Raw genomic sequence first — 52,146 nt, 5'->3', positions numbered from 1 at the left:
TCTAACATACTCTGAGGACGCGCGCTCTGAGTCTCCGCCGGCCAGTCTAATTTTAAGCGAGCCACGGCATTAGTAACAACCTCCATCAAATCATCGAACGCGGGGGACGAATGAGAAGGCTCCTCAGCGTCCACCACGTCGACAGACATAATATCGACTTCCTCGGACGACGATAAATGCAAATCTGGGCTCCCGCCCTGGGCGGAAGAAACCGCAGCGCGTGCTTCCGAATCCAGTGACGGGGCACTAGATCCCGCGGGTGAAGGCTGAGAAAGGGGGAGACCCGTCTCAAGCTCGTCCGCGAGATCTAGTTGTGATCCCCACGATCGCAGCTTCCGCTCTGCCTCGGCAGCAGCGGGGCCAGAACCGTGGGGAACACGCGGCTCACCACCCTCCTCGAAGAGTGCGAGCCGCGAGCGCAACGTACGGAGCGGCATCCTATCACAATGTGCACAACCACCCCTCTCAAGAGATGATCGTGCGTGTTGTGCCCCGAGGCACATAACACAGAGATGATGCGAGTCCTCGCTCGTAATGAAACGAGGACACGGGGAAGCACACTCCTTAAAACTTTGTTTGGACTTAGACATGATAATGACACACACTCGCTTGCTGAGGCACAAAGAGCTGAAGTTGGCTTGCTGGGTGCTCTTTTTATAGCTTCCTGGTTCCCACGTCACCCGCCTATGACGTGTCACTTGACCATTGGACTGATTTGACATACGTGCTTCAGACGCAATCACGCAGAGGGCGTTCCCATAGCGTAGCTTCGGCGACGCAGCTCGAGTTCCCTTGAAGGGGAACTGACGTTTTTTTAGCATTTTTTTTTTTCACTTTAAGGGAAAATTTAAGGTGAAAAATATTTAAATAAATACAATATTTATAAATTTTACATTTTAAACATTTTCAACTCAGATTTTTCACTTAAAGTGAGAAAATTAGGTTGACAAAACCAATTTACCAAGTTACCAATTTAACAAATTTTTTTAAGTTGATGCAACCTTGACTTTTTACAGTGATGTCTCCATTTATAAAAATAATTTTATAAACATCAAAAACATATAAATGTTTTTTGTAAACATTTGACTGTGCGTGTGTCTCATTTGTTCCGGTTTTGTGATACCTTACCCTCCTAGTTATGTGTCTAGTTATGTGTCTGTGCGGAGTTCGGTTTTTATTTGGCAAAAGTTTGACATTGGTAACACCCTCCTTACGGTTTCCAATTGCCATGTGCCCATCAGTCAACATTACATGTCAACTATATAAATGACTCTGCTGGGAGCCCACTGTCATACCCGGACACTTTCTACATAAGGACACATTCAACAAAATATGCCTTCAAGCACAAGAATTAAAATGCCTCAAACTAAAAAGCCAGGTAAACCTTTCCTTATTAATTACTTGCTGAAGTACTAACACAACCAACTAATCTCTGCAAGATTTTAATCCTTATTCATTCATGTTTTGTGTTGAGAAAATATTGCAAAGATTTGACATTAGAATAATATATTAAAGCACTCACAGCAACTACTTTTTTTGCTACATTATTCTTGTACATTAAATTATCTTATGTAAATGTAACTAATGGCAGCAGGTTGTGTGAGGGATTGGTTCAAGTTTGGATTGATTATTGCTTTAGTAAAACATATCAGTACACTGTAAAAAAAAATGCTACATAAGGTTTAAGCAACTTGTCAAGTCAATTCAACCTACACTGTAAAAAAATCCTTATTGCACTTAAATTTTTAAGTTTAATTAACTTGAATTTATAATTAATTAATTTAAACTTTTTTAACTAGTGAGGATGTGCTATAAATTATAAAAATAAAGTTGAAATAACTTAATTTTGATCATAGTAACTCCTTACTAGTCAAGAACATTGTAATGAATCGTAAATTCAAGTTGATTAAACTTAAAAAAAGAAAAGTTTTGGCTTGTGAAAAGTTGAAATTCTTTAAACTTAAAATTGTAAGTTACATAAAAATGTGTTGATTTGACAAAAATGCTGCATATTTTTTTACAGCGTATGTGTTTCAAACTGCAGAAAACAACACTAAGCTCAGCTGATGCTTGTCCAGATAATATTTGAAGATTTTGTGCTGTTGTTAGCCTAATCATTGAATTGTTTGTAGAAAAAGGAGTCAGAACAACACTCTACACAACGCTGTGTTACTGGGTCAGTGGGTAACATTCACACACATAAAAAACAAAGTTCATGCCAACAGGTCTGCAGTTTGATCCAAACACACCAAAGAGAGACTCACAATGCTAATGCATGTAGATCAAATGTATAATTATAAGCTAAGTTTCAGCAGTTATATCATTATTTAATAATCTTATTGATCAAATTTAATCTTGTGATTCGTGTACTTTACGCATGCAGGAAAGAAAAACAAAGCTGAAAATAGCACCACCGGTAAGTAGAGTAAACATCCATTTCACAAACTAATGATCAATGTTATTTTTTCAAGTCTACACAATTATTACTGTTTACATTTCAGACAATCTTCCAGTTTATGATCCAAACATCCCAGAGCCGACGACCAGAGCCGAGATGATCAAATGTGAGATGCACACACAAACACCTTACACAACACATGAGCTGTTTCTCATTCACACAGCTGACACAATCTTTTCATCTTAGACTGGATCAGTCTTTCATTGGACAATAAAACTGCAAATAAAGTACTGTGGCTGGCAGAGGGCGGGACTAAAGTGGCCCGCCTGAAGACTGAGGTGTGTCCTTGCCTGGAAAGGCCGGAAAGATTTGAACACTACCCACAGGTGAAACCCAAACATTAAATAACTTATTTTTTAAAAAGTGGTCATAGACTCAGACTTTTTCCATGTTTAGCACTATAACTGTGTCCCCAGTGATTCTTTAAACCTAGAAAACATGAAAAAGATCAACCCAGTAACTTTATTTTGGTTAGCATTTTTTTGCAAGCATGTGAAAATCAGGTTGTTCAGATTTCACCTGTTTTGTGAGGTATGTAGCAATTCAAATTATAATAAAACCGCCCCTTAATCTGAACTATCCAACCACGGCACTGCTTTTTAGTGCAGAGAGATGAGAGAGAAAAATGTAAAGCATAATTGAGTTTCTATTGCAACAAACCATTACGATCAGTGTTTGCATTTCATCAGCACATTTGCATTTAAAGGACACACCCAAAATGGCACATTTTTTGCTCGGACCTACAAAATGGGAATTTCAACTTGCTATAATAAATTATCTGTGGGGTATTTTAAGTTAAAACTTTACATATGCACTCTGGGGACACCAAAGACTTATTTTACATCTTAAAAAAAATCTCATGATATGACCCCTTTAACGAATACAGCTGCAGTGACTCTATGTGTTTTTACAGGTGCTGTGTAAGCAGTCGATCTTTGCATCTCGCTGTTATTGGGAGGTGCTGTGTACAGGTTGGGTGGTTATAGGTGTGACGTATGAAGATTCTGCCAGGCGGGGGGCTCCTTGTGGTCTAGGGGATAATGAGGCATCGTGGGCACTGGGTTGGGACGGTTCCTGTTACGATGCCTGGCACAACGGAATTAGCACGAGGATTTCAGACGTGCCTCATTACAGCACTATAGGGGTGTACGTGGATCAGCCGGCTGGCCTGATCTGCTTTTATGCAGTGGAAACTGAAGAAAATTCAGAGAGAAAGGAATTGAAACAAATTTACAGGTACGAGAATCCCATAAATAAGTCAGTTGTGCCAGGTTTCTGGATGGGAAGAGAGTCGTCCTGTTTAATCCTCAAGAAAGAGGAATAAGATGGGCGGAGACTAAATTAAACAAGGGTCAGAGTGAAAGTTATGGATTCAGTTGTAATTTTGCTAAAGGGGAGACCGGGAACACATTATTTAATCTAACATTAACCCTAAAGCTAGACTATATCCTATCATTTACTTTGAGTCAAATGAGCACTTTGAGTCTAAATGGATTCTGGGTAAACATTTAGATGTTGATCTCTGTGTGTGTGTGTTTATTAAAGCATGTTAATGTCTTTGTGTTTGTTAGTATCGCTCTTTTACCTCTGGACAATATATTCAATCCAGTGTCATGGCTGGATGTTTATATACAGACACCAGAGATCTCAGATTTATGACTGTTGTTGAGTTTTTCCTCCATATGATGTCTGAAAGACGATGAATTTCATTTTCCTTTATTCGTTTTATTTACACCAAGCATCAGTGAAGTCTCTTTAGATCATCTCTCTACTGTCAGATAACATTGAAGTCAATTCCAACACTGTGTACGTGCTTATCAACATTCGAAATACAGCTGACAACATGTCACTGTTTGTCCGATCATCAGTGCTTTAAAATGGATTCAAGAAGTTCCTGAGAAATTGTTATTGATGAACAAAATGATTTTATATATTCATGTTATTTTAACAGCTGCAAAAAGACTGCTAAGAGGCTTTATAGTTAACATAAGCCAACTGTACTGCTGCTAAAATATATGTGTAGGGATGTTTGCAATCATCTTCTGTAATCAGAGGCATAATGTAATGGTCAGGGCTACTTTGTTATCATTTTTATTTTATGCATACTATACTGTATTGTACTGGTGTTGCTTCTGTCTTGCACTGTTTGCACTTTATGTGGCTAACTTAAAAATGTACTGTTCTGTGAAGCTCTGTAGTCCTGGAGAAATGCTGTTTTGTTTCACTGTATATTGCATCAGCTATAGATGGTTGAAATGACCAGAGGTGGAAAGTAACGAATTACATTTACTCACGTTACTGAGTAGTTTATTTATGTACTTTTACTTTTTTGAGTAGTTTTTAAAATCTGTACTTTTACTTTTACTTAAGTAGCCTATGTTTTATTTAAAGTATTGTTGAAATGTAGGGGTTCGGAATGTAGTGATTATTTATAGGTGCGGAAAGCAGCAGGCAGTCGGTCAGAACTGAATGAGATGCTTAGTTGTGAAAAGAAGCACTACAGGACATAGTAAAGGATTTCTTGCTTTACTGAAGACTTTGTTGAATTACATATGAGTGTGTGTGGTTTTCTGTAACAAATTGAACATAAAGGAAATAAATATATATTAATATGTACACAAAATGTTTCTTATTAACAACTTAAATAATTAGCAGTATTTAGTACAAATTTCACTAGTGGGGCCAAGAAGGGGCCAGTGTTTCACCAGAGGGGCACATTAAAAAAATGGCAAGAAATGATATTGAAAGATTATAGGGGTGGTTACAGGAATTAGTTCAAGACAGGACTAGGCCTCAGTTTAATTAGGAAACATAACTAGACAAACATGCCTTACTAAAGGCATTTTGAAGCAAAACTAAGGGCACTGATGTATTCTAAGATATGGCATTGCAAGTTGTTTTCAGTTTGGACAGCTCTTACATTTATTTTAGTCTAGGACTAATCTAATCCCTTTCCGGGAAACCACCCCTTAAACTTTATTTTACTTTACAATCATATAAATAAGAGTGAGTGCAGGTGCTATCAGTTCCCTTGTTCAGTCAGGGCACTATGATTAGGGAGTCTGCCATTACGCCAAACTTTAGTTACCTAAAAATTCCATGCAACTCAAAAAATAGTGAGCATCGATGGTCCTATGTTCCCTTACCGGAAATCAGGTGACATTTAATTATATTCCTCCAATTTTATGCATGTATATTTAAGAGCATAATTACACCGCTTTTTACAAGGTACTATTTAAAAAGTCAGCGAGATGTTGGTTTTGCCGGTTGTTGATGAGTAACAGCTGTGAATGATCAGAATGACAGGAGAACAAGTGAACAGTGTCCCAATGTCAAGTGAGCAAGAGTCCTTACCAGTGCCCAAACCTGCAAACACATTCACAACATCGGGAGCTTGAACGAACTGAGACACTCGCCGAGCAGCACCCGCAGGCGGCTACAGTGGTTGGGTGCGCTGCTCTAATTTGCCCGTGTAGAACGTTGCGTCGCATTAGTTCCGCTTTTGGCGCTCGCGTGTAAAATCAAAATAAATGTATACTTTTTTATTTGGTCAGCACGGGGTGGCCAGGGACATGTCTACAGAGGCACGGGCCACCCTTGGCCTCCGTGTAGTTCCGCCACTGAGGTCACATAACCATAGTTAAATAACACTGGGTGACGATTCCCTGATATACCAACAGAGGGCGCCACCAACACGTGAATGCTGCACCACTGTGCTTGAACACGCAAAATTAACGCGTGATATATAATTATCTGACTGCTACAGATTAATAATCAACTAAAATAACACAAACATCAAATAATAAACCAGAGTGGGTTTCATAAACATCTCTTAATGTAGTATAACACAGGAATACGTTGATTTACTGAATATAAGCCACATAACTGTCAATCATTATGAGCTCTCATGAAACGTCTGAATTATAGCAAAAACAGTAATATCTTGTCAATATGAACTTACTTTGCATGTACGCACACAGCAACCCAATTCACACTTAAAGTTAAATTAAATGAAGCTTAGATTAATTAGTTTGCACGCGATAAGTTTCACGTCCAGCACCTGCTCTTTCTCTTAGAACAGTTTCTTCCTCATTGCTGTGTGACGCTCTGATGACGTCGTGCATCCTGATTGGTTTAAGGCATCTCGGATTATTAAGGACTTTTAAGCCTTTTGAACAATTGTACTGACAATAAAGCTCCTTGAACCGTGTGATTAATCTTTTGACAACCCTGTAAAAAAGTAAAAAAAAATAATTATGACATTTCGATGCATCACATGCCAATCCCTCTTCTTAATAATCATGACAGCTGCAAATAATCTGTTAAAACAATTAAAATTAAAACATTTATAAAAGCACAGCCTGAAAAATCCCGCAACAGTCAGCTTCCAAAACATAAAGATGCTTAACTTTGAACTATTTTAATAATTGAACTGTTCTTGCATGCAAACATAAGTGTTTGTAATGAGGTCATGAAGTTTGTGAGCGGGTCCTGGATCAGCACCTCATCGTGTATTACTATGACACATTGAATGTATGGTTTAAATATCTGAGTACTGACAGCAGGTGATGTTTTTGTCCTTGGCTCTCTTACTGTTTCTTATGCTGTCCACACGGCACCTGATTTCAGAGACATGTGTTTTTTATTACATACTGTCCGCAAGCATGTTAGACATGTGTTGACCTGCTTACGAGTGGGGTCATTCATCTCATGTATCTATACATTGGCATCTATACATGCACGAAGTGTTGATGAAGTGTTGTAATGAATTACATTTTTGGGTTGTCAATCATGTCACAACATTACAACTGGGTTAAGTCAAAGAATGATCAATCTGACATTCTGAAAATATTCACGAGTCACGAAAATTACTTAAAATGTAATTTAAACCTTATTTGCACTTGTCTTTAACACACAAAAAATACAAACATTGCATGCAAAAAATAAATTTTTACTAATTAAACTGCTTAATCTATAAAATTTCACATCTTCAGTCAAAGATCAGGACTATTGTGTCTATTCAATTCACTTCAAGTTCGATTTTCTTTTACAATGTGCATTAGAGTTAATTGTTTAAACACAAATAAAGAAAATATTTATAGCATATTTTTTATATTTTAAATAATTCACAAGAAAAGATTCTGTGCCTTTCAATCTTCCATTTCAATCTGTCATGACACACACACATCAGTATGTAGGTTAGAGAAGGTCATTTTGGCTTTGCGACATTATATCGCTTGGCACTTTGACTTTCACACACACAGCAGACACATCGCTGAAGGATTTATGTGCTGTCAGATGCTTGTTTGTTTCATCAAAGACACTGCCAATGACAGCAATATGAAACACACGCAATCAAACACACACACACACACACACACAGATTCACACACAGTCACATCGGTGCACATTGGTAACTAAATAAACTGTATGAGCACATAGATATATTTTAAAATTCAGATCATACTTCTCTATAAATGATCACATACGACAGTTTTAGTTTTTAGAGACAGATTAGAGACACTTTCAGAGAATATTTGTTTTGTTGTCCATCAAATGAAAGTAAGTCAATCCTTCATGCCATCATTTCCTGATGTTTGTGATCCACTAAGAAAGTCAACATTATGGTCTACCATCCCTTTAATCAAATATATATATTTTCTGTCAATCTAAAGATACATAAACAAATAAAAGTGGAGAAAGTGTTCGATATCAAACTGCGATGAGATGCTGTGATGATTTAGTGAAATAAACACAGGCTTACACGTCATGCCACCCCATACAAAAACATACCAAAGAACTCTTGGCTGCTATAAGCATCATAAAACTGCTTCCCTTCAGTCCAAAATAAGTGAGGCAACCCCAGGTGTCTCTTCACAAACATCTTAACTATCTTGTCGGTACACAGACCCAACGTTGCTCAATACACCAGACTATCAGAGCAATATCATAGTGACAAAGTAATAGCCATGTGTTTATTCTAAATTAAATAAACATCCACCAAACGGTGATATTGAGTTGTTGGCCTAGTTCATGTTACAGCGAAGACATGTGCATAGATTCTGAGTAATGCTTTCTTAACTCTGTAGCATGTATTTTAGACCCGTTAATCTGGGGATCATGTGTCTTACAGAGTAAAAGTGCTCGTGGATGTTTCTGCAGATTCAGTGTACACAGTTGTGCCACCTGCTAGGCAACCGTATACTTCACATCAGACAAACGCTCACCTTTCTGTTTCAATGTCACTGTTAAAATTCATCACACGAACGATTACATAAGATCTATCAGACAAAGGGTTCGTTATAAAGCAAAGGATGGTTCGTACAATTGTGCTTACATTTTCAACTTTGATTTCTTATCTTGACTAGTGATGAGTTGCTCTAATTTATAAAAGAAAGTTGAATTAGTTTAAGTTATTTTAACTTTATTTTATCAGTCACAGGAACTCACCACTCTTTGATTATACTCAAAAATTTTAGTGCACACAAGCCCAATAACAGGTTTGGTCTTTATAATAAATTTGCAATTCAAAACTGTACACAAAAGTGAGTAAAACTTGACAAATCTGAGCAAAACCGTTTCCTTATTTGGTAAAACGAGATAAAATTGAGTAAATTTTTATAATGTAAAAAAGCAGAAAGTTTTGTGTTAGTGTTATGCTGAAACAATGTAAGTCTGCAATGCAAAATGTAAAAGTTGAATCAACTTAAAAAATACTTCAATTGGTAACGCCCAAAACTGAAATTTTTCAGCATAATTTTTTTTTCACTTTAAGGGAAAATTTAAGGTGAAAAATATTTAAATAAATGCAATATTTATAAATATTTATATATTAAGCATTTTCAACTCTAATTTTTCACTTTAAGTGAGAAAATTAGGTTGACAAAACCAATTTACCAAGTTACCAATTTAACTTAATTTTTAAGTTGATGCAACCTTGACTTTTTACAGTGATGTCTCCATTTATAAAAATAAGGTAAACATTTGACTGTGCGTGTGTCTCATTTGTTCCGGTTTTGTGATACCTTACCCTCCTAGTTATGTGTCTGTGCGGTATAGAGTTCGGTCTTTATTTGGCAAAAGTTTGACATTGGTAACACCCTCCTTACGGTTTCCAATGGCCATGTGCCCATCAGTCAACATTACATGTCAACTATATAAATGACTCTGCTGGGAGCCCACTGTCATACCCGGACACTTTCTACATAAGGACACATTCAACAAAATATGCCTTCAAGCACAAGAATTAAAATGCCTCAAACTAAAAAGCCAGGTAAACCTTTACTTATTAATTACTTGCTGAAGTACTAACATAACCAACTAATCTCTGCAAGATTTTAATCCTTATTTATTCATGTTTTGTGATGAGAAAATATTGCAAAGATTTGACATTAGAATAATATATTAAAGCACTCACAGCAACTAAGTTTAGTCTGAAAACTTTTTTTGGTACATTATTCTTGTACATTAAATTAACTAATGTATGGCAGCAGGTTTGTGCGAGGGATTGGTTCAAGTTTGGATTGATTATTGCTTTAGTAAAACATATCAGTACACTGTAAAAAAAAGCTACATAAGGTTTAAGCAACTTGTCAAGTCAATTCAACCTACACTGTAAAAAAATCCTTATTGCACTTACATTTTTAAGTTTAATTAACTTGAATTTATAATTAATTAATTTAAATTTTTTTGACTAGTGAGGATGTGCTATAAATTCTAAAAATAAACTTGAAATAACTTAATTTTGATCATTTATAGTAACTCCTTACTAGTCAAGAACGTTGTAATGAATCGTAAATTCAAGTTGATTAAACTTAAAAATGTAAGTGCAACAAGGAAAGTTTTGGCTTGTGAAAAGTTGAAATTGTTTAACTTAAAATTGTAAGTTACACAAAAATGTGTTGATTTGACAAAAATGCTGCATATTTTTTACAGCGTATGTGTTTCAAACTGCAGAAAACAACACTAAGCTAAACTGATGCTTGTCCAGATAATATTTGAAGTTGTTGTGCTGTTGTTAGCCTAATCATTGAATTGTTTGTAGAAAAAGGAGTCAGAACAACACTCTACACAACGCTGTGTTACTGGGTCAGTGGGTAACATTCACACACATAAAAAACACAGTTCATAACAAAAGGTCTGCAGTTTGATCCAAACACACCAGAGAGAGACTCACAATGCTAATGCATGTAGATCAAATTTATCCCTATAAGCTAAGTTTCAGCAGTTATATCATTATTTAATAGTCTTATTGATCAAATTTAATCTTGTGATTCGTGTACTTTACGCATGCAGGAAAGAAAAACAAAGCTGAAAACAGTGCCCAAGGTAAGTATAGTAAACATCCATTTCACAAACTAATGATCAATATTATTTTTTCAAGTCTACACAATATTACTGTTTCGTTTCAGACAATCTTCCAGTTTATGATCCAAACATACCAGAGCCGACGACCAGAGCCGAGTTGATCAAATGTGAGACGATCACACAAACAACTTACACACACGATCTGTTTCTCATTCACACAACTGACACAATCTTTTCATCTTAGACTGGATCAGTCTTTCATTGGACGATAAAACTGCCAATAAAGTACTGTGGCTGACAGAGGGCGGGACTAAAGTGGCCCGCCTGAAGACCGAGGTGTGTCCTTGCCTGGACAGGCCGGAAAGATTTGAACACTACCCACAGGTGAAACTCAAACCCAAACATTAAATAACTTTTTTTCTTAGTGTGAAAATCAGACTTTTTCCATGTTTAAGTGCTATCATTGGGTCCCCAGTGATTTTATCAACCTAGAAAACATGAAAAAGATCAACCCTGTAACTTTGTTTTGGTTAGCAATTTTTTGCCAGTATGTGAAAAATCATGCCATTCAGATTATACCTGTTTTGTGAGGTATGTAGCAAGGCCAATTATAATAATACCGCCCCTTAGGCCATGTTTACATTAGAGCATTTGCGTTTTAAAACGGCATTTTAAAATGAAAACGATCCTCGTTTATACTGGCATTTTAAAAAGAATCTTCATCCACACTATACACCACCATAAACGCATGAAACATGACCAATCACGTAACTGGGCATGCGCATAAAAGTGTAAAATAACTTATTACTCTAATAATAGCTTACCTTTGCACGTTTATGCAGCCTAGGGATGTGCGATATTGTCAAAAAGTCATACATGGGTCCTTTGCTGGCAACTATAACAGACACTATTTTTGAACCTATAAAAATGTGTTTGGGAAAGTCTTATACTGTTCTATTTCCCCCCTACAACGTATTAATATGATTAATAGGTTAATTTTGATTTTATAACAAAACAGAAAGGTCTTTATGATTTAAAAAGAAAGCATTCAAGTGAACAGTACTAAACAGTAGCGAACTTGAAGCAAAAATAAATTTCAGCAAATGCAAACTTCAATCAAGCATAGTAAGAAGTGAAGTATTGCTTTAGCCTACAGAAATGCTTATTGCATTAATTTTTATAATTGTGCGAGGTCCGTGCACGTCCTCCGCTAGCAACACACAAATAGCTAAAAGCCAAGCGCCTAAACGAGCATTATATATTAATGACGTTGAGTTTATTGTTTTTATTAATTTATATTCACAAAACGTATCAACAAAACATCGATTAAAATTAAGAGACAAATTATCTGAAACGAAATTCATTTTAAAGTAGCAAACAAAACTTACATTAAACTGGAAAATAATGTCTGACCCATTACAATTCTCCCTTCATATTGGCCTTTACAACGCCTATATGGCGTTTAAAATTACAGTCTATCTTTCGTAAGCTAACTAAATTTAAACAAAACATAAACACATTAAACCCAACAATACTCAAACATTAGTATAAAACAGACATTATCTATAAGGATACATGTTAAAACAATCCGATATAGCGTTTATAATAGCTGGTTGGTAGATGTTTACTATTTTTGGCAAAACCTCCGTTGCAAACCAACATTTACATGAATAAAATAATTTTTACTTTGAAAATGATGCGCTGTCACGTTAACGTCAGCTGTTCGTTTACATAAGACTCCGTCTACGTTCATTTACACTCAGAGCAACGTCTGAGTTCTCAAACTAAAACAGGGTCAGCAGCGTTTGCGAACGAATCCGTTTATGAGGGTCGAAAACGGTGATGTAGTGTAGATGAAAGGCGTAAACGTAGCAAAAGTAACGCGTTTTAAAGCATAAACGCATTAATGTAAACATAGCCTTAATCCCTTAAACCACGCCACAGCCATTTAGTGCAGAGACAAAGAGAGAAAAAAATTGAAAGCATAATTGAGTTTCTATTGCAACAAACCATCATCATTACGATCAGTGTTTGCATTTCAAGGAAAAACCCCAAAATGGCACATTTTTTACTTGCTATAATAAATTATCTGTGTGTTATTTTAAGCTAAAACTTTACATACGTACTCTGGGGACACCAAAGACTTATTTTACATCTTAAAAAAAAAATCTCATGATATGACCCCTTTAACGAATACAGCTGCAGTGACTCTATGTGTTTTTACAGGTGCTGTGTAAGCAGTCGATCTTTGCATCTCGCTGTTATTGGGAGGTGCTGTGTACAGGTTGGGTGGTTATAGGTGTGACGTATGAAGATGCTGGCAGGCGGGGGGGTCCTTGTGGTCTAGGGGAGAACGAGGAATCTTGGGCACTGGGTTGGGACGGTTCCTGTTACGATGCCTGGCACAACGGAATTAGCACGAGGATTTCAGACGTGCCTCATTACAGCACTATAGGGGTGTACGTGGATCAGCCGGCTGGCCTGATCTGCTTTTATGCGGTGGAAACTGAAGAAAATTCAGAGAGAAAGGAATTGAAACAAATTTACAGGTACGAGAATCCCATAAATAAGTCAGTTGTGCCAGGTTTCTGGATGGGAAGAGAGTCGTCCTGTTTAATCCTCAAGAAAGAGGAATAAGATGGGCGGAGACTAAATCAAACAAGGGTCAGAGTGAAAGTTATGGATTCAGTTGTAATTAATAAACATCAGTTTTGCTATAGGGGAGACCGGGAACACATTATTTAATCTAATATTAACCCTAAAGCTAGACTATATCCTATCATTAACTTTGAGTCGAATGAGCACTTTGAGTCTAAATGGATTCTGGGTAAACATTTAGATGTTGAGCTCTGTGTGTGTGTGTGTGTGTGTTTATTAAAGCATGTTAATGTCTTTGTGTTTGTTAGTATCGCTCTTTGACCTCTGGACAATATATTCAATCCAGTGTCACGGCTGGATGTTTATTTACAGACACCAGAGATCTCAGATTCATGACTGTTGTTGAGTTTTTCCTGCATATGATGTCTGAAAGACATTCGTTTTATTTACACAAACTATCAGTGAAGTCTCTTTAAATCATCTCTCTACTGTCAGATAACATTGAAGTCAATTCCAGCACTGTGTACGTTTGTGTAGTTTGTTAAATATTTGATGAAAATGTCGATATATCATAATGCACAGGATTATGGACTTTTCACATGTAAAATTGTTACGGCTATTCCAGACATTGCTGTTTTGTTTGATGTTTTACACTTTTCATATTGGGTTAGTCATTATTTTTGTCTTTTCAAGTTGAAAGATTTCACTCTGTACATTTGTAAACCCATCATATAAACATTCTTCACATTAAATAAACAAAAACAAATAATATTTATGTTCTTCTTTATTCTAACATATAGCATTTTTGCATTTTGCTTATTATAAAGAGCATTGATGACACAAAGATAGAAAGAGTGTCTTACCTGCATTTGTAAACAAATGTTTCTTTTGTAATCCAGTGAAGCAAAAATCCTTAAAAACATAAAAAAGGGACATAATGGCATCTGTAGTTTTATCTGATTCTCAAAAAAATCCTAACTATGTGAGCTTGGTTGAATACCATGTGTCTTTAAAATTCTAGATGTTACTGTGGATTAAACCTTAAAATGTTCACACATTTTGGGAATAAAGAAAAAAAACCTAGGCAGAACCGAGTATTGGGGACAGCATTTGTCTTCAAAGTAACATATCAAAACGTATTGTATTGCTATTACACCTGCACCATGAATTCCCGCGTTTCGGCACAAGATGGCGCCCGCGTCACTTCCGGCGCTCTCTGTGTCCCAGTCCACTCGCTTTGGTTCATTTCTCGAATCATACTCACAATTTGCAAAACTAAGTAAGTTGATTTCTCAAAACAATTCGTACAAATAGCAAAACAGCATGGATAACCTGCAAAAGTCTTGCTCAAAATCCTTAGTTCATCTCTCAAAAGTAAATATCTGTGTCAATAAAAGTGCCATCAGACTGACAAGTCTTTGTGTCATTGTGTACGGATAAGACAGTCAAATTGTTTAGTCATGTTGTCAACATAACAGGTTACTTTGGAGGGATGTTATGATGTAAACTATGGGTAAAGTTTTGATGACAGTTATTGTAAATTGTAGGTTACACCTTAGTGTAAGTTATGTGGGAGTTTGATTGCAAGAGACTGGACAAGATTCACATTTACGCTTTTACTGTTTGTACTGTAATTTGTTGACGGACCATGTCATTGCCATACAAAAAGGAAAAGACAGCACTGCAAAGAAAAAAAGAAAACTGAACATGCAGTGCTGTAGGAATTACAGTGCAGTCTTCCTATACCTCCTGACGTTCCTGTCTGCTGGGCCACAAATTCTCATCCTCATCACAATGAATATCTTCTCTTGTGATGCAGCATGGAAACAATCTTTTTGAGTGTCTTATCTAGCATCTGATGTGATGTCACATGCTGCATCCATGCCAGCCAGAAGGTTCATCAGTGTAAGGTGACCAGATTTTTAAAATGAAAACCGGGGACATTTCCTAGTTAAATGGTCAAAATATCATTAAAATCTCATTTGTTGTTATCTATGAATTAAAAAACGGGGACAAAATGTCTTTTGAAAGTTTTCTTCTTTTTATTGTTGTGGGTTCACTGCAAAAATGACTTCTTACTTAATTGTATTTTTGTCTTATTTTCAGTACTAAAAAATCTTAAATCAAGATGCATTTTCTTGATTAGCAAAATCCCCTAAGAAAAATCTAGCTTTAAGACAAAAAAATAAATTTAAGTGAATTTGTGCTTAAAACATGCAAAAAATAAAAATAAAAAATTTCTTGAATTAAGTAGTGGTAGAATTATTATTTTTGCTTGTTTTAAGCACATCAAGAAAATCAGGGCCGGCCCTGGGCATAGGCGGAATAGGCAAATGCTAAGGGCGCCGCCGACCCCTTGGGGCGTCCGTGCGCCCAAATTATTTTTTTTTAAATATATGTATATAAACATTTTACTATAAATATTTAATTCTGCACAAGAAAACAGCAGTTATTAATGAATTATTAGTAGCATAGTATCTCGGAAGATCGTGCTTGTTAAATAGCTCTATACTGCACTGAAGCGGCAGTTTAAAATATAAACCCAGAATTCAGCGAACGTCAAGACAAAGAAAACGGAAACAACAATCAGACCGAGATGCAGAATTTACATAATGTTACACAGACCATGTTTGAATTTCAATGTTTCTGGACAGAAATACCAACTTGTTCACTTTGTTTGGTATTAATAAGTGCTGGCCGCGGTGCTGAAGACACGCTCGGACGGAGTACTGGTGGCACATGCACAGATATTTACGTGCAAGCCATTGGAAACTATTATTCGTTATTATATTATTATTATTCGTTATTTTACTTTATTACTTTCACTTAAGAAGAGTTCTGCACTTTTTATTTCAACATTTCTCTTTATATAAATTCTATTTTGTACTTAAATCTATAATTTCATTAGCCTACTAACCCAACGAACTCATCTGCGCTTTCCGATAGGTTGCACGTAAGGGGAAAAGTATAGCTTTCTTCCACTTGAGAAGAGTTGTGCATTTTTAAACTTTAAAAAAAATATATCTCTTTACCAAAAACATTTTTTTCTTCTATTTAAAATGTATAGTTTCGTTATTTTACTAACCCAACTAATGACTCGTCCGCTTTCCAATAGATTATGCAATATCTGTGCATAAGTGCCACCAGTACTCCGTCAGAGCGGGTCTTGGTCTTCAGCACCGCGGGGAGCAGCCAGCACTCCAATGCGCAGCTTATTAATACCAAACAAAGTGAACAAGTTGGTATTTCTGTCCAGAAACATTGAAATTTAAACATGGTCCGTGTAACGTTATGTAAATCCCGCGTCTCGGTCTGATTGTTGTTTCCGCTTTGTTGTTCTTGACGTTCGCTAAATTCTGGGTTTGTATTTTAAACTGCCGCTTCAGTGCAGTATCGCCACAGTATGCGTGCGTGCGTGTGTGTTTGTTTCCAAAATATTTTCAAAATAAAGAAAAAAGACAAAGCTGTGCAGTTGTGTTTCTGTATAAGTTTATGAGCAAAATGATTGGAACACAATTGTGATTCTGTGATTCTAAAGGGCACCAGGTGAAATCTGAAAAAAATTTGGAGTAGAATTTACTTGAAAAAAGTTAGGAAAGTTTTTTCACTTAGAAAATGTGAGTAATTTCAATAGCATTCCCAAGTAAAAACTAAACACAAGGAACTGTAGCTTTCATTAGAAAATCTCAAGTAAAGTTTACTTGGAATTTTCCAGTAAATTGTATTGACTGTTTGTTTATATATTTTACTTAAGTAATGCTTATAAATAAAAATTTTTACACAATGATCCTAGTTATTTTATTTAAAATTTTGAGTAACCTTTACTTTAAATATATTTTAACATTACTTGATGTTGTTTATTTAAATGGTGTTCAATAAAATAACACTGACATACATTTTACTTGAATACTTTTATTTCTATAAGATTCCTTAAAGATGGGAACATGAAATAAAACAAATAGTAAAACTCCATCAGTTTTATGGTTCACTATAGTGAATTTACTCCAGTAAACCACACAGTCCATTAAAATGCATAAACATTTAAACATAAACATTACAACAATGTCAGTTGCAGATATCAAAAACAAATGTGCAAATAGTCAAACTAGTAGCTGCCTTTCATTAGCTTATTTTAATTTCAATTAGATTAAGTGAAAAAAGACATCAAATAAAATAATTATTCTTCAGCAGAATAGTATTACTTAAAATGCATAAGAATGGCTATGTTAAATAGTACTGTAGTTGAAGTTGTTTTGTGAACAACATTTCTTGCATAAAACAAAACAATCAAAAAAAAAAAAAAAAAACAGTACAATAAGTGCAAGTAGTGCCCAACTAGCAGATTACATTAGAAGCTTTCTATGCAGAGTTAACCTTTGGAGAAAATTTAAAAAGCATCTAACCCCGGATTTCCACCGACTGCGGAACGGCTGCGGATCCGTTGCGGAACGGCGGCGGAGTCAATCGGTTTCCATTCAAGTCAATGTGTGTATTTCCACTGACTGCGCTCCGAATCCGTCACAGCTCCGGCCATCCGCAGCCCTCCGGCACAAATACGCAGAGCTTCTATTTTTGACGGATGCCGGACAGCTCCGCAGGGCGGAGCCATGACTTTATCGCGTGATCATACCTGAATTCACGAGAACTCGTGTTTTTTTATTAAATCTTTGCAATACAAACATTACAAACACACACAAATAAAGTCATAAATACAGAAACAACAAATAATAGACAGGAACAGAGCCAGGGGAGTTTCAAATAAATACATTAAAGATAAAGCATATATAAATGTTTTAGCAGCCTTCTTATTTTTTGAATTTTGGATGTATTTGATGTACTGCTCTGTCTATGCGAGATCTCGTGTTGTGATCTGGGCTGGTTTGTAAAAACGTCATAATTCAACGGCATAATGGGCAGAGACAGAACTAGGTATCGCGCGATCATCACGTGAATTTGCGAGACCTCGTCACTTCAGCACGCAGCCGCTCTGCAACAAAAACGGAACTGGTGGGTATTGGCGGACGGCAGAGTGCGGAGACGTAACGCAGCGGAGCTGATCTGCAGCTGCTCCGCAGTCGGTGGAAATCCGGGGTAACCCAAGAAAAATTTTCTGAAACACTTCAAATGTGTTTCTCAGCTTTGGGGGACAGCTTAAGTTTAGGGAGTAAATGCAGCCTGTGAGTGAAAGACATGCATTTGTGAGATTCTTACATCCCAGCAGCACCTCAGTTCCCTCAATGACAATGATGACATCAGACATACCGGCATCTTCTTCCACAGATCTGCTCAGTACGATGATTTTAAAGACATGACTGAATAAGGTATCCTTAATCATGTCTCTGCTGATATCCTGTGAAATACACAAATCATTGCAAAGTGGTTAAAATACTGTACAGTATTCAGCAGTAATTGTATGATGTTAAGTTATACTTTTACATTGAACACAACAATGAGACTCATACGCAATTATTACAGTAGAAAGAAACATGATGCTAATAAAGATAACTACATACATTTATAGTCAGGAGGGTGTAAACCTCTGGAAATTATAATTGGTGTAAATTGTTATGTCTTTTGGGAAACATTACACAATGGTTTCTAAAGACAATAGTAGTCAAAATTTGAAGTGGATCAAAAACATTCACCAAATTTGTCCTAAAACAAGAACGGGTATTGGATATTGGTTTTAAGAAAACTTTTAGAAAAGGTTTTGATCCACTTCAAATGTTGACTAGTGTACATTAAAGAAATATAAACAACATAACAATTTACACTGGTAATCCTGTCCAAAAGATAACATACACCTGACATTTAAATGTATGGTGCTGCGTTCTTGACCATCACTGAGTGTTCTTTAAGTAACAATGGTGTATAAGCTTTAAAATTTTCCTCAGTATGAAAAAATGGATCTTAGCATCATTGTCAGTGCTTGACAGGGTTCAAATATGCAGAAAAATTAAGCAAAAGGAAAAATTATGGAAGATTTCCTTGTAGACGGTTTAATGGCTCAGGAATAAAAAGAACACGTAACACAGATAGAGTATATCAGTCAAACCACTACTGTCTACATCCAAAATAAAAGAAAAATAGAAATGGATGTAGCTGTGTATGTAGCCAGCTAACTGCTAGCTGCTTCACTTATTGTATATCCATATCTGGACCCCGCCTCCCAGTAAGACATTAGATGATCCAAGACTTGTGCAATGATGACACCAGGCCATGCAAGGACTTCAAACAAAGTCAGCACTAGACTATTAATTGATTATTTCTTTTTCTTTGATTTGTTTCAATTTCTTGATCATTCAACATTGTGTTTTTGTAAAGCTGCCTTGTAACATTGTACACTGTAAAAAGTACTATACAAATACATTTGAATTTAAATTAACTGTACTACCTGGTGGTCTTCAATGAGCTCCTTAGTTGATTCTCCCAGGAAAGATAGGAGGCAGCGAATCACAACTTCTCACCTATCTTCAAGGCTATCTTCTTGCTGTTAAAAACAGAAGGAAAATGCAGTGAACATTAAATGTGTATACATCTACATATAACATATTTACAGAGTCAGGAAGCAGCATATCATCACACAAGTAATTCCCAATTGTAAAAAAACATTTACATTTTACCTAGCTGAGTGAATCCAGCAAATGCTTAATTCTTATGCCAGCAACCCCACCCTTCATCTCAAACAAAGCCAGGAGTTTTGGGGTATAGAAGTCCAGCTTTTACAAGAATGTACGCTCCAAGGAAATTGTGGTGATTCTTCTGAAATCATTTTTTATCTAAAACAAAGAAAATAAAATGTAACACAATCAAGTGATGATTAGAGTTGGATGCACTTAAGTGTATTAATAGCTGTACAGTAGTCTTCGGTTTGACTGAAAGCTTTTTTACATAACCACCTCATGCTTTGGCACCTACAGTAAACAAACGATGCACTTGTGAATGCATACTTATTGCTATATATCTGTGAGGTGTGCTGTAATAAAGTATTGCCAACTTACCTTGCATAAGCTTGAATAGTGGGTGAAATATCTGTAAAAGAATGTAACAGACCTGCAAACTCCTCAGAGTAAAAAAGGTGACAGTGTCGCACGCACGGGGGTGGGATTGGGGGTTGGGGTGTTTGTGTAAGGGTTACCCCAGCTCTATATTTTTGTGATTTTAATATGATTCTGAGCGTGACTTAACAAAAATCAGCATACTTTAATCAAAAAACAATGTTAAAACATCCTTGAAGCTTAAAGAGAATGACACATTTAATATTTTACAAATGTTTTTATTTACAACTCACGGAAACGCCTGGAGGTGTTGTGAAGCATGACACTGAAATAAAAAACAACAAGAGACAGACAGAAATGAAAAAAATATATTTTGCTGATGTTCGTGAAAGCTTCGTGCGACAGAGCCACTTTGTCCTCAGCCGGCGTCTGCGCAAGGTTGACGTTGACGGGCCATTGTGAATGGCAGTGAGTGCTCCACCAAAGTGCCCAGAACCATTGCCTGAAAGTAAATTAAAATCATTAAAATATAACCTTGCAAACTATCATACATAGGACTAATATGATAAAACAACGTGTCTCCATACTGTTTGGCTGATATGCAGTGAATATCAAAATACATTTCTGTTCAATAATTATAATAATAATGCATTTTATATGTAGGGCTCCTTACATTGAATAAACAATCTCAAAGTGCTAGTGTTCATAATGTAAATTCAACTAACAATACAATGTAAAGATTTCATTGACAGCCTTTGATGCAAAATGTAGCCCTTTATTATACAGAAATTGGCTGTTGGTGTATTATCCTAGGACAACACGCTCGCCAGATTGTTTTATCTAAACAGCCCTATGTTGTTAAAAATTACTGTTTACCAGGTATACAGCCACCAGGAATGTATGGGGCTAGGCTAAATCCTAAAACATTCACAACGTGATGTAGAAAGATTAAGTGCATGCATTGAAAAAAAGATAGGTATGTATTAATTAGTCTAAGTTGAGGTAAAAACATAGGAAAATATTGAAAAAGGGTGGGTTTTCCTTTAACATTACTCTCGCATCAGCTATTGTGTAAACAGTCACATTTACCCACACCACGAATGACTGCCTGCGCAAGCGCGCACCACAGCCACCATAATGAATAAGTTACTCTGGGTAACATTAGTTCAGAATTCGAGTAGTAGCCGTATATCTCGGAACTCCGGGCAGAACACCCGTGTAACGATAAGCCTAGCTAACAATCGTCCTGCTAAGTTAGCGAACATTAGTCATTTTGCTCGAAGCATAGGCAAACTTTATGCAAGGTCTACGTTTGTGCATTACTCGGCGTTGACTCGTTCCTAAAAATACAATATAAGCGGTAGCTAATGCTAATTAAATCAAGCAAACAAATAGTAGTCGTTTTTGGTCCAAAAAAGTTGACTTACCTCAAATAAGATGGTTCCTTCACGTTAAAAGTGTCCATCAGACTTGCGCGGTAGCCAGGTGTGTCTCATCCAAAGGACCGCGCTGTCTTCAAGATTCTGAAGGAAGTGCTAAGATTCTGATTGGCCCAGAGGAAAGCATGCTAAGATTCCGATTGGCCCAGAGAAATGTCAAGTATAAGAATTATCCAATAGTGTTTGGCAATTCTAGCCCGCATGGCATTCAGATAAAGGGCAGCCTTCCGACCCCCCCCCCCCCCCCCCCCCTAAAAAAAACCTCTCCGGTTCTATGCGATTCACGTGAATGACCCAATTGACCAAGAAAACGGCGATTGTCGCCGAAAAGCGACAAGTTTGCAGGTCTGATAAGAAATGTTCACGTCAGCAAATATTTTTTTTAACAATTGTAAATATATTTACTGATCTTACTGACATGAGGTATGCTTACAACTAAACTTACCTTAACAATTCATTGACTGTGGTTATGCAGTTATGTAAATTAAACATTAATAATTTGCCGGTGTCATTCATGACATTCATTTTGAATCATTTATGATAATATTTTAAACTACACTAACGTTTTTACTCAAGAGTAACACCCATATATCTTTTAACAAATTAGAATCTCCAACTGCTTGTAGATATCAACCACGTGTAAAGTGGATGTTGGTCAGTAAAGAACATCATGAAATAAAATACAGGCTTTACAACTTAAATAAGGTTGATTGTTAAGTAATTAACATTTATCTAAACAAGCATTTAGCATTGTGTAATTGCAAAAGTGTGCAACACCTTATCGATTTCTATATAACTTACCTATCATAGCCAATAGTATAGGTAAACAATATAAATGAAGTTCAAAGTAATATTTGCCTTGTACACGTGCATTTTAAAAAGTACCCTATCGTTAATCATGTGTGATTAATACGCGAAAAACAGGGTGATTATTACATTTCGGCACTTCGAACTTTTCTGGGACAGAATGCTCGACCACGACACGCAAAGCCTCGAGCAAGGTTTGCGCGGATGTTTTTAAACTATTCGTCTGACAGGATTAACGTTATAAAACTTAAGACAATTGTTTTCTACAGAGATCGCGTTTGCTAATAACGGATGCAAATCCCAAACTCCATGTGTTTAACAAAACAAAACTAAGATTACGTTTTAACGTTATCCAAAAATCTGTTATCCAAAAACATAAACATGAACGCTGTTAGCATCTGTAACTCGATAAAAGGAAACAATAGGCACAAACCACTGGGACTGCAGATAGCTTAATAACTCTACACTTTTAGCAAATATACCTCAATTAATTAATAAGCATATTAATAACTTAACTTACCGTGGTAAAATTCAAATCAGCCGTCCTGAAGTCTCCCTTCCTTTCCTCTGTCCGCGCCACTTCAGACTCGAAGTCAAATACGCATGCGCATCAATTATCTTGCTGTACTGAGTATATTTTACTTGAGTTGTTCATTTGTTGGTGTGATTTGATTAGATGGCGAACAATAAGTAAATATTACTTAGGAGATTGTATTTAAATTTACATACGTATTTTAGAACAATAAATGACAAAGAAACTGCAAGTAATGTACTGAATTAAACATGCCATTTTTAAGTAAAAAGACAAACTACTATTTGCTTGTAAAACATACTTAAATAATGTTTCCATTATTTACAAGGTCAAAAAAATCACTTTTTACAGTATAGGGCAGCAAATTGGCCAGGGCCGGCCCTGAAGAAAATGCATCTTGACTTAAGAATTTTTTATATTTGTACTGAAAACAAGAGAAAAATACTAATAAAAAAGTCATTTTTTGCAGTGTTTCTAATTCAATTAATTGAACAATTTCTGTATCCTAAAAATCTATTTTTTCCCGTTTTTTTTTTACAAAAGAGACATACCCCCTCAAAAATGACTTCTAAGGTACTACTTCATCTGATTTCATAACATTGTAAACGTGAAGAACAGAATCATGCAAAATGTAAACATATTTAGCCTACACAAAACAAATGCTCCGTAACATACTGTGATCAGTTCACTTCATTGGTTTATTATTTTAATTTAACATGAGTAGTTAGTACCTTAAGCCCCCTTAACTTTAACTGTTTTCATATGATATAATAACTTGATTGATGATAATGACGCTTTCTCGTGTGTCTCATAGTAAATTCTTCATTGCTAAATCAGTGGCGTGCGCAAGTAATAAGTAGCTCGCGGCCCCCTCTGCTGGTGAAAATAATCATTACATGATTGCTCCGGTTTGGTACTACAAACGCTATGTTGATCGGGTTTTTCAGTGTATTTGCTAGTTGTTTTGGACGTGCTGTAAAACGGGGACATTTCCGGGGACAGCTTCAGTCCCCGGAAAACGGGGACGTCTGGTCACCTTAGTGTATGTGGCTGGCGATCATATACTTTCTATCTCCATGCTGAGAAAAATACCTCAATGGGGTTAAGGAATGGAGAGTATGGGCGAGAGAAACTCCATCAGCATCCTGTTGTGGGCCGCAAACAATTGACTGATGATGCTGGACTAATGGAACTGACTTTCCAAAACTATCACCATCACTTTATATACTTGCCAGTTCATGAGATGCACATTCGTTAGAGAAAGTCAAGATTTACCTGGGAGAAATTTACTAATTCAGGACAGATTTAAAAAAAAGTCTAATGTAAATGCTTGACATATGACAACTTATTCAATCATTTTGCATGTAAAGACTATGAACTGATGCCTAAATGTTGTTGGGGGGGGTGAGACTATTCAACAGAGACCCATAATAATACATTTTGATCAACATGACATAAGCAACTGATAATAACAAGCAGAGAATTGTACATAATCATTTGCATGGATGTACCAAAGCATTTGCAACTTGTTCAAAAAAATTAGAAACAGCTTTTTTGATGTGCACAAGTGAAACAATGATGTGAGAATTGAACAAGTAGTTTTGAGAATTTCAATTCTGATCTGAGGAATGTACCAAAGCGACAAAGAAAAACTGTAATTCACCACATTGAGTGTCAGATAGGATATTAGTGAAGTATTGAAGGAAATAATTTGAGACAAGCCCTGCTCAGACCTACAGTATCTGATCCGTCATTTAACAATTTAGTGTTTGCTGTTACATTCATTAAAAAGTTTATACACATTAAATTTGTGTAGAAGTCATTTGTTATTAATTTAACAAATTAAAATTGAACATTTTTAATAGTTCAGTTAAGTTGAATTTACAAATGAAAATTTTAACTGAATCTGATGTGGTTTTGAAGATGTTAACAGGAGACAGAGCTGAGAGGATCAGAATCACTCAACACTACCAATGCAAATCTGATTTTCACATCTCACATTTACTGTTTGTTTAAATGCTGTGAACCTGAACACTTTCACTTCTTCTCAATAAAGTCTGGTCAGTTGTGAAGTTTCAAGAGGATTTTCACTAAACTGACAAGAACATGAACACACAAGACATAAACCACTTAAATCTGAGGTCTGTATAAAAATACTCAAGAGGAACATCTGAATAATAACTGAATGATAACTGGATTATTATTGTATATATTACAGTTTTTTTCGATTGCTAAACGACAGTGAGCACAACTGGAGCTACATGTGCAAAACTCTAACTACAGTCTGCAATACCAAAAGTCACATGAGCACAACTCTACACACATGGCTCAAAACAGCTCCGTGCAGCCAAACACTAAACACAACCCTCACTGAGATAACACACACTGTCACTCACAACACACTGAGAGGAAAAACACTAACATCAAACACCAATACACAAAATACTAACTTTATATCTTTACAGTTTTAACAATTTCAGTGATGTCACACCAAGTAATGTTTTCTTTAAAGAATGATTTATTTATTGATTTATCACATTATTTTTTTAGAACACCATAATTTTTTAGGGTAAATGAAAATTAGCAGTTTGCTTCAGTTGTCTATAGTAATTTACGGAATTACAGTAATGAGAAAAAAAGGTAGAAACTTAAAGTACATGAAAGGTAATATTATATATAAATGAAATACATATATGAAATTGAAATTTATATTTATATGAAATTGCAATCAGCAGTGTTTGAAAGGCACAAGGCTGAAATCTTTTCTGTTTTGAATGTGTGGTTCACAGTTTTGACAGCAGTGTGTTAGCATTTGAACAAAGTGCTGTAAATCCACAGTGTTGTCCAGGTTGTGGTTAAAGTCATGGAATAAGTGTGTAAAGTTTTGAAAACTGTGTTCAAGCAATGAAAAATGATCTAGAGTTTGGTCCACATGAACTGCTGCTGTGCAGACTGTAGTTAGAGTTTTGCACATGTGACTCCAGTTGTGCCCACTGTCGTTTAGCAATCGAAAAAAACTGTAAGATGCTTTGATGTGCAAAATGACCTAAGAAAATAAGTCTAGTTTTTAGACCAAACATACAATTTAAGTGAATTTGTGATTACAGTTTTTTTCAATTGCTAAACAACAGTGAGCACAACTGCAGCGACATGTGCAAAACTCTAACTACAGTCTGCACTACCAAAAGTCACCTGAGCACAACTTTTAACACATGGCTCAAAACAGCTCATTGCAGCCAAACACTAAACATAACCCTCACTGAGATAACACACACTGTCACTCACAACACACTGAGAGGAAAAACACTAACAGCAAACACCAATACACAAAATACAAACTTTTTATCTTTACAGTTTCAACAATTTCAGTGATGTCACACAAAGTAATGTTTTCTTCAAAGAATGATTTATTTATTGATTTATCACATGATTTATAATTTTTAATAATCATAATTCTTTAAGGTAAATGAAAATTAGCAGTTTGCTTCAGTAGTCCGCAGTAATTTACGGAATTACAGTAAAGAGAAAATAAAGGTAGAAACTAAAAGTACATGAAAGGTAATATTTTATATATATATATATATAAAATATATATATGAAATTGCAATCAGCAGTGTTTCAAAAAGGCACAATGCTGAAATCAATTCTGTTTTGAATGTGTGGTTGACAGTTTTGACAGCAGTGTGTTAGCATTTGAACAAAGTGCTGTAAATCCACAGTGTTGTGCAGGTTGTGGTTAAAGTCATGGGATAAGTGTGTAAAGTTTTGAAAACTGTGTTCAAGCAATGAAAAACGAACTAGAGTTTGGTCCACATGAACTGCTGCTGTGCAGACTGTAGTTAGAGTTTTGCACATGTGACTCCAGTTGTGCCCACTGGCGTTTAGCAATCGAAAAAAACTGTAAAACAATGGGGTGAGAAAAAAATCTTAAAATAAGATTAGTTTTTTCTTAAAAACTTAATTTAAGCAAAATTTTCTCACCCCATTGGCAGATAATTTGGCTTGTTTTACACTTCAAAAAAAGGATTTTTAAGAAAAAAAATTCTTAGTATTCTTAGTATCTTAAATTAAGATGCTTTTTCTTGATGAGCAAAACACCCAAGAAAATAAGTCTAGTTTTAGACCAAAAATATGAAATTTAAGTGATTTTGTGCATAAAACAAGCCAAAAAAAAATCTGCCAATGGGTTAAGCAAAAAATCTTGAACCTTTTTCTAAAAAAACACTAAATTCAAGAAAAATTCAAACCCATTGGCAGATTTTATTTTGGCTTGTTTTATGCACAAAATCACTTAAATTTCAAATTCACTTACAGTTTTTTTCGATTGCTAAACGACAGTGGGCACAACTGGAGTCACATGTGCAAAACTCTAACTACAGTCTGCACAGCAGCAGTTCATGTGGACCAAACTCTAGTTCGTTTTTCATTGCTTGAACACAGTTTTCAAAACTTTACACACTTATCCCATGACTTTAACCACAACCTGGACAACACTGTGGATTTACAGCACTTTGTTCAAATGCTAACACACTGCTGTCAAAACTGTGAATCACACATTCAAAACACAATTGATTTCAGCATTGTGCCTTTCAAATACTGCTGATTGCAATTTCATATAAATATAAATTCCAATTTCATATATATATTTCATTTATATATAATATTACCTTTCATGTACTTTAAGTTTCTACCTTTTTTCTCATTACTGTAATTCCGTAAATTACTACAGACAACTGAAGCAAACTGCTAATTTTCATTTACCCTAAAAAATTATGATGTTCTAAAAAAAATATTGTGATAAATCAATAAATAAATCATTCTTTAAAGAAAACATTACTTGGTGTGACATCACTGAAATTGTTAAAACTGTAAAGATATAAAGTTAGTATTTTGTGTATTGGTGTTTGATGTTAGTGTTTTTCCTCTCAGTGTGTTGTGAGTGACAGTGTGTGTTATCTCAGTGAGGGTTGTGTTTAGTGTTTGGCTGCACGGAGCTGTTTTGAGCCATATGTTAAGAGTTGTGCTCAGGTGACTTTTGGTAGTGCAGACTGTAGTTAGAGTTTTGCACATGTAGCTCCAGTTGTGCCCACTGTCGTTTAGCAATCGAAAAAAACTGTAAATTGTATGTTTGGTCTAAAAACTAGACTTATTTTCTTAGGTCATTTTGCACATCAAGAGAAAGCATCTTAATTTAAGAATTTTTTGATATTTCTACTGAAAAAGTAGGAAAGTCATTTTTGCAGTGCACACTGCAAAAAATGATTTTCAAGAAAAAAAAATTGTTAGTATTTTTGTCTTGCTTTCAGTAAAAATATCAAAAAAATTATTAAATTAAGATAAATTAAGTCTAGTTTTTAGACCAAAAATATCAAATTTAAGTGATTTTGAGCATAAAACAAGCAAAAAAATCTGCCAATGGGGTAAGCAAATTTTTCCTGAATTTAGTGTTTAATAAAAATTTCAAGATTATTTTGCTTACTCCATTGGCAGATTGTTTTGCTTGTTTAATGCACAAAATCACTTAAATTTGATATTTTTGGTCTAAAAACTAGACTTATTTTCTTGGGTCGTTTTGCTCATTAAAAAACTACATCTTGATTTAAAAATTTTTAGATATTTTTACTGAAAACTAGACAAAAATACAAATTTTTTTTCTTGAAAATCATTTTCTGCAGTGTATGTCTGGTTTTGTGGTCCAGGGTCACATAAGTTGTGTTGTGTGCTTATGGTGTGTTTTTGCCCATTTTTATGCGTCATTATTCAATATTTTTCCCGTCCTGCTGTAATGTTTTTTCATCTGATCTTTTGTCCCCACCACTTTTCAACACAAACTGACGCCCCTGCGTTTAGCAATCGAAAAAAACTGTAAGAAGAACTGACAGGATTCATCACATATATATTTAAAATTAGACAGCCTTTTAGGCAAACCTGGAAAAATGTTCAGGTCAGAATGAACTGAGATCAGACATTCAGATTGATAAAGATTTGAGGTGAACGGTGGACCATCATTTACTCATCATATCACCAAACCTTTATGTGTGTGTGTGTGTGTGTGTGTGTGTGTGTGTGTGTGTGTGTGTGTGTGTGTGTGTGTGTGTGTGTGTGTGTGTGTGTGTGTGTGTGTGTGTGTGTGTGTGTGTGTGTGTGTTTGTGTACAGCTGCAGTATCTGTCAGGTGTATCTGTGCAGATTGACTGATGGAGGTTTTTGTACGACTCTTTATCACTGTGTGAACACATAGCTACCACTGATGCTGTGTCCACTAATACAATAATAATCTCCTGCATCTTCAGTCTGAACTCCACTGATGCTCAGAGTAAAATCTCTACCACCATATGATCCACTGCCACTGAATCGATCTGAAGTGTCACTATAACGAGCATTTGTTGAATAAATGATGAGTTTAGGAGTTTCTCCGCGTTTCTGCTGATACCAAGATAAAGCCCAGCCATTTATTCCAGTATCAGTTGTACACTTTATATTGACGGTTTGTCCAACAGAAACATATTGAGTTTTACTCTGAGTTACAGAAACTCCTCTGGATTCTGTTGAGAAGAAAATGATGTTTAATGAAATATAAAAGAGTCAAAAACATTCAACTTAACAACAAGCTTTCACTTCTGTTACCTGGAATAAAAACTCCCAGAATCCAAATGAAGACGATGAAGAAATTCATTTGTGTTTGTGTGTTTTGTAATGATGTTGTGTTATAAAATGTTTGTGTCAGACAGTTATAAAGACTTAGAGCACTGAAGCATGTGATGATAATGCAAAGTGTTTGTCTATGGAAATAAACTCAACACACATCAGAGCTTTATCTTCATAGAAACACATTATACAGTCTGGATTAATAACACATTGAGATTAGATGAGAAGATTTGGATATCAGGAGCATTTATGATGTCTTGTGTGTCTCTGTGTCTTCAATATTGTGAAGTTCAAACATTCAGTAAATGTGTTTTACTACAGACAGACATGTGTCTTTAAATTCACTTTTATTCTTGTCTTACATGTGTTTACACTTCTTCACAAGTCTATGATGTATGAATATTTGCTGTGATATGATGTGTTTGTGTCAGAGTCAGAGTTAGTGAAGCGTTCAGAGGTTTTTGTACAGCTGCTCAGTTTGTTTCTATCACTGTGGTACACATTCGGCCCCGGCACGAGACTGGACGTCGGCAGTAAGTACAAAAATTATATAATAAAATCATTTTAAATAGATTTTTTAGCATCTGGTTATATTCTGAAGCATTTATTTATCTTATATTTATTATTTTTAATTCTCAGTAAGAGCGTTTTGAATATAAATCAAGATTTCTTTTGAAGACTGAGTGTAATTCAGTCCTATAAACACGTTTCTTTTTTAAATTCATTAGTCGAGAGGAAAAATCAAACACCTCAGTATTAAAATTATTATCATGCAGAATTAAATGTGTTGGTTTTTAAAGTAATAAGAATTTATAAATGTATAATTTTTCACATGGAAAATTTTATTGATAGAAAGATTCACACACTGAGGTCATTTAAAGTGTTTTATATTAAGGCGTTTAATTTTAACAGGTTTTAAAATACATCTTGAGAATAAATTTTTTTTAAATTTCAATATCAAGGTCAAATTTATTTGTCTTTATTAACAAATTTTGAGATCAGCAGCGCTACTTTAATTTTTGTCTTGTGGCGCTGCAGACTCACTTCATATAAACACATGTTAACAGAAGACACCTTGAGTCTCGAGACCCAATTGAATATTTACACAAACTTCTGTTATAAACCTTTATAAGATTTAATATGATAGGATAAAATCATATTTTAACATATTTTACATTCAAACAGAACTGACAATAAATTATTTTGAAACTTTTATGCATTTGCGAGATGCTTTAATATGAAGTGATTTATATTGCAGTCAAGATATTGTACAGATTTTGGGATTCAAACCCATCTTGTTGTTGCTGCACTTGAGTCACAGGAAACAAATATTCATATAAAATATTGTTTTATTATTACTGTGTTTGTATTATAATAAGTGTAGTGCATTAACAGAGTAAATGATATTAAGTAAGGGATAATGTAGAGGCAGCCGGTAGTTATCGGGAAATAAGCCCCGACAGTGTGATCAGGACCCGACGCGAAGCGGAGGGTCTTGTATCACACTGAAGGGGCTTATTTCCCGATAACTACCGGCTGCCTCTACATTATCCCGCTTATTACACGGCTACTTGCCACATTAGAAAAAAAAACTGGACATGAATATGAATTTGAAACATTTTATTGGCATATTTGTTTTAAATTAACATTTTTATCCTTCCGCGAAACTTTGCACAGATGCATAAAATGATCGTAATACCTTATTAAGATCCTCTGCTTCATACTTGTCTGTCTCCATTTTTTCTCTTTTAGCCAGTCTTTGAGAAGTTTTAATGCCCATTCTGTATTTTTTTGTGTGTTGGCTTCGTAGCTGTCATGCTCTATTTTGTCAAGTTCAGTCTCAGTAAGCTCTCTGTGTCTTGTCGTTGTTCGTTCTTCTATCCACTGTTTAAATGTTTTGTTTCTTCCGTATATGTTAAAATTAATGTCAAAATGTTGTGGTTGTCCAGTGTTTGTCACAAGATGGCGCCAAACAGTAATCTTTATTGGTGTGGAGCGATTTAAATCGTACAAGTCCGGCTATGCGTTATTACTTTGGAGCGGTTATTATTTGAAAAGATCGAACCTGCAAATGTCTCAACTGACCAATCAGAATCAAGCATTCCAGAGAGCCGTGTAATAACTGATGATATGATATTAAACTCAAAAACAGAATATATATTTTATTATGGATTTATTTGATTTATTTTGAATTTTTTCATCTTTTTATTTTGTTTATCTTTGTATGTCAGGTGTAAGTCGTCCTCAAGTGATCGTCCTGCCGCCGTCCAGTGAAGAGATTTCCAGCAAGAAGACAGCAACACTGATGTGTGTGGCCAGCAATGGTTTCCCTTCAGACTGGAGTCTGAGCTGGAAAGTGAATGGGAAGATGTCAGGATCTCAGGAGAACAGAGCTGGAGTCCTACAGAAAGACGGCGGTCTGTACAGCTGGAGCAGCAGTCTGACTCTCACTGAACAAGAATGGATCAACAGAGACTCAGTGATCTGTGAGATCAGTCGGGAAGGTCAGACAGTCACTGGAGAAGTGAAGAAAGATCTGTGTTCTGAGTAGATCCTCTCTTCTTCTCATCTCTTCTTCTCATCTCTTCTTCTCATTCATGTCTCACATCAACAGTGGACAACTATTCATACAACAGTCTGGGGCTCTGCTTTATTCATTCTCTATGCTTTTCAATAAAGAAATATTAAATATTGCTTCTTTGTCTTGTGATTTCTTTTGAATTTGAACAATGAGTATATTGATCATTGGCTCGTGTGTTTGTTTCTAAATAAACTTCACTCAATGAAGCATGAAGACATCTGCAGATAAATGATGAAACAAGTGCTTTATTTGATGTTTGTGGTGTAACAGAGACATCAGACTCATGTAAGTGTATGAACATCTGCTCTGTACAGAGAGGAACAGAAATCTGATGATGTAAATATGAGTTGAACTCTCAGTTTCACTCTTTGACTCTTGACTCTCTGAAATGAATCGATTCAGTTTCCACTGACAATGAACACATTAAATAAATGAATCAGTTAATAAATTCAATGAACACTTGATCTGTATTACTTATATGATGATCACAGACTCATTCAGTTGTGTCCGACTCTTCTCAATGTTCACAAAGATAGGGACATGTTTTTGACCTTGTGGGGACATTTTGAGGTCCACATTAGGAAACAAGGTGTATCTGTGCAGTCTGACTGATGGAGATTTTTGAAGAGAGATGAAAGTTTGTGTTGTCATGTTTCCAGTGAATGATTGAGAAGTGAAGGAGCTGTGATGTCCTGACTGACTGATCTGTTTCCTCTCTCACTGTCATCTATTTACAAACTGAAGAAATCTCAATCAAATGACTGAAACATTTACATCTTTCTCAGATTTTAGATGAAAGTAACAAACAAACACTACAGTAGAGCTGTTTACAGTCTTTGTCTTCTTAATCTCACTGAATGATGAAAGTTTAGTGTTGAGTTTGTAAAGATTCACATATCTGTCCAATGACAGAGTTTTTTTTCTTAAGAATGAGACAAAAAGTGTGTAAAGATGAATACAGCGTATTCAGTGAACATATCAACAGATCATCCTTCTAGAGTAGTTTTGTTTCTGATAACAAGTAAAATAAATGATGACGGTGATTTCGTTCGTTTAAATATCATGAAAAAAATAAAAAAGTATGTTCTCAATGATGATTGACAGGCAGGCCTGAATGTTTAGGCTCCTCTCGAACCTGCAACCTCATTAATACCTACGACCACATTCACACCCAGTTCGTACCCACTTCCAGAAATGGGGGAAAGCAGACCCAATGCAGAAGAGAGACATGATTCAACCATGAGGTCCGAACTTGAAGGAGGAAAGGCTTGGACAATGTGAGACTTGCCAAAATGGAAAATTATGTCACAGGTAGGGGTGGACCCAGATGTAAATAAGGTCACGCCCCTTTCTCCACCTCGAGGAGATTCCCAAAGCCACCCCAATGACCAGACACACAAGGTAAGCATAAAATTAAAATATCCTTTATTAAATTACTTAAAAGCATTAAATAAGGAAGGGGAACGGGGGACTTAAAACAATGGCCACTCTAGGCTCTCCTCCACCACCACTGTATCTTCACACAGTCCATTTTCCTCATGTTCCTTCTCGTTTTCCGTTCTCTCCACAGGAGGCCACGGCTCTGCTGTTTACAGCTTTCTGGGTAGGTATCACGTTCACAGTCTGCTCTTCAATGTTTCACTTTCGTTCTGCTCTCTCTCCACAGGTGGCCGCTAGGACACAAAGACACTGTTACTGAGGCTTCGAGTATTTCTCACCGGCTCTGCTGTTTACAGCTTTCTGGGTAGGTATCACGTTCACAGTCTGCTCCTCAATGATTCACTTTCGTTCTCTCTCTCTCCACAGGTGGTCGCTAGGACACAAAAACACTGTTACTGAGACTTCGAGTATTTCTCACCGGCTCTGCTGTTTACAGCTTTCTGGGTAAGTATCACGTTCACAGTTTGCTCTTCAATGATTCACTCTCGTTCTCTCTCTCTCCACAGGTGGTCGCTAGGACACAAAGACACTGTTACTGAGACTTCAAGTATTTCTCACCGGCTCTGCTGTTTACAGCTTTCTGGGTAGTTATGGTTCTCCTCCGTAGGTCAGCAGAGGGGCGAAAAAGGTCCCACACCACTTCACCGGGTCGAGCGCTGCCCTATCTCCAATGCCCATAGGCCGATCGATTCCTAGACGGGGGCGCCCTTTTCGTAGAGACCACGGGGCGGCGGACCCTTTCGCCTCTGACTCTGCGACAAAACAGACACAGGTAAGTATACACCACGAAAGTTTCCAATGGTTTACTCACGGTCACGGACAGCTCTCAGTCTGTGTCCCTTCGTACTCCAAACAGCACACTACGTATAATAACAGTGATTTCTGTAGTCGTTGGCCTCTCCGTCCTCTGCCCAGTGGAAGAAAATGGATGATGCGGGGCTTCGTCTACAAGACACACAGCAACCCACAGCAATACACAGCACCACTCCAAACGTGAAAAAGATTTATTACACAATCTCACTCACCACACTATAAGTGCACCACAACAGGGGAAGCGCCCGGTGTCCTCCACTGCGCTTGGGCTATGATAAGGCGATGTGAAATACGACCACAATAAGTCTCGTTGCGGCGGCGGTTTGAATGTGTACTTCTAACGGCTCGCCCACCACACTCTTGTAGGGGTAGGGCCGCCCTCCTTTTCCTGGAGGTTTCCAATGGCTACACAAGTTAATTTTTGCCAGTTATTCCACACAGAAAGGGTATACTCACGGCGGATAGCCTTTATTTACGTTGTACCAACGGTCAATATCTCTTCCTGCTTTACTCCTTCAATGTTGGTTAGAACAAAGTTCCTTCTTACCCATAGGGCTTTTCTATTGACTCCAGCAGGTCCACAATACAGACTGAAACGAGAGAGAGAGAGAAAAACACAGACAGCCACCACGTCCAAAAATGAGCACAGCTCCGTTTCCCAGCACACACTAAGCACAGGCTTGACAGCACAATGCTCTCTTCGGGGTGCTCCTTTTCTCCACTCACGTATCGCCTTTCTTTCACCCCAGGCAGCTCCTGTCTTCTTTCCGCGCGCTTCTAGCGCAGCCCGGATCAACAGAGCCTGCGGGCTCTTCAAAAGGTACGTATTTACCTCTCCTGCCCTAAGCAGAGGAGCTCTCCCCGTGTCAATCCCCCTCTCGTGCCCGAACTGCTGAACTGTCATTTAACTGTGCTTTAAATACTCCTTTCTGTGCTTCAGTTATCCAATTGCCTGGCGATCTCTTTTAACTAGGCACAGCTGTGCCCAATCGGCTGATTACAGCCTCCGCAAATCTGCCGGATGTCCGGTGTTTCCGTTCTTCGGTCTGGACGGAAACATCCGGGCGGAACCAAAGTTTCCCGACTTTTGGTTCCACCCAAAAGATCGTCACCTTGTGACATCCTCCCCCGCCAATCCGTTCTCGTCCCGAGAACGCGTTGTTTGGGGACTGATGGAGTGTTGATGGGAGCTGTTCTTTAAAAGAAATGTGGTAGGCCATTGGGGGACTTTGGTCTCAACCCGAGGTGGACTGCCGACTACGCCAAATCTGTCACAGGTAGGGGTGGACCCAGATGTAAATAAGGTCACGCCCCTTTCTCCACCTCGAGGAGATTCCCAAAGCCACCCCAATGACCAGACACACAAGGTAAGCATAAAATTAAAATATCCTTTATTAAATTACTTAAAAGCATTAAATAAGGAAGGGGAACGGGGGACTTAAAACAATGGCCACTCTAGGCTCTCCTCCACCACCACTGTATCTTCACACAGTCCATTTTCCTCATGTTCCTTCTCGTTTTCCGTTCTCTCCACAGGAGGCCACGGCTCTGCTGTTTACAGCTTTCTGGGTAGGTATCACGTTCACAGTCTGCTCTTCAATGTTTCACTTTCGTTCTGCTCTCTCTCCACAGGTGGCCGCTAGGACACAAAGACACTGTTACTGAGGCTTCGAGTATTTCTCACCGGCTCTGCTGTTTACAGCTTTCTGGGTAGGTATCACGTTCACAGTCTGCTCCTCAATGATTCACTTTCGTTCTCTCTCTCTCCACAGGTGGTCGCTAGGACACAAAAACACTGTTACTGAGACTTCGAGTATTTCTCACCGGCTCTGCTGTTTACAGCTTTCTGGGTAAGTATCACGTTCACAGTTTGCTCTTCAATGATTCACTCTCGTTCTCTCTCTCTCCACAGGTGGTCGCTAGGACACAAAGACACTGTTACTGAGACTTCAAGTATTTCTCACCGGCTCTGCTGTTTACAGCTTTCTGGGTAGTTATGGTTCTCCTCCGTAGGTCAGCAGAGGGGCGAAAAAGGTCCCACACCACTTCACCGGGTCGAGCGCTGCCCTATCTCCAATGCCCATAGGCCGATCGATTCCTAGACGGGGGCGCCCTTTTCGTAGAGACCACGGGGCGGCGGACCCTTTCGCCTCTGACTCTGCGACAAAACAGACACAGGTAAGTATACACCACGAAAGTTTCCAATGGTTTACTCACGGTCACGGACAGCTCTCAGTCTGTGTCCCTTCGTACTCCAAACAGCACACTACGTATAATAACAGTGATTTCTGTAGTCGTTGGCCTCTCCGTCCTCTGCCCAGTGGAAGAAAATGGATGATGCGGGGCTTCGTCTACAAGACACACAGCAACCCACAGCAATACACAGCACCACTCCAAACGTGAAAAAGATTTATTACACAATCTCACTCACCACACTATAAGTGCACCACAACAGGGGAAGCGCCCGGTGTCCTCCACTGCGCTTGGGCTATGATAAGGCGATGTGAAATACGACCACAATAAGTCTCGTTGCGGCGGCGGTTTGAATGTGTACTTCTAACGGCTCGCCCACCACACTCTTGTAGGGGTAGGGCCGCCCTCCTTTTCCTGGAGGTTTCCAATGGCTACACAAGTTAATTTTTGCCAGTTATTCCACACAGAAAGGGTATACTCACGGCGGATAGCCTTTATTTACGTTGTACCAACGGTCAATATCTCTTCCTGCTTTACTCCTTCAATGTTGGTTAGAACAAAGTTCCTTCTTACCCATAGGGCTTTTCTATTGACTCCAGCAGGTCCACAATACAGACTGAAACGAGAGAGAGAGAGAAAAACACAGACAGCCACCACGTCCAAAAATGAGCACAGCTCCGTTTCCCAGCACACACTAAGCACAGGCTTGACAGCACAATGCTCTCTTCGGGGTGCTCCTTTTCTCCACTCACGTATCGCCTTTCTTTCACCCCAGGCAGCTCCTGTCTTCTTTCCGCGCGCTTCTAGCGCAGCCCGGATCAACAGAGCCTGCGGGCTCTTCAAAAGGTACGTATTTACCTCTCCTGCCCTAAGCAGAGGAGCTCTCCCCGTGTCAATCCCCCTCTCGTGCCCAAACTGCTGAACTGTCATTTAACTGTGCTTTAAATACTCCTTTCTGTGCTTCAGTTATCCAATTGCCTGGCGATCTCTTTTAACTAGGCACAGCTGTGCCCAATCGGCTGATTACAGCCTCCGCAAATCTGCCGGATGTCCGGTGTTTCCGTTCTTCGGTCTGGACGGAAACATCCGGGCGGAACCAAAGTTTCCCGACTTTTGGTTCCACCCAAAAGATCGTCACCTTGTGACAAATACACAGAAAATTAGTGAATGTTTGTCTTAGCAGCAATTTTTTCCTTATAATTTCCATCAAAATTAGCTATTTATTCAACATGAGCAATAGGTAGAGTTAGTCAACATTGTGTAACACATTTCAGATACCGTATGCCAAATTAGGCTGCTTGACTTTTTCGTAAAAAAGGAGTGAGGAGTTTTTTTGCCGCTTTGAACTCATTACAACCTCCGCGGGACCGTGCATGCGGTTAACACTTCGGTTAAATGCGTCTACCAAACGTAGGCCTATTAGAAAAAAACAAGTATTTTCAAATTCAATTGTGTCGCACTACAATAGCACTGCGTATCAAGTTTCTGTTTGTATTTGGCGTGCTAGTATAAATATTCAGAAGTTACCTTTTGCGTGCATATGATACTCACTGTTAACCCCTTAGTTATGTTTAGTGGTGTGCGTCAAGTGCGTATATGCAGGCTTCACAAAAAGTTTGTTTTATACGTACACCACAAACTGCATGCAAAGGTAATTTTTTGCATATGAACAGCACGCAAAATACAACCATCCTCTTTGTGTATAGTTATGCTTTGCCGTTTGTTGCGTGTGAAAAACTAGTAGGATATTTGTAAAGTCACAAAATTTGATTGAAATTGGCCAAGCAACATCGTCAATCAAGTCTCACTTTAATTGGAGACATCTGAAATAATTTAAAATGTATTTCGACTTTTACCTGAATTCTTTTTAATCCTCGCGTTTAATACAGCATGAATTTTTTATTTTGATGTGTTAATTTTTAAAACTTACATTAACAAAAACTAACATTTAACACATTTAATAGAGTACAATATGGCACAAAGTCTGCAAAACAAATGTTACTCAAAGCACCCTGACTGAAAATTAAAAACAAACAAATTAATGAATAAATAGATGGAATTTAAGATGAATGATCCTTAACTAAATTTTATATTAAAAAGCAATAGCAAATAAATGTTAAAAAAATTTTACTTACTGACAACATGCAGTCTCGTGCCGGGGCCGAATGTGGGCCACAGTGATAGAAACAAACCAAACAGCAAAAACCTCTGAATGCTTCACTAACTCTGACTCTATAACAAACACATTTAACACAACACAAATTCATGCTTAACAATGATTTTATTTACTTCATATTTTAATTCATTTCTTTGACACTACAGAAAAATGACAACATTTCTAAATATTTGTTGTAATCAAACCTCATGCAGCTGAATAGTCAATGATATACTGTTAATGAAAGATTAAATCAAAGATCTAAGATTCAAGGTTTTTAATCTGTAGGATAAATGACTTCATGTAGATATCACATCAGATCACTGAATACTGTCTGTCTGCTCATTAAAAGCTTCTTCAATTGGTAACACCTAAAATATTTAAGTTTATTCAACTTAAGATCTGAAAGATAAATTAATGCAGGTGATAAGAGTGGACAGAAAAAACTTCAACAAATCAAACACAGAAATATCTCAACACAAATGTGTCTTGTGAATGTAATGATCAGATTGACATTGTGAACACCTCATTCATATCTTACACATCTCTGTAAGTCAAATACCTGCTGTATTGAGCAAAAAGATTTTCATAATCTGTTCTCAATGGTGTTTGTTGAAATAAGAAAGTCCATGCATTGGTAATATTTTCATTGTTTTGTTTTATTTAGGGTTTGATCATGTTTATCAATTCATTGTAAATAATGAAAGGATTTTAATAAGGCACAGACTGATGATCTGTGAAAAGATACTAAAGATAAATTTGCATAGAGACTCTTTGCATTGGAAAGACTTGAGGATTTTTATAGACGCATCAGAAGTTCATCATCAGAAATCTAAACTCACAGTCACCATGACCTTCATCAGCATCTTCATCTGGATGTTAACTTGTTTCTGTTTCAGAGGTGAGAACAACATTAAAATTCATCTGATTAAACTTCATCCTCTGTGCTAAATAATTCATTCATTCTGAATCTTTACTCATATTTTTATTTTCTTTATGTAGAATCAAGAGGTGAAGTGACCGTCATTCAGACACCTGCAGTCAAATCTGTTCATATAGGAGACACAGTTACTATCAGCTGTAAAACTAATCCTGAAGTCTATACGGGCTGGGGTTATCCAGCTTTATCCTGGTACTTACAGAAACCTGGAGAAGCTCCTAAACTCCTGATTAAAAAAGCAAATGAGTTACAGTCTGGAACTTCAGATCGATTCAGTGGCAGTGGATCAAAAACAGATTTTACCCTGAGCATCAAAAGAGTTCAGACTGAAGATGCAGGAGTTTATGTCTGTTCAGGTAGACACTATATCAACAGTATACATCTGTTCACACAGTGATAAAGAGTCGTACAAAAACCTCCATCAGTTAAAGAGGAACTACAGACACACAGGACTGATTTTGCACACAAACTGAAACCCCATCCTCTCTTTTAATACTAAAGTTTGTATAAAACCCCTCAAGATAAGACAAATCTCTTATGAATATGACTTATGAAAGCTGAAACAATACATCACATAGGCCTATAGGTGTTTTTATCAGACACACACTTGTTGCCATTGATGTTAACTTCCGGTCCATGTTTATTAATGGTCCTGTAGATTTTCCATCTGAAATCTGTCAGAAATATCGTGTCGAAAATATAAAGTATAAAGTGAATCGTACATTTATTATAATAAAAACACAAGAGCAAAACCCAACTTAACCCCATCTCCCAGGGGCAAAAGCAAATCATACTATTGGAAACATCCAAATGCTAACACCATCAGTCACTGTCTTGTTAATGTACCTTTCAGCCAGAAGACATCGACCAGGGGCATCCAACTCTCCTCTGACGTTTTGACCTAAAACCACAATGTCCTCCAGTTGGCGGGTCAGCAGTAATGGCTAGTCATTGCCCGTCTTCTCTTCTCCTGGTTTCCACCTTAACTCCTCCCGTCTGTTAAATAGCCAACAAGAGGCTTTCTCTGCTACCTCCCCTAACCTGCGAGCAGCTATCTTCATCACCTTTCCTTCTATTTCCAGGGCTGTGAGCGTCTTTTACATAGACTTTGCAGGGAGACCCTTGCAGCCAATTTCAACAGGAAAGAGCCAAGCATGCCACCCTTGTTCCCTGCATTGTTGAACCAGGTCCTGGTCCTTAGTAGTCTTCCTCTCAGAGGCCTCTTAATATCCATCTTCCCACATTACCATCAGATCTATAAATATAATCCTCCTCTCCTCCTCAGACCATATGACCACATCAGGCCTCAGGGATGTCTGGACAACCTTGGGAACATGCAGTTTCCTTCCGGGGTCCATTCTCATTTCCCATGACTGTGCCGTCTGCAGGAGGCTCTTTTTGGTCTTTTCGGAGGAGGGTGGCTTCTCCCCCTCCCTGATGAACTAGATGTACAGTATGAAGCTGGCCTTACGTGGGTCTGGCACTTCTTCTGTCTCTTCTGCTCCAAGATGTTTGCAAGGCTGACACCGCCGTCGGTGTATGAATGAGTGAGTGAATGTGAGGCAACTTGTAAAGCGCTTTGGATGGCCATGGGTCTGTTGAAAGCGCTATATAAATGCAGTCCATTTACTATTTACCATAATGCCGCCATCTTTATCTCCCCTGGCTAAGTAGAGTCTTACACCTCACCAGTGTGTGCACCGATGTGCCCCTCCCTTCACATAAATTGCACAGAGAGTCTTCCCTCATTCCCCACCTGTGAAGGTTTGTTGGTGTTGGACGATTGTCATAAACTAATCAGAGCAGCAAAGAGATGTGAAAGGGCTCTAGTCTCCACAGTTCTGGCTATGTAATTGTCACAAGGTGACGATCTTTTGGGCGGAACCAAAAATCGGGAAACTTTGGTTCCGCCCGGATGTTTCCGTCCAGACCGAAGAACGGAAACACCGGACATCCGGCAGATTTGCGGAGGCTGTAATCAGCCGATTGGGCACAGCTGTGCCTAGTTAAAAGAGATCGCCAGGCAATTGGATAACTGAAGCACAGAAAGGAGTATTTAAAGCACAGTTAAATGACAGTTCAGCAGTTCGGGCACGAGAGGGGGATTGACACGGGGAGAGCTCCTCTGCTTAGGGCAGGAGAGGTAAATACGTACCTTTTGAAGAGCCCGCAGGCTCTGTTGATCCGGGCTGCGCTTGAAGCGCGCGGAAAGAAGACAGGAGCTGCCTGGGGTGAAAGAAAGGCGATACGTGAGTGGAGAAAAGGAGCACCCCGAAGAGAGCATTGTGCTGTCAAGCTTGTGCTTAGTGTGTGCTGGGAAACGGAGCTGTGCTCATTTTTGGACGTAGTGGCTGTCTGTGTTTTTCTCTCTCTCTCTCGTTTCAGTCTGTATTGTGGACCTGCTGGAGTCAATAGAAAAGCCCTATGGGTAAGAAGGAACTTTGTTCTAACCAACATTGAAGGAGTAAAGCAGGAAGAGATATTGACCGTTGGTACAACGTAAATAAAGGCTATCCGCCGTGAGTATACCCTTTCTGTGTGGAATAACTGGCAAAAATTAACTTGTGTAGCCATTGGAAACCTCCAGGAAAAGGAGGGCGGCCCTACCCCTACAAGAGTGTGGTGGGCGAGCCGTTAGAAGTACACATTCAAACAGCCGCCGCAACGAGACTTATTGTGGTCGTATTTCACATCGCCTTATCGTAGCCCAAGCGCAGTGGAGGACACCGGGCGCTTCCCTTGTTGTGGTGCACTTATAGTGTGGTGAGTGAGACTGTGTAATAAATCTTTTTCACGTTTGGAGTGGTGCTGTGTATTGCTGTGGGTTGCTGTGTGTCTTGTAGACGAAGCCCCGCATCATCCATTTTCTTCCACTGGGCAGAGGACGGAGAGGCCAACGACTACAGAAATCACTGTTATTATACGTAGTGTGCTGTTTGGAGTACGAAGGGACGCAGACTAAGAGCCGTCCGTGACCGTGAGTAAACCAATGGAAACATTCGTGGTGTGAACTTACCTGTGTCTGTTGTGTCGCAGAGTCAGAGGCGAAAGGGTCCGCCGCCCCGTGGTCTCTACGAAAAGGGCGCCCCCGTCGAGGAATCGATCGGCCTATGAGCATTGGAGATAGGGCAGCGCTCGACCGGGTGAGGTGGTGTGTGACCTTCGCCCCTCTGCTGACCTACGGAGGAGAACGTGATACCTACCCAGAAAGTTGTAAACAGCAAAGCCGGTGAGAAATACTCGAAGTCTCAGTAACAGTGTCTTTGTGTCCTGGCGGCCACCTGTGGAGAGAGAGCAGAACGAAAGTGAACCATTGAAGAGCAGACTGTGAACGTGATACCTACCTGAAAAGCTGTAAACAGCAGAGCCGGTGAGAAATCCTCGAAGTCTCAGTAACAGTGTCTTTGTGTCCTAGCGGCCACCTGTGGAGAGAGAGAGAACGAAAGTGAATCATTGAGGAGCAGACTGTGAACGTGATACCTACCCAGAAAGCTGTAAACAGCAGAGCCGGTGAGAAATACTCGAAGCCTCAGTAACAGTGTCTTTGTGTCCTAGCGGCCACCTGTGGAGAGAGAGCAGAACGAAAGTGAAACATTGAAGAGCAGACTGTGAACGTGATACCTACCCAGAAAGCTGTAAACAGCAGAGCCGGTGAGAAATACTCGAAGCCTCAGTAACAGTGTCTTTGTGTCCTAGCGGCCACCTGTGGAGAGAGAGCAGAACGAAAGTGAAACATTGAAGAGCAGACTGTGAACGTGATACCTACCCAGAAAGCTGTAAACAGCAGAGCCGTGGCCTCCTGTGGAGAGAACGGAAAACGAGAAGGAACATGAGGAAAATGGACTGTGTGAAGATACAGTGGTGGTGGAGGAGAGCCTAGAGTGGCCATTGTTTTAAGTCCCCCGTTCCCCTTCCTTATTTAATGCTTTTAAGTAATTTAATAAAGGATATTTTAATTTTATGCTTACCTTGTGTGTCTGGTCATTGGGGTGGCTTTGGGAATCTCCTCGAGGTGGAGAAAGGGGCGTGACCTTAATTACATCTGGGTCCACCCCTACCTGTGACAGATTTTCCTTAACTGTTCTATAACGTCTTTTTTTTTAACAAGTAGGGCCTATGTTATCAAAAACCCTTCAAATATGAATAAAGATAATGTTGAACTGAGATTTTACAGCGTTTACAGAATGTTTATAATAATCATTCAAATCAAAATATGATAATAATAAAACCTGTCAATTACACAAGGGTTAACTGAAGAAAAACAGGTATAACACTAGACATTTCGCCCCCCTACTTTTGAAATGATGGCTATGCCCCTGCAGACCATTAATCCAGTGGTGCAATAAAATTACAATGTTGTAGTTTCTTAATCTTTATGGTTTGTTTTTATAAGTTATATCATGTTTGGGGAGTGATTTTCTTGACAAAAAGGCCTCCCTTTAAAACTGATACTGAAACAAAGAGCCATGCATCAAACTGAATACATGAACCCAAACAAATAAGCTCAATCATTTTAAACTACCAATAGATGATCATGAAAACTGATAACGTTTTTAGTTTTATTTAAACCTTGAAACAATATTTGATTTTTAATATTTGATCAATTTTTGTTTTGTTTATTTTGAATTTTATCTTTTTCTCTGTGTATCTCTGTATGTCAGGTGCAAAACTTCCCAAAGTGATCGTCCTGCCGCCGTCCAGTGAAGAGATTTCCATCAAGAAGACAGCAACACTGATGTGTGTGGCCAGCAATGGTTTCCCTTCAGACTGGAGTCTGAGCTGGAAAGTGAATGGGAAGATGTCAGGATCTCAGGAGAACAGAGCTGGAGTCCTACAGAAAGACGGCGGTCTGTACAGCTGGAGCAGCAGTCTGACTCTCACTGAACAAGAATGGATCAACAGAGACTCAGTGATCTGTGAGATCAGTCGGGAAGGTCAGACAGTCACTGGAGAAGTGAAGAAAGATCTGTGTTCTGAGTAGATCCTCTCTTCTTCTCATCTCTTCTTCTCATTCATGTCTCACATCAACAGTGGACAACTATTCATACAACAGTCTGGGGCTCTGCTTTATTCATTCTCTATGCTTTTCAATAAAGAAATATTAAATATTGCTTCTTTGTCTTGTGATTTCTTTTGAATTTGAACAATGAGTATATTGATCATTGGTTTATAAATAAACTTCACTCAATGAAGCATGAAGACATCTGCAGATGTAGTTTATATTTATCTTTCAAACTCTTGTGTCTGAACATCTGCTCTGTTCTGAGAGGAACTGAATCTCTTCATCCTGAAGATACAAATATGAGTTGAACTCTCAGTTTCACTCTTTGACTCTTTATTCTCTGAAATGAGACGCTGATGAGTTTAACTGATGGATGAAGAAATGAGCTTTGATCAGATTCAACACTTCACAATGAGTCTGATCTCAGAAGTCAGATTAATATATTGAATATTTAGTGAAGATCAAATGAAGAAATGTTTTTAACCTGCACTTCAACATTCAAGATTTATTATTCACATTCACAGATATATAAATACACAACTATAGCAGTGAAATCTGACAAACTCTCTATAGTCTGTGTATAAGATAAATACTTTATAAATGTAAATGTTGAGGAGTCTGATGGTCTGAATGAAGAAGCTCCTCATGAGTTTCTCAGTTTTAGTTATCAGACTACAGAAGACTCGTGTGTGATTTTATCAGACTGAACAGAGAGATCACTAACTCGTCTCTGACACTCATAGATTTCTGTCTGAACTCACTGATAGTCTTCACTTCAAAACACAACATTCAGCTGGAAATGAAAAACTCAATGATTGATTATACTTTCAGCTAAACTAAACTTATTTAGTGTTGAGACACTCTGCTGTTTTATACACAAACACAGACCAACTGTGTGTGTGTGTGTGTGTGTGTGTGTGTGTGTGTGTGTGTGTGTGTGTGTGTGTGTGTGTGTGTATTTGTGCAGCTGCAGTATCTGTCAGGTGTATCTGTTCAGTTTGACTGAAGGAGGTTTTTGTACGACTCTTTATCACTGTGTGAACACATAGCTACCACTGATATAGTGTACACTCATACAGTAATAATCTCCTGTATCTTCAGTCTGAACTCCACTGATGCTCAGAGTAAAATCTGTGTTTGATCCACTGCCACTGAATCTCTGTGAAGTGTCACCATTACGAATATTTATACCATAAATGATGAGTTTAGGAGTTTCTCCAGGTTTCTGCTGATACCAAGATAAATAATTGCTAAATATTCCAGTATCAGTTGTACACTTTATATTGACGGTTTGTCCAACAGAAACAGATTGAGCTTTACTCTGAGTTACAGTAACTCCTCTGGATTCTGTTGAGAAGAAAACAAATTTGTTCAAAACAATATTTTCTAAACAAACAAATAAAGATGAATTTCTGTTACCTTGAATAAAACCTCCAAGAATCCAGATGAAGGTGATGATGAAGAGATTCATTTTGTGTATTTGTTGTTTTTCCAGCACTGTGTTATAAAGTCAGACTGTTATAAACACACAGAGCACTGAAGCGTGTGATGAGATGTAAAGCAGTGATCAGACTTTACTAAACCTCCTACTATCATCAAATATTTCAATATTAAAACAGATGAGTGGAGTCTGTATCTGTACTACTCTACAATAATATCTGCTGGATTAAAGTTTGTATTCAGACAATCTAATAATATATGAAGATCAAATATGACAGCACTCAAAACATGTTTATGTCTTTGTGTTTGTTAGTTTCGCTCTTTTACTTCTGGACAATATATTCAATCCAGTGTCATGGCTGGATGTTTATTTACAGACATCAGAGATCTCAGATTCATGACTGTTGTTGAGTTTTTCCTCCATATGATGTCGTCTACATTCAGATTCTGAAAGACGGTGAATTTCATTGAGAAAACACTCCTTTATTTATTTCATTTACACAAATCATCAGTGAAGTCTCTTTAGATCATCTTTCTACTGTCAGATAACATTCAAGTAAATTCCAGCACTGTTTGTGTATTTTGTAAATATTTGATGAAAATGTCGATATATCATAACGCACAGGATTATGGACTTTTCACATGTAAAATTGTTACAGCTATTCCAAACATTGTTTATATTGTTTACTGTTTTACACTTTTCATATTGAGTTAGTCATTATTTATGTCTTTTCAAGTTGAAAGATATCATCACATAAACATTTGTCACATTAAATAAACATAAACAAATAATATTTGTGCTCTTCTTTACTCTAACATGGTGCAAGTTTATTAAGTTTATTGAAGAATTGAACATACTGCTAACATCAAAAAATAAAAGTGTGTAACAAACACAAACACAAAATAAAGCCCAGTTAAACATTGATGAAAAGACAGATGGAGATCGAGTGTTTTACCTGCCGGTCATCAGTCTGTATGTACTGACATAAATAAAAGTTTCTTCTGGAATCCAGTTGGATAAAAAATCCTTTAAAAAATAAAGAAAGAACATGTTTAATATAACATCTGTAGTGTCATCTGATCCTCAGACCTAAACATTTGAGCTGAATTTAATAGATCTACATTTACCGTTTAATCCACAGTGTGTATATGATATATGATGTTATACATTATAAATGTATTCACTGGATTAAACAGTAACATGTTGACAAATTATGTAAAAAAAAAAAACTATAGGCAGACACAAGTAATGAGGACAATATCTGTCTTCAAACTAACAAATCAAAAAGAAGTATATTTACAAAAGACTAAAAAAAAACATGGAAAACATGCTTACAGTAACAGATTATGACACAAAGGTCAACAGTTTTGCCTTATATGATGATCTAATTCCTAAATGTTTTGAGGTGTAAGACTATTCAACAAAAACCAATAAAATATATTTGGATGAAAATGACATAAGATAATGAAAATGGAAACAGCAGACAATTGTACATAATCATCCGCATGATTGTATCAAAACAATGAGAATTTGCTTTTATGTTGTGCACATCTGACTTGATGATGTGGAGGTTGAACAAAATTATTTCTGATCTGACAAATAGTCAAAAGCGACTGAGAAAAGCTTGTAATCTTTTTAGGAGCTGTGCATCAGGGCCCAAGTTCACAAAAATGAGCATTGGGTCATAATAACATTATAACCCCGCTTCATTTCACACTGAACATGTTTAACACAGCAATGTGGGGTTAACCCTGCTTCAAAGGAGGATTATAAAACGGCTCGTTCTGGTTCTTCATTCTGATTGGTTGAAACGCGTTCTAAGTAAGGGATAATGTAGAGGCAGCCGGTAGTTATCGGGAAATAAGCCCCGACAGTGTGATCAGGACCCGACGCGAAGCGGAGGGTCTTGTATCACACTGAAGGGGCTTATTTCCCGATAACTACCGGCTGACTCTACATTATCCCGCTTATTACACGGCTACTTGTCACATAAGAAAAAAAACTGGACATGAATATGAATTTGAAACATTTTATTGGCATATTTGTTTTAAATTAACATTTTTATCCTTCCGCGAAACTTTGCACAGATGCATAAAATGATCGTAATACCTTATTAAGATCCTCTGCTTCATACTTGTCTGTCTCCATTTTTTCTCTTTTAGCCAGTCTTTGAGAAGTTTTAATGCCCATTCTGTATTTTTTTTGTGTGTTGGCTTCGTAGCTGTCATGCTCTATTTTGTCAAGTTCAGTCTCAGTAAGCTGTCTGTGTCTTGTCGTGGTTGTCCAGTGTTTGTCACAAGATGGCGCCAAACAGACAGTAATCTTTATTGGCGCGGAGCGATCTTACTCGTAAAAGTAGTCCGGCTATGCGTTATTATTTTGGAGCGGTTATTATTCGAAAAGAACGAACCTGCAAATGTCTCAACTGACCAATCAGAATCAAGCATTCCAGAGAGCCGTGTAATAAGCCGTGATAAAATACCCCGGTAAACCCACGGTTCAGACCGCATCACAAGTATCACTGCGCCACTGTTGCTGCGAACTGATTTATGAAAATAAACACCACAGTCTTTAATCATATTAAAATTTTTCTACATTTGCACAATTATGGCGATATCCAGATAAATGTCATAGATATTGTTGAGTCATTTCGTCAATTAAGAGAAAACGTTCTTTGGGTTGTTTTTGTATTAAATGGATATTTCCGCTATTATCCACTAGATGGCAATCTTACCCAAATTAAACACTGACGCATTAACTCAACACAACAGCGTTGTGGTGGATTTAGCGTAACGTGTGAGTTTTGATGGCTCTGAATCTGATCTCTTACAAAAGTTCTTCACAAAAATGGAATTATCTCCGCTTTTGAAAATTTGAGAGGTGATAACTGATAAGAGAACAAATGAAGGTAGGATGAAACGTTTTTTGTTGTTGTTGTTTGAAAGTGGTCTGTTCTTTCATTTGATATTTAATGTTTATTTAAAGAAGATAGTTTTTCTGTTAGGCATTAAACTAAAACTGGGTCGGGCAACTTAAAAAAAAAAACGCTGACGGGGAAAGAGTTAAGCATGCTTCCAAGCATATTTGATCATCACTTCAACAGTTGCACGATATAAATGTTAATGTATATTTTAGATGAATGTTGATTTATAAAAATAAACACCACAGTTTTTAATCATATTTTCATTGTGTCTTTGCTGCGTCTGTGTTGCTTGAGAATTGCGCCCTGGTGCAGCCACACTTGATTCTGAGGAACTACTTTGTTTGGTGGAAGAGTAATATTTGTACTAATATAATTACAACTTATTTGTGTTTTATTTTGTGAAACCCTGCTATGCATATGAAATAACTGTTTTATAAACGCAATAAACCCCCGCGAAGCAGTGGGGTTACAGTGCATTTTATAACAGCTTCCCTTCGTGCCTAACAACGCCCCTTAGCTGTTATAAAATGCACTGTAACCCACTGCTTCGCGGGGGTTTATTGCTCTATTTTATAACCCTTAATTTCAGAGATAACACCACTTTTAAATTACAAAAACTCCTTACCCCGAGGGTAAAAGCAGTGTTTAGAATGAAGATACCCCCGGGGTAAAGCGTATTTGTTATTTTTCATTTTAGTTTTTGTACACTATCACTAACCCCTGTAAACTTCTGTCCCCCATATAAACCCATCCACTGATCATCAATGATAACATTAGTGTATAAAGTTTGTCACTAGAGGTCAGTTAACAGCAGATAAACTCATCACTGATGACTATAACAGGACAGATAAGAGACAGATAATAAGAGTTTACAATGATGAGATTCATTAAATGAGACTCATGTGAGAACTGTAAAGATGTGACAGCAGTTTCTGATCAGAAGCATCATTCCACTGATCTCAGGTCAGATGTTAGGGTGATGATCAGGTGTGATCTGAGACTCTACAGGACATTCAGTTTTTATTAGAAGAAATGGGAAGCAGTCATGATGAAGCGTTTCATAAGATCTGTGATGTTTGATCTGAGCTCTCTCCTGAAGATCACTCCTGATGTCCTAACATTTTAGTGTTGAAGTGCTTCATTTATCAGTCTCATTAATCAAAAGCTCTTCTGAAGTGTTAACCTTTAAAAATAGATCAGAGTTGTTTAAAAACTTTAGAAAAAGTTGCATTTCCAGATGAAATTAAACTAAAGCTGATGTGGTTTTAAGATGTTAACAGGAGACAGAACTGAGAGGATCAGAATCACTCAACACTACCAATGCAAATCTGATTTTCACATCTCACATTTACTGTTTGTTTAAATGCTGTGAACCTGAACACTTTCACTTCTTCTAATGGAGACTTTAGTAATTTATGACGTTATTAAACGATTTTATTTTATATATAGACACTTAAAATGGCAACAAGGGTGCGTCTGATAAAACCACCTAGGCCTACTGTATGTGTTGTATTGTTTCAGTTTTCATAAGTCATACCGTGCTGGAAAAAACAGCAATAGTTGCGTTTTTGTGCTGGGATGCTGGTGAACACCAGCTAAACCAGCACCCAACCAGTATGAACCAGCATGGTAATGATATTTTTCAGCATGGTATAGGATAGTGTTTCTGTTTGTGTGCCAAATCAGTCCTGTGTGTCTGTAGTTCCTCTTTAACTGAAGGAGGTTTTTGTACGACTCTTTATCACTGTGTGAACACATATTTACTGTTGATATAATGATAACTCATACAGTAATAATCTCCTGCATCTTCAGTCTGAACTCCACTGATGCTCAGAGTAAAATCTGTACCATAAGATGATCCACTGCCACTGAATCTCTGTGAAGTGTCACCATGACGATTATTTATATAATAAATGATGAGTTTAGGAGCTTCTCCAGGTTTCTGCTGATACCAAGATAAATAAGTGCTATATATTCCAATATCAGTTGTACACTTTATATTGACGGTTTGTCCAACAGAAACAGATTGAGCTTTACTCTGAGTTACAGTAACTCCTCTGGATTCTGTTGAGAAGAAAACAAATTGTTCAAAAAAGAAAACTAAGAGTTAAAATATTTCCTAAAAAAATAAAGATGAATTTTTGTTACCTTGAATAAAACTCCCAGAATCCAGATGAAGGTGATGATGAAGAGATTCATTTTGTGTATTTGTTGTTTTTCCAGCACTGTGTTATAAAGTCAGACTGTTATAAACACACAGAGCACTGAAGCGTGTGATGAGATGTAAAGCAGTGATCAGACTTTACTAAACCTCTTGAGAGCATCATGGTCACGATAACTAGATGTGCTGTAGCCCCCCCTACTGACAGCATTGAGAATTTAAAATATCAAATGTGATTAAATATATGTTATCGCAACACATCCTCACTCCCAAATCGTCACATATTGACGCTTGGTCAAGACCTCTCGGCATCACTATATTATGAGCAGGGTACCGCTTCAGCGTCTGTTTTCGACGCCCAGCGCTGTTTTTATTAAGACCCCTTGGCGTTGTCTTTTAACGCGCAGGCCAGGGTAGTCCGATATACTTATATGGACTACTCAGTCTCACGAGGCTTTATGATATAGTCACGTAATTGTTTTTTAACCATTGTTGCTTCGGTTTCGCTGGGGCTGGCTACTCATATCAGGGATAACCAACTCAAGATCATCTAAATCAAACATTGTTTAATAATTGATTATGAATTATAATGTTTAATGCTTGTTTTATTTGTATAAAGACATAATAAGGACACATGTGGAGGTCTGCCTGACTGTGAGCATAAAGATTTTGATCCTGGCTTTGTTGCTTCTCTTTTTATAGAAGTATTCT

General features: G+C 37.5%; 4 protein-coding genes, 3 long non-coding RNA genes and 1 gene segment (V, D, J or C); 5 read left to right on the top strand and 3 right to left on the bottom strand.

Annotated features, from left to right (window-relative positions):
- Positions 1 to 1,270: 1,270 nt before the first annotated feature.
- On the top strand, positions 1,271 to 3,842 carry LOC135740632 (tripartite motif-containing protein 16-like; the record flags this gene model as incomplete). The annotated part of the gene is made up of 6 exons (XM_065259093.2): positions 1,271 to 1,378; positions 2,134 to 2,176; positions 2,384 to 2,416; positions 2,502 to 2,564; positions 2,645 to 2,784; positions 3,372 to 3,842. Coding segments are annotated over 6 exons (798 nt in total), but the record flags the coding sequence as incomplete, so codon positions are not given.
- A 5,736-nt stretch (positions 3,843 to 9,578) lies between these two features.
- Positions 9,579 to 14,134, top strand: LOC135740475 (tripartite motif-containing protein 16-like). The gene is made up of 5 exons (XM_065258863.1): positions 9,579 to 9,731; positions 10,754 to 10,786; positions 10,870 to 10,932; positions 11,010 to 11,149; positions 12,992 to 14,134. Exons 1-5 carry the CDS (start codon positions 9,686 to 9,688, stop codon positions 13,400 to 13,402), a joined length of 693 nt encoding a protein of 230 aa, XP_065114935.1. The 5' UTR covers positions 9,579 to 9,685; the 3' UTR covers positions 13,403 to 14,134.
- Positions 14,135 to 17,255: 3,121 nt separating this feature from the next.
- LOC135740491 (uncharacterized) lies at positions 17,256 to 23,034 on the bottom strand. Its single transcript, XR_010529193.2, has 3 exons — positions 19,987 to 23,034; positions 19,758 to 19,853; positions 17,256 to 18,713 (listed from the first exon to the last, which is right to left on the bottom strand). It is a non-coding gene; the product is annotated as an uncharacterized lncRNA (long non-coding RNA).
- A 6,989-nt stretch (positions 23,035 to 30,023) lies between these two features.
- Positions 30,024 to 32,451, top strand: LOC135740478 (Ig lambda-2 chain C region-like). The segment is given in 3 exon segments: positions 30,024 to 30,087; positions 30,218 to 30,319; positions 32,018 to 32,451. Coding segments are annotated over 3 exon segments (474 nt in total).
- A 1,324-nt stretch (positions 32,452 to 33,775) lies between these two features.
- Positions 33,776 to 36,433, bottom strand: LOC135740488 (uncharacterized). 2 transcript variants are annotated; one of them, XR_012335718.1, is made up of 3 exons: positions 34,366 to 36,411; positions 34,226 to 34,320; positions 33,776 to 34,040 (listed from the first exon to the last, which is right to left on the bottom strand). It is a non-coding gene; the product is annotated as an uncharacterized lncRNA (long non-coding RNA). The 2 variants fall into 2 exon arrangements; XR_012335717.1 differs by having other exon boundaries at positions 34,226 to 36,433.
- A 3,301-nt stretch (positions 36,434 to 39,734) lies between these two features.
- Positions 39,735 to 45,019, top strand: LOC135740473 (immunoglobulin kappa light chain-like). Its single transcript, XM_073813170.1, has 3 exons — positions 39,735 to 39,869; positions 39,971 to 40,264; positions 44,570 to 45,019. Exons 1-3 carry the CDS (start codon positions 39,818 to 39,820, stop codon positions 44,887 to 44,889), a joined length of 666 nt encoding a protein of 221 aa, XP_073669271.1. The 5' UTR covers positions 39,735 to 39,817; the 3' UTR covers positions 44,890 to 45,019.
- Positions 41,769 to 43,869, top strand: LOC135740487 (uncharacterized). Of its 2 annotated transcripts, none has more exons than XR_010529187.2 (2): positions 41,769 to 43,278; positions 43,464 to 43,869. It is a non-coding gene; the product is annotated as an uncharacterized lncRNA (long non-coding RNA). The 2 variants fall into 2 exon arrangements; XR_012335716.1 differs by having other exon boundaries at positions 43,324 to 43,869.
- Positions 45,020 to 51,015: 5,996 nt separating the features above from the next.
- Positions 51,016 to 52,146, bottom strand: part of LOC141281393 (uncharacterized) — a 3,036-nt gene continuing 1,905 nt past the window's right edge. The window contains exons 3-4 of the mRNA XM_073813134.1: positions 51,423 to 51,499; positions 51,016 to 51,338 (exon numbers count right to left, since the gene is read on the bottom strand). Of these exons, the coding sequence (XP_073669235.1) occupies positions 51,016 to 51,338; positions 51,423 to 51,499 (400 nt within the window). The remainder of the gene's footprint in view (positions 51,339 to 51,422; positions 51,500 to 52,146) is intronic.

The sequence above is a fragment of the Paramisgurnus dabryanus genome, chromosome 22, assembly GCF_030506205.2.
Source record: "Paramisgurnus dabryanus chromosome 22, PD_genome_1.1, whole genome shotgun sequence".
In the NCBI taxonomy this organism is placed as follows: Eukaryota; Metazoa; Chordata; class Actinopteri; order Cypriniformes; family Cobitidae; genus Paramisgurnus; species Paramisgurnus dabryanus.
This window is presented reverse-complemented; position numbering and strand designations above follow the sequence as displayed.

Coding starts and splice junctions, on each gene's coding strand:
- LOC135740475 (XM_065258863.1), top strand. CDS start 9,686: ATGCCTTCAAGCACAAGAATTAAAATGCCTCAAACTAAAAAGCCAG. Junction 10,787..10,869: donor AGCTGAAAACAGTGCCCAAG/GTAAGTATAGTA, acceptor GTTTCGTTTCAG/ACAATCTTCCAGTTTATGAT. Junction 10,933..11,009: donor CAGAGCCGAGTTGATCAAAT/GTGAGACGATCA, acceptor TTTTCATCTTAG/ACTGGATCAGTCTTTCATTG.
- LOC135740473 (XM_073813170.1), top strand. CDS start 39,818: ATGACCTTCATCAGCATCTTCATCTGGATGTTAACTTGTTTCTGTTTC. Junction 39,870..39,970: donor AACTTGTTTCTGTTTCAGAG/GTGAGAACAACA, acceptor TTCTTTATGTAG/AATCAAGAGGTGAAGTGACC. Junction 40,265..44,569: donor AGGAGTTTATGTCTGTTCAG/GTAGACACTATA, acceptor TCTGTATGTCAG/GTGCAAAACTTCCCAAAGTG.